The sequence below is a fragment of the Styela clava genome, chromosome 14 (assembly GCF_964204865.1).
Source record: "Styela clava chromosome 14, kaStyClav1.hap1.2, whole genome shotgun sequence".
In the NCBI taxonomy this organism is placed as follows: Eukaryota; Metazoa; Chordata; class Ascidiacea; order Stolidobranchia; family Styelidae; genus Styela; species Styela clava.
The window spans coordinates 1416542-1488630 of NC_135263.1; the positions used below are offsets into that span (position 1 = coordinate 1416542).

The window sequence follows — 72089 nt, forward strand, 5'->3', positions numbered from 1 at the left end:
GAAGCAGCGGTTTCCAACCAGGGCCAATAGCCCACCAAACCACAGAGCGGTTGGAAAACGTCCATAATGCTAGGGAAACTGATTTTACTTTTTCCTTTTCAAGAAAACTCCCAGTTCTTGCTAGTTTCATTGGTTGATAAAGTTATTTCGCAGGATGTTTTAAGAATTGAAAATGATATGAAAAATAACACCAGAATATTAAACAGGGGACCATGAGTGCTAAAACCCCCCGGAAGAAGGTCACAAGCCATAAAAGATTGGAACCACTGCTTTAAAGTTTGTTTGAAAATCGAGTTGAATTTACACATTTTGTTAAACTGTTGCGAGTTATTCAATATTCAAATAACTGAAATTCTTCACCTTAATAATACAATACTAGTTATCGAAGCTTAGGAGAACGGAAGATAGTTTAAATATTAAAGAACTATAGCGTCTGTGTGAAATAATTTTGCAAAAGCCTAATTTTTTCTTTCTTGTAGAAAAACGTCGTCAGGCTGTATTGAGTATCCATCATACATTCCCTCTTAGGATTTCCATATTTGTAACGGGACAGAGGGAAACCGAGAAAGCGACTTAATTAGATGGCCTTTCGCTCGGTTGACAGTACATGTCATGTATTGGGTTAGTTAGAAAGTAATTTGTTTCTTGATGCATGGACTTGATGGCGGAGGAAGCCGTAACCGGCCAGCAGGTACGTGAATCACCATATGGTGGCGAGTAGTTAAGTAATCTTCTCGCACATAATTATCCGACAGGCATTTGAACCTACGCAGGGTGATTAGAGGGCAATGACAAGCGTATTCCTAACGCTTAGCACGATGCGTTCTCACGAAAGAGTGGGTGACGAGTGTTTCAGAAAACGTCCCAGCCGCTGTACAAGACCCATATAGTTTTTCTCTATAACAACGAAAAACGTAATACGAAAAAAGAAAAGTGTTCGCCGAACACACACTGATTTGTATAGATAGTGTCGTGTACAAAAGATCCAAATGCATCAATTTATGCAGAATATACTGAATCGTGAGGATTTCAGCCCTGTCAAAACAGTAGTACTTCCCTATGCGTAATAGTGATTGCTTATGGAAAGACTTTTTCATAGCGAAGATATGCAAGTAACACGACAAACCTATCTGTAGCTTTATTTAAGTTCTGGGCCTGGCCTCTAGTGCTCTTACATTATGCAAATATATTCACTACTACATCGCCAAATAAAGACAAATAAAAACAATGACATCATCGTATATTAAATTACATCATCACAAACCAACACCTTTCTACTGTAGTTATGTTATTCGATTGAAATACCAACACAACACTTGAAGACGCAGTCATTGGAAAACAGGTGTGCAACATAGAAGCTACCGTGTATAGCGAACGTTTCACTTTAACAAAAATTATTCAATCTAATGGCATTTACCCGTTGTTATAATCCAGCGTTTCTCAAACTGTGTTCCCGCGAGCTTCTTCGGATTGTTCCGCAAGACAGTGATCGAAATTGCGACTAAATTAGTCGCCATGGTGATCTCGGCCATACTTCGTCGAACCTGGGTCGTAAATTTGTCTCCCAACTGGAGGCAAACAGGTCTTGTGCTAGTCTGGCGTTTTCGTTAACCGTTCAATATCGTCAACTGTCGGCCTAGTTTTTTAGTTGTTAAGTTTACAGTACACTTTATAATTTTACCATACACTAAATGTTTTTGAAACCACCCCCCTAATTTTATCTGTACAATCTAATGAAATTCATCCGTTATTATATTTTAATTTTATAGCTAGACATTGTTATCAACAACTTCAAATCACGTGACTTGCCATGCATGGTTGCGTACGCGCAATTTATTCTTGGCTGGCATGGAATCCTATTCTCAAATATTAAATGCGCATGAATTCCAACTTTTTCTGCCATAATGTCAAAATTTAATTTTCCTTGAAATTCTCTCTCATTTTTATTGCAAATTACAAAAAAAGAACGTTTGGAAGTTCATTAATGGCTCGACTTCACTTCAGTTTAGTTCCCTGCGTGCAAGTGAGTTTCTGTCCAGAGCCTTGTTTAGAGCGGAAACTTAGAACTCTCACAAAATGTGTTACAATAACCATTTATCTCTATGGTAGTTATATGGAATATTCAACCCTCAATTATCCTGTTCAAAGTCCATGCTTCTGAAAACCTATAACTGGCCAACTAATTCCATACCCAACAGGAGAGAGGATTGCTGGACTCGTCGCCGTAGGGTGATTCACATAACCGCTGGTCGGTTGCGGCTTCTCCCATCAAGTCCATGCTTCTGAAAACCAACTCGACTATCTAATTTCATACCCGACTTGGAATCGTAACTAAACGAGAGGCCGTGGTTTGTCATATATTATTAAGCCGTTTTAGCGGCTCTCCTCTCCCCCGGGACAGTTATGTAAACCCCACCCTATGATTCAAATTATATACATAGCCCCTTGTCACTGTCTCACTATGTCCTTAACAATTTTCATTCAGTTTATTTATTTTGTTATAACAGTTTAATTTACAAATGAAAGAAGGTTAAATTCATGATTTTTTCTATATCGTAACATTGTCAGTGCGTTTAAAATTCACTTCTGTAAAGAGTTTGGATATCTTACAGCTTCCTCGGGTTATCACGAGAGTAATTGGCGGGACGAGGGGTGTTTACTTCCGGCATGCACTGGTGGTCGTAACCCGATCTCACAACAACAGATTGACAGTGTGCATAGTTCCCACGACTAGATAACAAAGAGCGATATTGTCGAAAAGTTGATTTTGTAGTTCCCTGCTGCCAACACCCACCAGTGTTCACACTGCTCTATCACAAGCCTTAATATAAATTGTAGCGGTATAAGTTGTCTAATGCAGTGATTACCAAACCTTTCACTATCGTTCCCCTTCAACGAACTCCCAAAAACTTAATTCCCTCTTGCCAGAAATAAAATTACCATCGCGCAATTTGTGACATTGAATATTAAAACCAACTCAAAAGATTTTCTAATTTTTTTTTTGCGAAGTCGATTTTGTGACTTGAATCATCATGATAGCACAATAAATTATAGTCGTGAAGTCGAAAACTTAATGTTTAGCAATATTACTATTCCCCATTCCACATTAAAGATGAATGGACTTAAAAAAAAGCTGGGACAGGGATTAAAAAGAAATTGTTAAGACAATGAACGTCTGAATTGCCTCCTGAATATTGTCCGTTTGGGAATAATTTCCCCCGGTTTGGGAACCACTGGCCTAGTGTGTATTTACAGCACGGCGAAAAAATGGACTACTATCATTGTATAATTATATAGTCTAGAATTGGCGTCTCGGTGTGCGGTTTCAGCAGTCGTCTTCAAACCCAAAACATATCGTTGAAATATATTTATCTATCAGCAATATGGCAATATTGATATTAATTTAAACACTACAATTTTATGTACTTCCGTTAGATTGTGATAATTCAATGGACGCACAAACTTCAGAGGTGCGTCATGTTCACTTCCGAGTAAGTGCACTTGAATACGCTTTGAGCAAATTTCATAAAAATAGGTTGGTTTAATATTTATTTTTCTAGATCAGTGTTATGTCCTACATTGGGATAAGCACATCGGTTGAGATCGAATGGTACCAAATCAGCCCTGCCCTGCAATCTAGATTGTGTGTTAGTTATTCTATGTCGCATAGGGCTTAATGAAACCGTCGGTAGTTCGTACCGTTTCGGAGCATTTTTCGCCGGGTCCGGTTATCGCATAACTGCAAGTGAACGTATATTTGACCGCGCAATATTCGCTATATGTTACCATCTTATACCAAAGTTCCCATGCCTATGCGGTTGACACTTGAACTCTGCGGTTTCCAAGTCAAACATTCAATTTTTTACTCTCAAGAATACACCCATCTATTATCGTCTGCGGTAACTAATCTGTGTACACACAACATATTCCATAACCCCTTTCCGGACATAAAGAATATTACTGTAATCCCAGTAACGTGGTATAGAGCCATATCATATATGTCACCAATCGGAGGATAAAATGACATAACCCTCTCCATAAAGTTTCAACAAAAGTCATAAGCGTGCCAAAGAATTGCAATAAAAATCGAATAGCAAATGAAAGTAGAGGTTTTATGCGTTGTTGGGGAAGAATTAGGAGCTTAAAAATAGGCAAAGGAGGAATGTGTCAAAAAGTTTGGGAACCACTGCTTTGGATATACTCGTATATATATAGTTTATATACATAAAGAAGAAATAAAACAGTTTTGGGGCTCCCGAAGTATGCGAACCAAGATGGCGGACATCGGAATGTAATATGTGTACTAGGTTAGGGTTAGGCCATAATTTTAGGTATAAATACTACGGGAGGCTCTTGGCTAGTCTTCGAACTGATAATCATAGGACTAAAATAAGGAAAATTGGAAAAAAATTATCGCCTAACCCTAACCTGTTACCCATGTTACGTTCCGATGTCCGCCATCTTGGTTCGCATACTTCGGGAGCACCACAGTTTTAATCAACTACAAAATAGTATTCTTGGCGCTTGACATGAAATTTGACACAAAAAAGAAGCACAGAATAGGTGACGTAAATATTCCAAGAGTACAATCATAAGACATAAGGCCTGTAAAGCTAAATACGCAAGTAAGTGACCACATAAACCGGGACATCTCTAGTACCGGTACGTGACCGCCAATGCAAACAAATCATTTTCTACTCATAAACCCCTTACTTTGCAGTATCGTTCATAACCATACACAGTTAATTGCCATCGCAGTTTATTTTGTCGCTTCATTGTTTGTCCATTTAATTCTTAAACAACTAACTACCGGCACGGTGTCTGTCTCGGACCTGCGACCTTAGATTCCAAGAGTGTCCATGTTCGTACGGTTTCTTACGCCGGAATTTCAGCATGGGATAAGAACAAGATTTACATATTTATCATAGGAAAGAGAACCGATAGGACGACTTAATCATATGACGAATCCGGTTACCAGTCCATGTCGGGTATGAGACTAGTTGTCGCGTTTCCTCGAAAATTAGACCTAGCCTGAAAATATGACCTAGCAGTTTTTCACATAAAAACGTGTTATTTGAAAATATCGTAATTCTCTACTTTGTAATTTTGTTTTTGATAAATGTAAATAAAAGACATCCCCTCGAAATAGGCCGTAGTGTTATTTTTCGAGAGAAAAACACGATAGCCAGTTATTTGTTCCAGATGCATCTAACAGATCTATATTTTCAAATATTAATCGTCAAATATTAATCCTCGACATTTACTAGAATTTATGATCTCCACGTAAAACAAGAGAGCTATGCTCAAATATATGGACACGTAGAGTCACATAATTTTGATGACGTCATAGCAAAAAAAAAGTAATAGCCTTCTGGAGAAAATTTTTATCTTTAACCACTGAAAATTTCAAAGCAATTGGTCCAGTATTCGAAGAGAAAAGCGACTTTTTAAAAACGTGTCAAAGAACAAGAACAACAACCACAACAACAACATAATATTGAAACGATCGTTATGTCCACTACGTGTCCAACAAAGAGATGAGAGCTGAATTCACGGCGGTACCAGTACCTAACGTAGGTGCGGTACTGAGTTAGCAGTCAGCCAGCATCTTACCTGTACACTGTAGGCCATATACGGTAATTGATCACAGAACAGTTGTTCCCTTGCAAATTTTATGTTGTTTACACTTTAGGACAGATAATTGATCACAGAACAATTCTTCCCTTTCAAATTTTATGTTGTTTCCAGTAGACTCTCATCAAAATAAACAAATATAGTAGGCTACAAGTGCTACAACGCTTGCATTACTGCACTGGTAGGACCGTGAAAGAATAGGTTACGGTAATTTAATTGTGGTAAGACACCGGTACCGGCACCAGTACCAGTATCGTACTTACGTACTGAGCTACCAGTACCGGTACCGAACCTGTAGGTCTGATATTCCGTTCCGCATACGATAGGCTATAAAACTTGCATTGCAGCATTAGTAATACCGCGGAAGGAATAAGTCAATTTCACTGCGTTACGGTACCGGTATGGCAACTTACCAGTACCGACCTACAGTAGCTGTAGTACTGAGCAAGACAATCGATCGCGAAACCGCTTGAAATAAGTGTAAAACAGTGTTCCCATGAGTAAAAATAAATACCGCGAAATTTTGTATGAAATATCATATCTCATAGGATTCATATAAAATTTAAGAATAAATAAAAGTAATAGCCTTCTGGGGAAAAATATAATCTTTACTCACTGAAAATTTCAAAGCAATTGGTCCAGTAATCAACGAGAAAAGCGATTTTTTCATAACGATACCAAGAAGAAGACAAATAAGAACAAGAACAACAAAAATACCAAAACGATCGTTATGTCCACTAACGTGTCCAAAAATAACGATTGAGGAATCATATCTGTAGGCCCCTTGACTGCCATGTTATCAAGACCGATAACACGTTGGCAAAGTCTAACAACCAATCCTGTATGAAAGGATGGTATGATGAAAACCTACCATTCCCGATACATTCTAGAACGGTTTCAAGCGGGGTTCCATGGCCCGAAAGTTTTCATTCAAATCCTAGAATAATGTATGTATAATGGGTAATCATACCAAGAACAAATAATAAGTATGCTACACATTAAAGATCATTTTGTTTTATGAGTATTGAGTTTGGATTTTACATATATTTACAGTTTATACAACCAGACAATTAAACTATAGCACATGGGTTTCTCGACCATAGCGTCCTACATATAGTCATACATAGCCAAACCCTAAGTTACGACTCGGCTTTCCCGTCCCGACAAGAAAACACAATCTTACTATAAAATATTGAAAAAGTTGAGCGTAGTAGAGCTCTCGTCAGTTATACACTTTATAGTGCATTAGCACATACATAATAAAATGTACCTAAGCCCTGAGTTACAGCTCAACTATTTTTCCTCAGCAAATAAAATCTTACAATATATATAAAAATTACCTGTTGGCTATCAAAAAATGTAGCAACGACGTAACGATCATGTTGAACCCAAATTATCGCAGGAGGGCTATAGAACATATATAATGAAATATAAGTAAATAAAACTTGTTCTGTAGCCTGGAATAATGCAGCCCAAAAGTCATACTTTTGTAAGGTAAATACTCCTGGAAATATCCCAAGGTGCAAAAGCGCATGTATACAATGTAACCCCCAAAAACAGAGTCCATAACTTTTCTTGATTAATTCTACGAAAATGTATTTAATACTTGTTAGACTTTAATTAAACGGAGTCTACGACGGTTTGCACGAAAATAGGTTCCAAATGAACTCTGTTCTTTTCTGTTTTGTGTCACCCTATTTCAGATATAGACACTCAAACCCTGATTCATGACTCAAATATCCTGCCCGACAAGTAAAATATAATATTTGGCACTAACGCTTACCTAGCGGTTTCAAAAGCACCTGTTCAATTAGCGACGTATACCACCACAAAATATGCTTCGTACTCTATCTCGTTGTTTAACGAACTACCCTATTACACAAGTACCAGATAACCTGTTCTGTGATAAATATGGGCCGTTCATGGGTTCAGTCTAACTTACACGATTTATATCTCGCCCTTGTTTGGTAGAACTACTATAACGGGACTCGACAACGATTATTTGCAAAGCACCTCGATACTATTGACTTACTCAATGCATTCTGTATTATGACAAAAGAATTGAATTCAATAATACGTACCATTGTGACGGTTTTGTCGTCTGGCGATGTTTACGAACATAGAAAAACTGCATCGGACATTTCGCCCTTTCGGTTGTCGAAGGCAATTTATGGTATGAATTACCTTTAAAGATTTTACTGCTAAATTTCGAGAATATATATATTTTTATCATTGTACTTTGAAAATCTCAATTTATTATTTGTGTCTATCATTTTGACGGGCAATGATGGTCATTTCTGTCTATTACAATCGCCTGTCAATTGTTATGAAGTCTCCTATTGAAAATGGCAATGATTTGTGTTTAATTGCATTAATTAACAGGACAATTATTTACATATTACACCTTGATTACACATCATACTGGCTTTTTGTATGCCAGTGCAACAGCCCCCAAACGGAGGAGACCGCTCAAATGGCGATTGGGTATGTATACATTATCGTTTCAAATCTAACTTCAAAGTTTTCTCGCTTTCTTGGTTTTGAGTCTTTTTTGAGACCTCCTGAAGTATGCGCACTAAGATGGCGCACAACCTGAACTCAGGTTAGGGTTCAGATTATGCGTTTTGTGGCATTGAAAATGGTAATTGTGTCGCCATCTACACCTGGCCTGTTGTCTATATCAGGGATGAGCAAGGTTTTTGCACCGCGAGCCAAAAATTTTGCCCACCTAGATTGGCGGGCCATGTGAGTAGGTGTGATGTAAAAGTTACATTTTATGAACAATATTTACAGTGTTACAAAAGCATAAGTGAAATAATAAGCCTCGTGCTAAAACTAAGTTTAATTGCAATATCAACAAATTTCTTAAAATAATTATTAGCTGAAACATCAAAATTTGGTTTTACTTTGACTGTGGCAGCATCAGGCGGGCCAAATTGAATTACCCAACTGGCCGGATTTGGCCCGCGGGCCGTAGTTTGCACACCCCTGGTCTATAGGGTACTCCTGAAATATGCGTACCAAAATGGCGGGCACTGGAACGTAGTATGTGTACTAGGCTAGAGTTAGGCCATAATTTTATTTCAATTTTCCTTATTTTGGTTCTATTACGAGTTCGGGGACTAGCCAAGTGACTCCAGTAGTATTTGTAGCTAAAATTATGGCCTAACCCTATCCTGGTACACATACCACGTTCCGGTGTCCGCCATCTTGGTACGCATACTCCAGTTCCGTCTATATGGCAGCCCAACGGCCACTACAGAAGAGGCCATTCAAAAGGCGATTGGGACCATAAATTTATCACTAACCTGTTGTTCATATGGAAGCTCAATGGCCATTGCAGAGGGGGTCGTTCAAATAGCGACCATATATCTATACCAAGCCTGCTGTGTATGTGGAAGCCGAATAGTCACTACAGATGAGGCCATGGAATCGATAATTGGGACTACCGGTATGTATTTCCCTATTTCCAAACATAATGTCTATATAACATAGTAAAGGCCATTGTGTTTCTGTTTGAAAATAAGCAAGAACACTCATTAGCGTTTTAAATCTAAGTTTAAGTTTTGCTCGCCTTCTTGGTTATTCAGTCTTCTTCACTCTTCTGTGAAGACAGGGCGATCAATTTAAACTATCATTATTCATTTAGTTACCATTGTATGCGCAAGTCTCACGAGGTGGCGAGTACACCGATGATCAGCCTCAGTTCAATTGCCCATTAGCGAACTCTAGCGGCATTTATTTTTGTTGTCAAATAAGTTGCAGAATAAGATTTACAAGAGAGCGGTGCAAGACATTCAGGCTAGGATAAGAATTTTATACTTTCTCGGGAATATGAAAGTTGATAAGCCGGATTAATCATATGGCGTACCACGGCCTCTCGTTGTGTTACAAGTCTGTGTCGATTATGCAATGGGGCCAATATGCAATTATCCAGCGTGGCGGTGTGGCTCAACGGGCTAAGCGTTAGGAATACGCTCGCCACCCAGACTGGATTCCATGGCAGATGCACGCCCGAGGGCGCTAGCGCTCTGCAAAAATGCACGCGAGCGAAATCAATTTTGCACGCCGAAAATTTGCAATTGCTCACCAATGTAAATCGGTTTAAATGGTTTTAAAATCAATAATCCAGTAATATAAAGATGCCAAAATATTATACCTCCACAATTGTCGACAAATACCAGCTTGCAAGATTTGGTCTGATCGAAATATTGCGAAGCAAAAAGACCATGGACCTTTGACCCGCGAAAAATTCCTCTCATTGTTACGTCCTTTTTTGCATCGTGCTTATTTGGCCAATGTCACGAAGTAAACAAGGAAGTCGATGCTCGGGGAAAGGTCCATATCGTGTCGAATGATAGGAAATAGGAATCCCGTGAGAATAGTTATGGACGAAACGATCGCCTCCGCACCAATGGCCAAGTACGGCTCTGATTCAGCGTATTTTCCATACAATAATTTTACACGAATGTACTGAACAGTACCGGTATCTAAAGTTGCTCAAACACTCCCAAAATTAGTGACAAAGTATGAAAATAATGTTTGGGGTCAAAGGTCAAACGTCCATTTTTGCTCTAATTTGACGTAATTTTTATCCATTAATTCTACGTAAAAACACTACCAAAATTAATGACAAAGTATGTCCATTTTGCTCTGGTTCAACGTATTTTTCATCCAATAATTTTACGCGGATGTACTGAACAGTACCGGTATCCAAAGTCGCACAAACACTCTCAAAATTAGCGACAAACTGTAAAAATAATGTTTGGGGTCAAAGGTCAAACGTCCATTTTTTCTCTGATTCAACGTAATTTTTATCCGATACCGGTAATTTTACGCGGATGTATTGAGAGGTATCTGATGTCAAAGTCAGTTGCACGCGAGTGCAGTTGTTTTGCACGTCGTGAGCTATAATTGCACGCCAGGAATTCTTATTTGCACGCGGGAATTTCTGATTGCACGCCCGATTTCTCGTTCAAAAAGGCCATGAAATCCAGACTGGCTCGCCACCGCACCTCTAATTACTCTGCGTGGGTTCGCAGGTTCGAATCCCATGCAGGGATGGTTATGTGCGAGAGGATTGCTGGACTCCTCGCCGTCGTTGGGTGGTTCACGTAACCGCTGGTCGGTTACGGCTTCCTCCACCACCAAGTCCATGCTTCCGAAAACAAAAAATACAGTAGGCTACAAACTAATCCCATACCCGACTTGGAATGGTAACCGGACGAGAGGCCGTGGTTCGCCATATGGATAAGCCGTCTTATCGGCTTTCCTCTCCCCCGGGATAAATAAGTAAATCCTATCCTATCCAATAATGGCGCCCATAGCAAATTTTAAATTTTTTTATAAATTCAGGAAAAGTACTAATTTCGATACTCACGTAGTATGTAATCGAGAATCGACACCGGAACGTAGTATGTGTACCAGGTTGGGCCATAATTTCAGGTACACATACTACGGAAGTCACTTGGCTAGTCCCCGAACTCGTAATTGAACTAAAATAAGGAAGATTAGAATAAAATTATGTCTTAACCTGGTACACAGACTACGTTCCGGTATCCACCATCTTGGTGCACATACTACGGGAGCGCCCTAATTTCAAATATTTCTAATTTTGCTGAAAATAAAGTCGCGTTTTTTAACTTTGTTTTATGCTCGTCCTCCAGTTCTTCTGCATTATGTTTGACCATCTGTTATTGTTTTGTTATATGTCAGCGTGCCCAAAATAAAATTGATTGGTTTAAATTATTTTGAGACATTTCACGATTGAAACATTTGCCCTTTTTGCTCTCTATCCAAAAGGCTGCCATACCATAGATACGCCACTGTGGTTCATTTGATTTGTAAGCCAGTTATTTGTTCCAGATATATGGGTCACTCAACCAATATATGGGATTTACAACTCACGATCCGTTGAAACCATACAGAAGTATGCTGTCGTATCACGCGCCAATAACCGCCAATCGACATGAGACCTAAATTGCCATGCAGGATAGGATCTACATATTTATCCCGGGGAAAAGAAAAGTCAATAAGAAGGCTTAATCATCATGGCGAACCACGGCCTCTCGTCCGGTTACCAGTCCATGTCGGGCATGGGATTAGTTAGCCGGTTATTGGTTTTCAGAAGCGTGGACTTGATGGTGAAGGAAGCCGCAACGGAACAGCGGTTAGCCCAGCCTACGGTGGAGAGTCCAGCAATCTTCTCGCACACAATTTTTCTTGCATGGGATTCGAACCTGCGAACCCAAGCAGGTTAATCAGGGGTGCGGTGGTGAGTGTATACCTAACGCTTAACTTGATGCAACGCACCGCCGAGCCAGTTTGGCATAGTCTCCCAACCTAGTTTGTAAATAGCTGATTGACATAAAATCTGGCATCTAAATAAGCACAAAAACTTGTCAAAGAATTTATTACCTCAAATGATCACCAGATTTGCCCCACCAATACGTGATAAAGCAAATTAATAATGACTTATAATAGTATATATGGCTTATTTTGTGAGAGTATCATCGCTGAATAGCAAGCAGGAAGTGGTGAAAGAAAGAATGGAAAACTGGGGCAGCTGAATGAAAGCACATTTGGACAATTTTTAACTGGAACGAAAAATGCTGGCAAATTGATGAATTCAAATAATCAGGCTGTTTTTTGATTTATGCTACAACAACTCTGCAGTGAGTGCATATGAATTCGCTAACACTGCATTTCCCACTCTGGGTGGGAGAGGGTTAAATTTCACGAACAAGAAAATAACACTTTCCTCTGTATTTACTTGAAATTCTAAAAATGATTATTCCTAAAGAAAAGGCATACAACGAATTGATGAAAAAATGTAGCCATGTTAACATGTGGTAAAATTGGTGGTTCTTGTAAGGTTTTTGGCGCTCCAGAAGTATGTGCACCAAGATGGCGCACAACCTGAACCCCATCCTGGTACACATACTATGTTCAGGTTGTGCGACATCTTGGTGCACATACTTCTCCATTACAAGACAATACACCTTCTAGTACTCTGTATGTTAATTCAGGGCTTACAGAGAAATATTATGTTCGAAGAAAATCATATTATAATTGCTAATGAAGATCGCTATATAAAAAATTGACAATTCAAAAAAGGTAGTCACGTTTTATGTCTCAAATTCGATGACGCACAAAACAAAAAATTGAGCTAATTAAAAAATAATTATAATCTCATTAGAGCCATAAAAAGGTGGTACAATTGAAATATGTATTATACAATGTTGGTGGGGGGAGGGGAGGGGGAAGTCCCTAGACCAGGGAAGGCCAAACTATGGCATGAGAACTACCCAGAGTCACATCGAATTACCCATGCTGAGGCAAGTATACCTCTTAGTCGAGTCTGAGCCTTTTCATTCGAATTGTTCATGTCACTTCGAGTCTTTGATACACAATGACTCAAGTTCAAGACAAGCCGAGCCTCACAGCACTGTCATACAATGCTAAATATGTATGTACTTGCAGAAGATCGTGTATCAAAAAGTTTAGGAATCTCTAATATAAATAATTCCTAATGCATTCAAATAAGAGATCTGCTTTGAACCCTCAGCTCAATTGTGCTGTCAGCTTAGCAGAAGAGCAAGAATCCATTCCAAAAGTAAAAGAAAGTTCGAATTTAAATATTATGAGCTCTTTCAAAGCTAGTGACTTTGAACACTTATATGACCCATACTCAGTAACTTTTTTCACAATGTTTTATCTTTTCTGGCTTCGCATACCAGATGACAGTTTGTCAATGTTTCAAATGTGACAAAATTTCTATTTGGCAGAAAAAGCGGCAAAAGAATGCTTAGAACCCTGACATTACAACAAAAATCTAAATACAGTCAGAAACTTGCGTGTGATATGAGGGACCAATGAAAATTGTCTGATATTTTAATATCAAGCGCTCAAAATGTTAAGTTTTCAAATGAAAATATATGTTTTCTCAATTTTAACATTTTGCTGTAATATATTGAATTTAAATAATCAATTAGTTTTAGGTATGCTCACTGGAAGGTTAGCATTGAAGCTGAAGAAGAAACTGTTAGAATAAGAAAGATTCTAATCATTTCAGGGTGCTCCCGAAGTATGTGAACCAAGATGATGGACATCGGAACGTAACATGGGTAACAGGTTAGGGTTAGGTGATAATTTTTTTCCAATTTTCCTTATTTTAGTCCTATTATCAGTTCGAAAGCTAGCCAAGAGCCTCCTGTAGTATTTATAGCTAAAATTATGGCCTAACCCTAACCTAGTACACATATTACATTCCGATGTCCGCCATCTTGGTTCGCATACTTCGGGAGCCCCCATTTCAGAGACTTTGTACACCTGTGTAACTTATTATACAATACTATGAATGAAGTTTCATCATTTCTGACTTTGCACCAGATGAGAAGCTTATCAAAGGTCCAAATTAGACAAATGAAGTTTCTAATCCGGACAAATCGGAAAAAATTCTTCGAAATCGTTGAGTGCAGTTTTGGGTCTATCTTCGTTACTAGATTGACTGTTTTTAAAGAAACGCTTTTCACACACATGAAATTTAAAATGGGAAATCCAGAAACACTCCACACCCAAATGACCACAGCGCAACGGGAACAATTTTGGTACTCCTGAGGTATGCGCACCAAGATGTCCCACAACCTGAACCTTAACCTGGTACACACAACCTGAGTTCAGGTTGTGCGCCATCTTGTGCGCATACTTCGGAAGGTCTACACTTTTTATACAACCGAGTTTGGCTTTGCATACCCAGATGATAGCTAGCCAAGGTTGACACAATTTGATGCATTAGGTTCCGCAGATATACTCAAGTAAATTACGCAAGTCCAATAAAAAGGTTCTGGATTTCAGTAGTTCCCAAAGTTGATTGACAGCGGGCCAAAATTAGAAAAGGAAGGATATTCGCGAGACAGAGAGCGCCTGTAGATAATGATGTAACGATTGCAGTATCTAGTACGCAAAAAGAAAAAAAACATTTGTCAAACTATTTTACTTATATTCAGCTGGCCATATTTGATCGTTACGTGGGTAGTAAATGAATACCCTGAGATCGCCACTGTATTGAATATTTCATCGACTCCATCCACTATCCCGATATTGAATATTAAATAGACAAAAAACTGGAATTACTGGAAAAATGCATAGTTATTAAATTTGGTGCTCCGGATGCATGTGTACCAAGATGACGCACAATCTGAATCCTAACCTGGTACACATACTATGTTCAGGTTGTGCGCCATCTTGGTAAATATACTTCGGGAGCACCTTAAATTTGATTCGGTCTCTCCATATAAGTCAGTATCATAATTAATATATAATCCCTCAAATGATTGCGTCATTAAGAAGCGCTCGAGCATGACTGATTTGCAGATGACAGACTATATGACACCATTGTGATTTCATAAAGCAGAAAAAACAATAATATAATGACGATGAACAACAGCCCCATCATGTGGCGCATTCTTCTCCGCATCCAGCGAGAATCGTTTTCAAGCCTCGATATCTGAAATTATTGAATATTTGTTAGAATGAGCTTGGGGGGGGGGGGGGGAGGAAAGCTGTAAAAAGGTGTAATCATATCACTAGGGGGCAATTATCCTATATAGCAGTGGATTCCAACCTTTTATGGCTTATGGCCCCTTTCCAGAGACTTTTAGCATTCATGGCTCCCCCATCATTTCAATGGTACCATAGTGTTATTCTGATTGGTAGATTCCAAATTCCATTATTTTCAAACAATTCAGGCTCAACAAAGTGAAAACACCTGTGAAATACCTTACCAAGTGATGAACTAGGAAGAACAGGGAGGGAGAGTAAAACCAGTTTTGTGCCAAGCATTGTGACCCCTACAACTGCTCTGTGGCGCCCCCTGGGAGGCCTCGCTTGGGAACCGGTACCGCTGAGGAAGGATTAAGAGGAAAAAAGCTGTTTTTGTAAAATGAGAGATATATATACTTTTGATTTTCAAACATCCGTAGTTTTTATCAAATTACTTCAATGAAAATTGCTTCAAAAACTATTGCTATGAAAATCTTTCAAAATTTATCATTCATTCACCCCTTTGATTAATCATCATAAGTTAATTTTTCTGAATCAATTGGTGAACTATGACCTCACAACCTTTAACCCTAGAAGTATAATCCACCCTACAATGGAATGACAGTTAGTAAGTGAAATTGCCACCACTGTGTTAAGAATAATTTAAAGCAGAAAATTAGTAATTATGGATATTTGGCAAATCACAGGAGATAAACCAGATACATAGTGTTATGATTGTTGATCAATATAGAATAGCACTACTGTATTACATACAGCCGTGGTTCTCAAACTGGGCGTCGTGCGTGGTTTCAATTTTGTGCGGGCGTCGCAAAACTTTTCTTCTTTTGTGGATTTGTACCCGTGATGCGTAAAAAAGTCAAAATTTTCGTTATTCTCGTTTGTATCATACTTGAGAACTGGAAATGGCAATATAATAATTATTGTAACGATCATTTTATCTAGGTGTAACCTCTAAAACATTACGGATCATTCAATACTGTTTCAATTATGATATCACACAGGCTGGATCAGATCGAGCCATGAATGTCGTTTATTTCTAATTTCATGAACATGGACACCATCAAGTCCGCGGCAGTTCTCTTCAGGCAAAATTTGAATAAAACTCCAGGCGTTTTTGACGGGGAGTCGCAGCTTAGTCATATTTTTTGAAGGGCGTCGCAATACCAAGAAGTTTGAGAAACACTGACACACAGGGTTTGCCCAAAAAGTTCGCCCAATTTTATAGTAATAACAATTGTGAATTCAAATGAAAAAAATATCGTATGATAAATGAGAACTGCAAGCACAATAAGAACTATTGATAAACAAAGAACAAGGAAATTTTTATTTAATTTAAGGGTCTTGCTGCACACTAAAACAAATGTATATTTCTATAACGTTTACCAAGGTCAGACTTCTTCAAGAGAAACGTTGCAAAATATACATTTGTGTTAGTGTGCTGCAAGACTCTTGAACTGAAAAGTAATTTTCACACTTGCTACAGCATCCTTGCAATATACGCATACAGAACCACCTGCGCAAAGGCGTAGAGCAAGAAAAGGTAGTCAGTTTCACATAACCCCAACAGTTATATTAAAGAAATTTTTAATTGTTATCACAAAAATATTGGGCGGAATTTTCCGGACATCTCGAAGCCGTTTTAGATCTTGCTGCAGTAGTACCCTTGCAGTCAGCGAATACAGAACTTTGATAAATAAGCACACAAGCCCGGGCTCACCAGCCGAAAATCATTCAAGCATAACGGTGCAACAAGTTACAGTTCTCAAAATGAACATAACTTTCCACAGATCACAAGGTAAAATGTATTCTCCAAAACATTTCTACGTGAAAATGGAAAACCCACTCACCAAAGAAAATGTAAGTGAAACCATTCATGCATAATATTACAGGGTACAAATAAAAAAAATCTCAATTCACTATGCTAAATTAAAAGCAATACATTCAAGCATAATATTACAGGGTACGAAATGAATAGAATTTCAATTCAGCTCTGCTAAATTAAAGCAATCCCATTCAAGCATAATATTACAGTAGGGCTCAATTCAGCACTACTAAAGTAAACGCAATCTGTTCAAGCATAATATTACAGCAGGGGTAGGCAACCTTTTATCACTCGCGGGTCAAAATTTAAAGGTCGCAAGTCATTGGCGGGCCACACACATTTTTAGAAAGTTAAAAACCGAACGGATGGCCAATGAATCACATTTTTTCACACAGGTTAGGAGTTAAACTTTAAACAGCGCACGAAGATTGACCATTTGAATATTTTCTAAATTATTGGCTCATTAAACGAATAATTGTGAATTATATACTTATTAGGTTATAATATAATTTAGTCTACACGTGTCTCACAATAACTTCTGTTACATAAAGAATTTAATCGTCAAAACAGCTGTTTTGTTCCTATAATGCCGGCTGGATTATATTGCTCCACAGGCCATAGGTTGCCGGCCCCTGCTATAATACCTATCTATGCACACTAATGACCTTCTCAAACTGTACAAAATCGAAAAGGAACTTGCGCAAAAGATCCATTACAGGCCCCTCTAATAAAAGCATTTCATTCAAGCATAATATTACAGGGTAAAAAATGAGAAGAATTTTCAATTCAGCTCTGCTAAATTAAAAGCAATCAGCCGTGAAGCGATGAATAAGCAAGCAATTCACCTTGTTAGTGAGCAAACCAATTTGTTGCTGAAGCTGTGATATTTCTGTACCACTAGATGGTGTTTTCTCACCCAATGAATGGAACTGACTTCCGGAGTCTTCGAGAATCACCGAGGCCTGTAAAAATGTAAGAAATTAAGCATGATTCAAGTGGCTGACAAACTTTTTGCAACTCTCCTAAAGTGTCCACGTTGAGTTGGGGACTGGAGCGGTAAAATCTTTTTATCATGTTTGGAGAGTTGTTTTGATTTATGATCGTATGGTTCTTCTGACCTTATATTGTTGTTAGTCGTCTCTTTGGTACTTCCGTAGTGTGTGTACCAAAATAGGGTTAGGCCATAATTTTATTCCAATTTTCCTCATTTTAGTCTATTACGAGTTCGGAGACCGTCAGTGTTAGCTAAGTGAGTATACCCCCTGCCCATAGGTTTCAGCCCCTTAACACAACTTGATGTAAAGTAGCGAATATTCCACTGTTTTGATGATTTTGCAAGGTATTTTTTTGTGGTTCTTGGTCGTTTTTCATGATTTTTCCTTGTTTTTGCAACGATTTGGTGGTTTTTCACTGTTTTTGCACAATTCTCACTTTTTTTTTCAAAGAGGGGGGTTTTAAAAGTTCTATCAGTGATCAATACTTTGAATGAGTACAAAAACGATAATTTCATTAGATAATTTCCTTCAATATCTTTTCCAAATAGCAAACATCTATTCCAAAGTGAAACGGCTTCCTTCACCATCAAGTCCATGCTTCCGAAAACAAATAACAACTAATCCCATACCTGACATGGAATGGTAACCGGATGAGAGGCAGTGATTCTCCGCCTTATTGGCTTTTCTCTTTCCCGGGATAGACATGTAAATTCAATCCTATCTCAACTATACATACTAATCATACCTGGGCAGAATCCTTGCTTTGTTGTCTGGTTAGAACTTTGGGGTCGTCAACTTTGACTCTGAGCCTGTGATAAAAGAAAGTGTTTGTATGATATTGGAGTTTTAGGGTTGAGATTTTGCGTTTTTGTGACATTAAAATCAAAGCCACACAAACAAGAGTTTCTAATCCTGTGGTTTTAGGCCTTTTTGGCGCCCAGAATCCCAATGATCATTTTAGATGCTCGAAGAACCCCTGCTCAATAGTTCAATTGTTTCAAGCAATAAACATAATTTGATCAACAATATGAAATTGTTTAATTCCTAAATATACACAGAAGAAAACCTAATACTGGCAAAACAAAATTGATCTTGAAAGTGTAGAAAGTTTAACAAGTAACGGAGGAAGAGGAAAGCCGATAAGACGACTTAATCATACTACAAACCACGACCTCTCATCCGGTTACAAGTCAAGTCCATGTCGGGTATGGGACTAGTTAGCCAGTTATTTGTTTTCAATAGCACAGACTTGATAACGGCAGCGAGTATTCAAGCAATCCTCTCGCAAATAATGATCTCACACGACATTTAACCTACGAACTCAAACAGTTATCCTTTCCTGAAGATAAATACAAATCCCCATTCCTACCTGTGTTCAAAGTGTGATGACTTGTCACTGTTCTGTTTCCAAAACTTTACGATTTCACCGTGAGTCAGCGACTTTCCATCCTCAACCGGTATCTGCTTGTACAGTAGAAGAAATCTATCCTTTGGCATCGCGGATTCATGGCCGGTTTCCAAATAAATTCGAATCTGGATCGATTCACCTTGAAATTGAAGGTCAAAAAGGTCATTTGTATGAAAGTCAACAAAAACAAGAGAGTATTTATTGACAAAAAAGTTGTATGTCACAGCTGAGGGTTCCATTACATTTGAACCCACGTACATTTGAACCCATGACAATTGCACCTGCATACTATTGCACCTATAAAAAAAATTTTGTTTTACAGATATTTGAACCCATACTAACCCTAACTCATCGGTTTCAGCACCTTCATATAGATTGAACCCGCGGATATAAACAATTGAAATCAATTGTACGCGGGTTCAAATGTACGGTCACCCAGTTGAGCATTAGATTGGTGGATGTACCATACATAAAAACTATGTTTTCATTATTTGCTCGATCTTCAAACAATCCTAGTTTTCTCACAACTGACACTCAGGCTTTTGTGCAGAGTAAATAGTTCATAATATGTGCATAAATATGTATCACATAATAAATGAGATAGCGATCAGAAACCGCCGACTTATCGATCAAGCGACATGTATCCTTCGCTCTGACTCAATAGCGACATCACATGTCCCATCACTAATTAATTAATACCTCGCTAATTACATAACATAATTCATCCAAAATCAATAGGCTTCTGGTCAGAGATATGATGAATGCACATGCAAAATTCGGAGTGAATTCTCGCTTTCGTGAGAAAGTGTCTAACAGACAGACAGACAAACAGACAAATACCTATCAACATACATAACAAGATTGATAACTAAACAATATTGGTAAATCTATGACAAATACCAGTAATATTTCTGTATTTCTTCAGCCCAAAAAGCACATATAATCCCTAGCTGGGAAATATTAGTTTAGACCTGACATTGGCAAACCGCGCCTCACAGTTTGTTAGGGTAATTCAAACTGATGCTGCCACATTCAAACTAAAACCACATTTTGATGTTTTAGCTAAAAATAGCTCAAGGAATTTGTTGAGGTTGCAATCAAATTTACTTTTGGCTATTGTAACACTACAAATATTGTTCATAAAATGTAACATTTACGTTACAGTTACATGGCCTGCCAGTCTAGATGGGCAAAATTGGCCCAAGGCCCAAAAACTTGGCCACCCCTGGTTTAGATCGTAATTTAAACTGGGAAGCCCTGATTTAGACTATAACATCTAATAATATTCAACCAAAATATACCTGGCGAGACCACTCCAACACTCGGCTTGACATGGTACCTCTCTGGTGACGTAGTTTTAACTTTGTAGGCCACGTACACTCGATCTTCGAAGTCAGTGGCTGGATTTGGATTTCGAATTCTCATGTAGCCTTCTAAGCGCTCTCCTTCAAGCTTGAAAGTCAGCTCAGATACAGGGCTTAAAATGAGTAAAATAGCTTTTTGAAATCATTTGAAATGCTTAGATGCAAAAATATTATCAAAATCATTATGTTTTTCAAAATATACAACCATGTGCCGCTTACACTAGCCATGGCTGATTTTAGCCCAGGGTATCTCAGCTTCTCCGGGACGAATTTTTGAATTTTGCAACAAATAATGACAATTAAAATCAATTATTCATTCAAAACTAATTTTTGGAAATACAACTGAAATCTGACAAATAACACACAAAACCAAAAAAACGAGACAATGATCACAGCCATGTTTTAACATCTGTCTGATCGAACGAAGTGTCTGAGCTGCTGCAAAAATTACAATTGTTTAGTTATCGTTGACTTTTTGCTGATTGGTGATAGTCACGAAATTAAAAAGAAATTGATACTCTTGGAAACATTCATTTAGAATATGCTTAATACTTAACATTTGTAAATATTATTTTAAAGTCCAGTACAGTGAATTATTTGTTTTTGGCCGTCCGTGGTATGTATAGTTCTTACGATTTTTGGTGTTTTTTTCGCGTTTTTTTAACGTTTTCATAAGTTTTTGGTATATTTTCATGGTTTTTGACATCTGATATTTAAAATATTATTTTAAAATCCAGAACAGTGAATTATTTGAGTTCCGCCGTCCCTGGTAAGTCCACTGATAAGGGTTTGAAACAGCTCATTGTGTTGCGTGGTTTACCAAGCTAATATTTGTCTGTTTGCTTTATAGTTTTAACGACTTAATGAATTTCTAATAAACTTCTCTGCTGGGCAAACATTGCAGGTTCTTATCAGATTGTTCGCTCCTCGTTAACATTTTAATGAGTATTGCTGACAATGTAAATTCAACACAGTAAAAGATTTTTATTCAACACTTATTGTTAAGATAAATAAGAATAGCATTTTCTCTTTCCACAAAATAGAGACTATATTTGTAAGCTTTCGTTGGATCATAGTCAAATTTTTTCAGACACAACAAGATATTACATTCTTCGCTGTTTATTAAGCCATAATATAAAGTCTGAAGTTGGACTACGACACAACTAAATCTCACAAATATACTTGGTATTTCATTGAAAGTGATTATATTATTCTTTTTTATCATTTATCTTTATAATACTATCTCGTTCAAGCATTTTTGTGGCAATGGTCACATACGGATCCGCAATAGAAAGTAAACAAGGAGAAAGGACGTGCAGTTCAGTACACAATATCCTAGTACACTTATTATTAACGCAGTATAAAAGTATATTTATTGAATGTCCATAACAATAACCAAAGTAACCCTCAAGACGGGGATGTCTAACCCGTGGGCCGCATGCGGCCCACAAGAAGAATTCGTGCGGCCCACATAATGTTTCATATAAATACGGACATATAAATATATTTAACATAAAAATTCCCTGGAAGGATATCTAATCTTACTAGAATTTAGGCTATAATTTCACGCGACTTCGACATAAGAAAAGCATTGTTGGACGCCACAGAACATGATTTTACAGAGGGCCACTCAAGTTTTCCATCCATTGTGAAGTCATCAAGGTTGAAGTCAGAAAATATTGCTGACTTTATTTTTTTTCTTCTGTTTTTTTACGGCAATGTATGTGCATTTTGCACGAAAGTTGAGTTGAATTTCATGATATCATAGGAGTACGCTGACGAGCAAAATTTGACAAGCTAGTCAGTTACATTGTGCGGTATCAAAACTACCAGTTGATATTAAATAGTTGAGCAATGACAATTGAAGGCAAGTTTTGCACTTTTTACGTCTATGTATGTGCATTTTGCATGAAAGTTGAGTTGAATTTCATGGTCTTTGTGTTCATCTTGTGTTCAGAAATCTGCAAAATTGTTGTGCAATCCAGGCGTTTGATTTTGCGACGCTGAAATTCTAACATAAATCGGAATTGAGTTGGGCCCGCATTGAATTACCCCATGACAAAGTGGCCCGTGATACTAAAAAGGTTGGACATGCCTGCCTTAAGATACATCGACAGAAATGAGCCCTTAACTACAGAAAACATATGACCACTTTAACTGATTGGTCATGATCAGTCATTTGTAACAAAAAAATATCAAATCAGTATTTATTGTCACACAACCTGTCATCTACCCACCTCATAACCAGTTGGTTACCAAGTAATATTTCATCGGTTTCCACTTTAATTCTGCTGTCAATTCGAGGCAAAGCATCGTTTCCTGGAAATGTAAAGTATAGTTATAAATAGGTAGATTAGAGCAGGCTAGGGCTATTCTACTGGCGGACCATGGTCTGAATCTGGACCTTTTTTAATAAGGGTTTCGCCAGTATAATCCAGGGGGTTCCGGTTTGAGTCCGAGACTATATCAGGGCTACTCAACTATTTTCATCAAAGTTAGTACACAAAATTTAAAAATTACCGTGGTCCGGTCATTCCAAGGATATATTTTTAGTTATGCAAATTTCAAATGCATCGTTTGACAAAACACGAGAGCAATGCTCGATATCGCGCTTCGGTGTCGGTATGACAAGGTTTCAGTTGTGAAACCATGGGTGTGAGATGACGCGCGTGTGAAATATATATGGAATATCTACAAGCTAATGTCTAAAAATCTGTGAACAATATATTCAATGAGCCACTGAAACTTCAATTTTTACGCCGCCATTGACATCTTGTTGATAAGTCAATGTTAGCTGAGTAAACAAGTGAGTCGATCCTCCGTATATTACAATGACAATTTTTCCTCAGTGGTTAAGCAAAAAATGCATTACGCCACGATCATGAAATTATAAGAAACGATGCATTCAAAGACAAAGAATGTGGTAATCAAAAATGGGCGCTGCAGAAGTATGTGTACCAATAGGGAGGTAACTAATTTTGTTCGCCTACCTTACATCTAGTTGTGTAAAGGAACTGAAACCTATGGGCAGGGGGTATATCAGGGTGGTCCAAGATTGAGAGCTCCGTTGGCCACAATAGTGCCAAGAACTTCGCTTGTTTAACTTCGCTAGTTGCCTCAGCAAGCCATAACACTAGTCAATTCAGTGACATTAGTGATGCAACAATATGTCAAAAGATATTTTGGTTAATTTTATGACAAAACAACACAAAATGCGATTTTTTGATTCCTCTCCGAATGCGACGCAGGCCACAGATAATGAATTGGCGGGCCACATGTGGCCCGCGGGCCTGGGTTTGGACCACCCTGGGGTATATGATTCACTTGTCTATCACAAACAGTCCCAGAACTGGTAATAGAACTAAAATAAGGAAACTCGGAATAACATCATGACACATACTATGGGAGTACCGGGAAACGAAATGTTCCCATTGCTATGAAGTAAACCAACTAGATTCAGTTATAGAATATAGCCAATTTGTGATAAAAATTCCTACACAGAAAATTAAAGTGTTCCTACTGTTGCGAAAATACCTTCAATACACTTACTTGATTCATCCATTCCTTTAACACTCTGGAATGATACATTGGACGCATGTTTCTCTAGTTTTCCGTCTGTTGTATTGGGTCGTTGGGGCTTCACTTCTGTGAAAAGTTGGAAGTTTTTAGGGATGCTTACAACCATTGCTGTGAAAAAGGTTCACAGGTTCCCATTCTAGTAGATTATTTTATGCAAGAGGATTGCCGGATTCTTTTAACTGTTGTATTTGGTCATTATTGTATACCAGTTCAACATTACCAAAGCACAAAAGTGAGCGGTGAAGGAAATGAAGAGGCAGAAGATAACTCAACACTGCCACGGAAAGAGCTAGATGGATGGGATTTCACAAACTAAAACATTGTTTCTCAAATGGTGGGGCGTAGACACGAAGGGGTGTAGACTATTTTCCGAGGGGGGCGTGAAGCAAATTAGGAATAAAAATATTTGTCAGATTTGATCCTGCCTGCATTAGTATATTCACATTTCTTCATTTTGGATATTTAAGTCCCCTCAAAATATTTTCAACGCATTTTTTGAATGAAAACATACTTACGGCCCTGTTATCTGTTAACTGTATCTTGTTGTTAGCTCGTTTTTTTTGAGGTTGGGCGCTGCATTTTTAATTAGCTCTACGCACCCCCCCCCCCCCCCTTGTGGGGCACGCCCAATCGTTCGAAAACCACTGAGCTAGATGGAAAGAAATTTCACTAGCTAGAAGTACTTGGGAAAAAATTTCATTGACAAGCGAGCACACTTTATGGAAGAGAACTAGCAAAGATATTCAGAACAAGAACTAACTTTCTGATTCTGCTATTTGTCCATTTGATTGCTGTTCTTGGCCTGAAGATTTCTTCAGAGAGGGATCTTGCTTGATCGGAGTTGATGTTCTGTGAAAAGATGAAATTGATTGTTCGAGTTTGATTGACTAGGACTCAAGGATTATTGAACTGGGCCCTTGGTCCGAATCCGGACCTTCCGGGTATTCGATTCGAACCGCTCCTAATTTTTTATTTTGGATCATCAGCCTCAATTTGAAAGTTTTCTTTTCTAAAATCACTTTTATAGATTTAAATATATATGAAAAGAAATATAACGCCATTATAATAAACAATCTTGATTAGCTAATAATCATTAGTCGGCCGAGGAAGTGCGTGTTTGAGAATGCCGGAATATAATTTCTGGAAAGATCGAACCCAATTATTTTTGAAGTTTAGTAGGCGGATCTTCGGTAAAAATAGTTGAGTAGCCCTGCCCTTGGCAATAGGTTCTCAGAGTGCTCCATACAGAATACAGGGCTTCATTAGAGAAACCTAGGGACTCCACGAGCAATTTGTTTACTTATTGAAATACTGAATATTTTTTAAATACAAAGCAACAAATACATCCGAGTAATTGAATAAAGTAATTTTAGTTCACTCAGAAACATTATTCAATAAGTTACAATGTGTTTTTTTGTTTTTATTTTCATGAATTTGTTGTTGGGGCTCCGAAAATAATAGTCAACTGGCTCTATAGCACTGAATGTTTGAGATACCCTGCTCTAGAGGAGCCAATGTCGTCACTGGGTACTATTCGAGATGACAATATTAATTTAAAGTAATTTGATATTTTTAATTCTTCGACTGCAATGAATTTATTCTTTTACTTTCATTCGTTAACTTTTTCTCTATCAAATTTGGCAATAAAAGTACAGTATTTTCTTGCATAATATAAGCCGAAATTAAAAATCAAAAATAAAATTGCCAAACTAAGAGGTCGGCTGACAGGCGTCGGATATAATTCAGCTTATGCGTGCATAACTCTTGATCACAATAAAAATTTGGCTTATATGCACATGACTCTGGTCGCACTAAAAATTCAGCTTATACACACACAACTCTGATCACAATAAAAATTTTGCTTGTACGCGCATAACTCTGATCGCACTCAAACAAAATGATATAATGCCAACCTTTTTTTCAATAGCTATAACTCATACAGCGTGTTACGATGTCGTTTTAGGAGCAAAACTTTGGCGATTCTGTTCGGTAACGGTTCATAGTAGTTCTTTACAGTCTCACAAAAGAAGTGTTCAAGCGGGTAAAGCGTAAAAACAAAAAAGTATAGAAATGCAACTTTTAGAACTGCGATTGACTTTTGATGATTTGCTGCTGCTATTTTCTGTTTCATTCATTTTATTATTTTGTTCCCGACAAACAAGTTCATTTTAACCAAAGTTACCGGTATGCTAGAACAGGTTAGGAACACCTCACTATACAAGCACTTAAACACAAACCTCATGTCCATATCGGTGGAGCTCTTAGTTACAGGAAGTTGTGGTTCCCCATTTTCAGCATACACCACTTTCTTCTCTACAGGTGGGTTTTTGGCTAGCTTCTTAACCGGCATAATTTTCCTAACATTTGTGGTGGATGAAGATTCATCAGTATTATGGTTGTTGTTATTGAAATCTCCATTGTCTGGTGATCGCTCTTGCGTAACCTCCCCATTTACAAGAGGAACAGCATCAGTAGTTGTTGATGGACCAGGTTTTTCTAAAAATTGAAGAAATTTTCCTGAATGGTAATGTATGTTAGGGCTGTAGTCAGTTGGTACATGAAACAACAATCATGAAACCATGGGCAATATGAGCTATCTGGTCTAGGGGTTATCGGGTTGGGCTGGTGTTCAATAGGCTTAGTGTTCAAATCCCGCTGGGCTTTTCAGAACAATTGAGATGGAATTTCATAACAGTAAACCCAGACTGATAGATGGAGTTATCTGGTTTAGGGGATATAAGGTTGGGCTGGTGGCAACTGGCAATTTTAGGACAAGCAGTCGGCCACTCCAAGAGGTAGCCTACTGAACTGTATTGAATTATGTAACGGTAACTGAAATTGATAAAAAGGATTTTTTATGGCAGCGTTTGGCAAAATTTCTGCCACATTAAATTTTACAATTATTACATAGCCCTATTTTTTGTGTTGATCCAGACTAATGAACTAATGGAAGTAGGAAAATGACATGCGCATTATTCACGCTAATTACTACAGAACAAACACTGTACTACAGTTGTTATGAAATTAAAGAGCCTTTATCGAGACACATCACATATTTTACACAGATCAGAAGTTGAAATTTCAGACATTAAATAACTGATGAACACTGCGACGACTCGTGGACTCAAGTCATCAAAATAAAACAACATTAATTGGGACACTTGTTGCTGCATTACGATTAATAGCTTTTCGACATCAGGTGACGCACTGGACGAAGCCAAGATTAAAACACTTTCAAAATGGGCATCACTGATCCGAGTTCTCAGTTTGTTCTTCCTAATGTTCATTTTCGAAAATAATTGTTCGCACACATATGTACTTCCAGGCATCGATGTGAATTTTTTCGCATGGTTTGTCAAATTTGGATAGAGTTTTCCTTCAAGAAATTACTTTTCATAAAAATCAAGCAGTGACACATATCTCGAATAAAAAATGGATTTTATTGCATTACATGCATTATTGATCCTATGGCATGCATTGTTTGCGTCACACAAAGACAGGTATAGGCTTTGCAACACAGAGAGGGTCACACAATTCCTTCTTGGGGATGTTTTAAATAATTAACGACCCGAAACCCTGAAGCAACCAAGCACAATCAAGTCCTAAGTAAATCAAAATTGCTTTTATTTTATTGAAAACAATATTCAACAAACGGATAACAATCTGGACAAGTGTTCACCTTCAGCTTTTTCTTCTTTCTTTTTGAAGTTATTTGGATCATTTTTAAAGTCGTGATCTTGGCCTAAATCGTCTGGGAACGGTGGGAAGGAATAGGTCCAGTCGACCTGTCAAAAAAATTGAAAATTGCGAAGAAACAGATATATGGACAAGTTGGTCAAATGGATGTCATATTAAAGTGTTTCCAAAGGAGAAACATGGTGTTCCATTATACTTGGAAAAAATTTGAATATAATAAAGTCCTGTATCAGGCCCACTTGCGTATGCTGAAATTACGACTACTATTTTAGGGATGTAAATTTCTGTTGAAAATAACGCAATAATGACCAAAATTGTAACATTGTGCTTCTTATATAAACGTTAGCCTAAATGTTATAAATTTAACTGTTTTTATTAAATAGTTTTTCATATAAAGTTTTGAGACTTCAGCCCAGTAACCAAGTCTATTAAATGTAACTCGCCCACTTAAAGAAGTGATTGTACACCCCCGTGTCACACCCTCTTGTCTAATATAATAGTATTACTACCGTGCCAGCCATCGACTTCGGAAGTTGATCAGGTGAAATATATTTTTTCAAATCTTTTCGACTGCAGAAAACAGTTTTGCTACGTTGTTCTTCGCTCATCCACTGCTTCACTATGTTCCAGATTGCTAGAAAAAGCAAAATTAATTTTAAGAATTCTGTGAATTTCAGATGTTTCATGTTTAGAATAAATGTCTCAACCTTGGCTGAAGTATAAAACCTTGCATATAGCTTTTTGCAAGCAGTGACAGAGCTTAGATCGATACTCCCTTAGTGTGTGTCCCAGGTTAGGGTTATGCCTTCGGTAATTTCATTCTGATTTTTCTTATTTTAGTTCTATTACGAGTTCGGGCACTGTCTTTGCTAGCTGAGTGAATATATCCCTGCCAATAGGCTTCAGTCCCTTTACACAACTTGATGTAAAATAGGCGAACAAAATTAGTTACCTCCATATTGGTACACACACTACTGGAGAACCCTTCTATCAGTACAATTACCACCTTTAGTAAAAAGTTCGGGAGCTTCTATCTAGCTGAGAGCTCTCCAGCATGGCGCTCCAGAAGTGTGTGTACCAATATGGAGGTAACTAATTTTGTTCGCCTACGTTACATCAAGTTGTATAAAGGGATGAAATGAGTAGGGGGTTCATCCATTATTCACTTGGCTAACACAGACAGTCCCCGAACTCGTAATAGACTTAAATAAGGAAAACCGGAATAAAATTATGGCCTAACCCTAACCTGGTACACACACTACGGGAGTACCCTTTTCACTTCTAGATGAGGGTTCTGGACCCTGGTCTGAGCAAACTTAAAAATAAATGTAAAATGAAGAAACCACTCACCATTCATAATCCAAGGCATATCAAGAATGATGATTTTTTCTGAAATAAAAAAAATCTTATTCAGCGAAAAGTCTCAAAAGTTGACATAACCCTTTATATCAGCGTTCCCAAAAGATGCACCTAGTGCGTCGCGAATAATGACAGATTTTTTGTTTGGCACAAATGAGCCATTTCCCCATTTATTCACATGTTTACAAACTTGAAAAATCATAAAGTACACATTGAAGAAAACAAAATTTGAGTTTTATTTAAAAGCAGCATTTTCTTACAGTGGGTGCTACGTGTGAGTTCTTTTTAATAATAATTCGACGCTACACGAACAAAAAATTTGGAAACCGCTTCTTTCAACAATAACAACCCTGCAAAACAATCCCTAAGTAATATTGTTCTAGCAGAATAGTGAAAATTTGAAATTAAAAGCCTGTCGCACTAACTGCTGGGATATTTCACAATCACAATATCGAGAATATCGGTCGGAGACTGAAGACTTATCGATCGAAACTGCGGTTTCGATTCATGACTCTATAGTGACACCGCGTGTCCCATCACTAATTAATTAATAACTCGCTAATTATATGACATAATTCATCCAAAATCAATAGGCTTCTGTTCCGAGATATGATGAATGCACATGCAAAATTTGGAGCAGATTCAACCTCGCCTTCAAGAGATATCGCGTTCATCTAACAGACAGACAAACAGAGATACAGACAAATATCTATCAACATACTTACAAATCTTAAGATCGATAAGTAATAACAACACTGCCAAACCCCACTACCTTTAGTTATGAGTTCCTTAGTATTAATAGAGTATTGAAACCAGTTTAAACAGTATAAACTAGGCTATCACATGACATGTATTATTGTCATCATTAATCAATTTGGATTATAAGGGATGCCTGCTGTGACATCCTTATTTATAATATTTGTCTTTTTGTCGTTCTAGGAATCAAATGGTGCAAATCCTTTAAAGCGCAATTTATGATTAGACACAGGTCGCACTGAAATGAATACATTTTGTCTGTAACATTTTTTTCTTTGTTATTCTATTATGTTTCCCTACATCCTTATTTTTGGCAGCCCTGGTTACGAGGAAACCATGCTGTGTTTTAGTGCTATAAATCAGATTAATTTTAATCTGATACAAATGTAAAGAAAAAGTGGGTGCTTCTGCAGTATGTGAACCAAGATGGCGGACACCGAAACGTAGTATGTGTACCAGGATAGGGTTAGGCCATAATTTTATTCCGATTTTCCTCATTTTAGTTCTATTACGAGTTTAGAGACTAGCCAAGTGACTCCCATAGTATTTGCACCTGAAATTATGGCCTAACCCTAACCTGGTACACATACTATGTTCCTGCGTCCGCCATCTTGGTTCACAGACTTCGGGAGTACCATGAAGTGCACATATGGTTTGTGTTGCCAAATTATTGTTGTTGTTCTTATTCATTCTGCGCAAGTAACGACCTTCTAGCCATTATTTTCATCTTTAAGTAATTTATTTTTTGTAATTTGTAATTTCTCATTAGATTGAATTGTCTGCTGTTTTGACATTATTTAATTATGCTTTGTGTTTTTGACATCTTAGGTTGATTTATAAGGTTCACCGGTCTACAAAATTTTTTGGAAATTTTACCAGTCCGCAAACTAAAAATGTTGAAAACTACTGAGTTAGACAGTCAGTCATTCAAAGCGAGCGTTAATATAAAATAAAGATATTACGTAAGATACCACAAACTACTAGTCGTGCTAGACACGATATCCTTGTATTATTAGAGATAAGGGACTGTGGTTGCGTATGTTTGAAGATTATGAAACAAAATTTTGTATAACACAGACAGAAAGACATTATCAGATAAATCCAGCGGCACGTCTTTTATGATGTAACAATATTGTTTGTTATTTCATTTTATTTAATATTTTAAGTCATCCAACACATATTTTGACAACCTTGACAACATCTCACCTTACAAACGAACTTAACACATAAAATAAGATAAGATCCCAATATTATGACAGTTCATGCAATGTTGGTTTAAATAAATTATGATTTTAACGCTAAATTGCTTTTGATATTTAGATGAATAAATACTTTAATTCATCATACCAGGAGACGAACTTTTGATTTATTTTAATAGTTTTGAACCGAAATATTACGACATGGATTGCCACGTTCTGTAATGCAGTGATCACCAAAGTGTGGGTCGTGACCACAAGTTGGGTCGCATTAAATATTTCGGGGGTCGCCAAGTGTCCGGCGTTGTATATGGAAATTTTTGTATTTTTTATTATTCCTTTGCATGCATTCTATTTAGGCGTTGAAAATATGTCAAGTCACACTTTGAAAAGGCTATGTTTCAAGTGCACAAAAATAAGATTTTACTATGATTAGATTTTTTTCTTGTCTGTCATATTCATATACCTTGGGGTCACGAGTGCTTATCATACATCATAATATTTAAATTAGGGTCGCGTCTTAAAAAGTTGTCAAACAGGATTCTGCAAGTTTGTGTTCAAATCCGAGTGTCGAGCGCGCGGAAAGGGAAGATGATGAAACGGTATACTTTATGATGAACTATTATCACCCTGTTACAATTCCTGATTATCTCAAGCAACAAACCTTTTTTTTTTAATTTGCTCAAAGCTATGTCACATGCTCTCACTCAGAAATAGGAGACTCATCTCTGAGCGAAGTTACACACACTCACTCAAAAATAAAGGAGACTCATCTCTGAGCAAAGTTACGGGCACTCACTCAGAAGTGAAGAAGACTCATTCATCTATGAGCAAAATTACAGGCACTCACTCAGAAGTAAATTAAACTCATCTCTGAGTGAAGATACAAGTAACCACACACACATGGTGTAATATTAGTTGCAAGATTCAAAATGCCGAAATATGCAAATGAGTGAGAGGCTGACCTGTGTAGCCTGGTTTACTCTTGTCATCATTAAAATAAAACACGGCAAGACCGCACTTTTGCAGTAATTCGGAAACATGTTTTGCACATGAATCATGAAGTTATATTTTCGAATATTCGAATTTTAAAAAAAATTTTTTAAAACATCAAGATTATTTCATACCAGATAAGGCTGGTTTTCTTTATTTATACATTATTTATCATGATTATACAAGTTCTGTCTCGGGTATGAACTCATAATAAACACCTGTCAGACTTTGTTTAATGTCATTAATAAACATTTTAAGGGCTAAATCAGATTACATGAACTCATGATACGGGACTTCAAGGTCTGGGGTAATAAACATTTGGATTGGTTTATTTGGTCCCGTTCATAAACAAGATCAAAAACACAAACTTGAAATCTAGTGTCACCATGAAAAAATGAGGAATTGTGGATACATCGAAGATGCATTTAAATGTTCTTTTTATTTGAGTTTTAATTTTTTACTGTTTTCAAAGTCAGAATGTATTGGCCTTGTCATAATGAATTAAAAACAATAACTTCTTGGAAGAATTTTCATCATTCAAAAATCATAAGATCTTGAAAAAATCACGAACATTTAGATCATTTTCACAAATTTAAAATAGTGCAGCCTCCATCAAAAACTAAAATTTGCTGACTAAAATTAATCCAATTTTACGAACTACAACAATAAAATTTGCAAAAAAATTGGATTTTTTTATTCGACTTGCAATTACTTCAATTTCCGTTTAATACAAGATTTGCAATTTTTAGTTCTTCCGCAAATTTAAAAAATAATATGGTTTTAACCACAAACTCAAATTAAAAATGCACTCATCCCGTGAAATTGAGAAAATTATCCATTACATAAATAAAAAAATTGATAAAAATCTACAAAGTATAGTCTGATGTGTGACTAATGGATTTAAATTGCTGCAAGGCGAGTGAAATATTGAAATATTTTGCCGAAAATGATATTTTGGGATCATATATCATCCATCATTTTATAATGAGGCTGCAAATTGTGGCTACCAATAAAAATATAGGCTACTATGGTTCTGGACGAGGCTCTTTGCAAGCATTTACCGATATATAAGCGTCTTTCTGAGTATTATAAAGCAAAATCGGGCTGAAATGAAAGAAGAGTTGACATTGCCTTTACTCTTTAGGCTCACATGTTCACACAAACTATAAAAGCATAAACTGCCCATTATTTATCATAAAATTGAGTTTTATTTATAAATAGCAATTTTTCCGTGCAATGCAATGTGAGTTTTTCCTGATAATTTGCAGCAAAAGCAAAACCTCAGACAACCTCTGTCAAGACGTGATATAAGTTATCTTATCATCCTTTATCTCCCCAAACAACAACCAAACTTAAATAAAAATCTTACCTAATAAATCAGGAAAATATGACGTAAACGAGTCGATAATGAATCGAATTAATCCAAGGTCAACGTTACCCATCGCAGTTTTGTTCGTGTCGAGAATGAAGGTAACATGCTGGCCAGGTTCGTACCTGAAAGTGTTGAAAAGAAAAATTTGAAAAAAAAGAAAATTTTGGTACAGTGTATCCTAACTGCAGATCCACAGAAATATGCTAAGCCGGAGTGTGTAACCTTTAACACAGGAAGGTCAGATTCGAAAAACTGGGTGAAACACCAAGGCGCACAATTTTTCCTTGTGGGCAGCATTTTTCACACCCCTGACCAAGTCTATAACACAATTTTTTTTGAACCAGTCAATAGTGTGAAAACTCTCCTACACGTTTTAGAGCAGGGGTGTGCAACCTTTTAATACAGGAGGGAAAGATACATATAACTGGGCGAAACTGCACCATAATTTAACATAGGCTTTCTAGGTGCTCCCGAAGTATGCGAACCAAGATGGCGGACATCGGAACGTAACATGGGTAACAGGTTAGGGTTAGGCGATAATTTTTTTCCAATTTTCCTTATTTTAGTCCTATTATCAGTTCGAAGACTAGCCAAGAGCCTCCCGTAGTATTTATACCTAAAATTATGGTCTAACCCTAACCTAGTACACATATTACATTCCGATGTCCGCCATCTTGGTTCGCATACTTCGGAAGCCCCGCTTTCTAATAGTTGCTGGCACAAAAAATTCAGTTATTGATCTTATGACATGTGTTGTTTGCTTCGCACAAGCTATCTGTTAAGCAGCGGTTCTCAACCGGGGGCCCTCAGGCCCCTAAGGGGGCCACAGAGGAGTTGGAGGGGGGCCACAAGGATGGGCTGAAATCTGAATTTACTTTTCACTTTAAAAGAAATCTCAGTTTTTCCAGTTTGCTGCTCAACAAGGTTATTTCACAGGGTGTTTTCGCTCTCTTTTGTGCAAATTGTTTTAACATAATGAGATTTGGAATCTATCAATGAAAATAACCCTATTAATACCTCTGGAATATTAAAGTGGAGACCATGAGTGCTAAAAGCCTCCAAAAGGGGCCACGAGTCATAAAAGGTTGAGAACCACTGTGTTAAGGCATTGTAAAGTTATAGGCATATATATAATAAATTGGACTCGGGCATAGGCTTCACAATACAAAGGGATTGGAATTACTCGCACGTACCAAATTAAATTAAAATACATTCGAAATTATTATTTTCGAATATGAAATTTCGAATAAGAAATCAATTATAACCGGGCAGTTCACCACACATTATATGTCCACAGATTGCCGTGCTATTCATCAAAATTATTTGCCAAAAAGCGGGAAAAAGTATGAATTATTTTCCCAATAAATCAACTTGTTTTTCCGACTTGTGACAATTAATTGGGTTGGGTATCATAACAATTTTGACATTAAATAATTTTCATGTAATGAAAATGAATGTGTAAATTAGAAGCCTTATATGGAAATAGCAGCAAAGTCCACCACGCAACCGTGCAAATGTGTCGCAACATTATGCGTGACAAAGCATATTGATATTCGAATACATTCGAATACTCGATTCGTTTTGGGCAACCCTGGTATCAGCTATTGTGGTCTGGATCAGAAGTGGGTAATTACTTTTCTGAGTGGACCATTTACAGATAATGGACTGATTACTGGGCCGGAGGGTCAAAACTCGGTGCTCCCGAAGTATGCGAACCAAGATGGCAGACATCGGAACGTAACATGGGTAACAGGTTAGGGTTAGGCGATAATTTTTTTCCAATTTTCCTTATTTTAGTCCTATTATCAGTTCGAAGACTAGCCAAGAGCCTTCCGTAGTATTCATACCTAAAATTATGGCCTAACCCTAACCTAGTACACATATTACATTCCGATGTCCGCCATCTTGGTTCGCATACTTCGGGAGCCCCCAAAACTCAATATGACAAATTGGGAATAAAAACAGTTAATCTACAACAGCTAGGCTAACGTTATTAGAAGCACAATGTAACAATCCGGGCCATTATGAAATTATTTCAAAGGAAATTTATATCCAAAAAAACGGGGCTCCCGAAGTATGCGAACCAAGATGGCGGACATCGGAATGTAATATGTGTACTAGGTTAGGGTTAGGCCATAATTTTAGGTATAAATACTACGGGAGGCTCTTGGCTAGACTTCGAACTGATAATAGGACTAAAATAGGGAAAATTGAAAAGAAATTATCGCCTAACCCTAACCTGTTACCCATGTTACGTTCCGATGTCCGCAATCTTGGTTCGCATACTTCGGGAGCACCAAAAAAACTATAGTTTTAATTTCAGCAAAAAAAGGGTCGGATAAATATCTTCCATGGGCCCGACCCAGCCCACAGACTGTAATTTGCCCAACCTTGGTCTAGACCGAATGAGACATTGTTTCCTAAACAGGGAAAAATTCAATCCGAGATATAAATTGGCTTTGTAATTGCTGCATCTTTATTAATATACTTTATAGTTAGTTCTTCACAGTTATAGAATTAGTTCTCAGTGAAAGCAGTTTTCCAGTCACATGATTTCTAGGAAGTAGTGATCAATAATGCACACAGAGATATAAATAAATAATATTCTTATTGTTATGGTGTCTGTACATTTAGTTTTAACGAAATTCAACAGTCATTAATACAATTAAAAATTATTTCAAAATCATAATTATTTTAGCATAATAATAATAGCATGTCTTTTCAGGATTTATTCATTTCAAATTTCAAATTATTTCTACGCATAAATTCAAAAATGTTACGTACGAAAGCACAACATACATGAATCACCATTATAAATATGTAAGCAGGAAGCCAGAAATGTGTAATATTTCAAATGTCCTAGATTGGCTTGCTTAATTTTTTTTCGAACTGGAAATGCAGCGTTGTGCTGAACTCCCGAAGTAAACACAAATTCTTTGTTCTGTATAGTTTTGTACTTTGACATACTTATACAAATAAAATTCGTAATTCGGTAGTATGTGTACCAGGTTAGGGTTAGGCCATAATTTTATTCTAATTTACCCCTTTTTAGTATACATAAATATCCAAACTAAGGCGGGCGAGATCGAATCTAACATATATTTTTATCTTCAATTAGCTTCACGCCCCCTTAAATAATTGTCTGCGCTCTTCTTGTTGTGTGCGCCCACCGTTTGAGAACCACTGATCTTGACCCCATATGAACCCCGGTGAAGGTGAATCCCCCTCCCTTACCTCTGCAATCTTTCCAGCCAGAACATTAACAGCTGCCGAATCTGATCTTTTTCATCCTTATTTTGCATTCTTCCGATCAAGCACACTAAAGACAATTTATTATTAGAAAGACACAAAATAACTGACATTAGCTACGTTATTTCAAATGGGCCGCAGAACTTGGTTACTGGGCCGAACACTCAAATCTCAATATGCAAAACTATGAATAAAAAAACAGTTTATCTATATAACAGTTAGTCCAACAGTTACAGGCTAATGTTTCTATAATAATAAGAAGCACAATGTAACAATTCGGGTCTTATGACTGAATTTTCATCGATATTTTCAACTTAAATTCATATCCAAAAAAACAAACAATATTTTCAGCAAAAAAGTGGGTCGGATGAAACGAGCAGAGGGGAACATTTCAAAAAGGTCACTGTCTTTCTAGTTTGGCTTTTCTTATCTAATTAAAAGCTAAATAAAAATAAAAATGACTGAAATTTACAATTCTTTATTTTGGATATTATTTTTTGAATAAAACATACTTTCGCCTCATACTATATGTTATTTGTAGCTTATTGTTAGCTACCGGTAGTTATTTTTCAAGTGGGTGTGAGACTTGACAAATTCCAAAAAGGGGGCGTGGCTTAAAAAGTTTGAAAACCACTATTTGTCGAATCCATATTACAACAACCGATTTTTCAGAACAAAATTGGAATTGTCAAGTTTTCAGGGAAGTGAGATCTATTTGCGCGGCGGTGTGGCTCAACGGGCTAAGCCTAAGCGTTAGGAATACGCTCGCCACCGCACCTCTAATTACTCTGCGTGGGTTCGCAAGTTCGAATCCCATGCAGGGATGGTTATGTGCGAGAGGATTGCTGGACTCCTCGCCGTCGTTGGGTGGTTCACGTAACCGCTGGTCGGTTACGGCTTTCTCCACCACCAAGTCCATGCCTCCGAAAACAAACAATACAGTAAAAACTAATCCCATACCCGACTTGGAATGGTAACCGGACGAGAGGCCGTGGTTCGCCATATGGATAAGCCGTCTTATCGGCTTTCCTCTCCCCCGGTATAAATATGTAAATCCTTAAATCCTTAAGATATAACACTATTGTACTTACTGACTCTATGTCCTTCCAGGTCTCTTCCATAAACGTAAATTATTCCCTTTTCCATGTATTTCTGTCCGATACTTTCAACGGAGATATCTGAATGAATTGAACATAGAATTTATTTATTTATCTTAAAAGAGGAAAGCTGATAAGATGACTTAATCACAAGGCAAACCACAGCGTAATTTTTTCAGAGTCCTACAGGGCCTGACATTATACCCAAAATGTCGCTGTTTTTTCAATTATTATATTCATTTTTAATATATTTCTGCCAACTAGTGTTTTTTCAGATAACCGAGACTGATTAGTTTTATCAATTACAGATGGATGAGCATGAACAATGATGTCATCAGTTATAGATAACTGATCATGTTATATGACCTTTGGTACAACATAACACCCTCAAGAATGAACATTTAGGAACACTGTTATATGATATTTGGTACAATATAACACCCACAAGGAACACTGTTATATGACATTTGGTACAACATAACACCCACAAGAATGAACATTTAGGAACACTGTTATATGATATTTGGTACAATATAACACCCACAAGGAACACTGTTATATGACATTTGGTACAATATAACACCCACAAGCAGTGTTCACTATTAGCGCACTTTTTTGCGAAAATTGCGAAGCACTTTCGCAACTTTTTTTAGGGACTGCGAAATAGCACTTTTTTCCGATTTTGAAGAGAAATAGCACTTTTTTTCGATTTTGAATGGAATAAAAATTCAAAGTTGACAAATGTTTTTGTGTGCGTATTAAGTTGACAATTAAGTAACATACTAGTACTTTTGTAACTCAATTCTGCATATCATAACGATATTTACCGGAATTCTAACCTATGTGGTGAAGACATGGAAGATAAAGCTTTTGCATTAATGGCAAAATTCTTGTTTATAATATGATTATTATACAAGCACACCGATTCGGCTTCGACCGCGAAAACGCTCGGCGGCGTCTTTGAAACCAGATGTCCGAATGCAAGGCAGTGCGTTTCTCTAAACGAGAGTGGTCATGTGACTGTCAATGACATCGATGAATTGTGACCAAAGTACACGATTTTCTAGTACTGGTTTGACAGGTCTGTGTTCTCTTCTTAGTGAATTTACTGGAGCCATTCAGAAATTTCTGATACTCGACACGACATTGTTTAGTAATGGAATGTAAACTTGGGCCATTGTTTGTTAAATTAGAAGAAACTTTTAGCAACATCTCACAGATTTGCAAAATCGCCAAATTGACAAAATACATACGTCGTATTAACATTTAACATCCATTTTATTGTAACCACGAATGTTAAAAGCAAATGGCGTTTCGCGGAATTTTGCGATATTCAGTATTAGCTAGTCTAGTCATTCACGATAAATCAAACTCAGACCAGGGTCAAAAATCAATCTAAACTATTTCCTCATTAATATGCGAGTAGGGGTGGGCAAAATCGAATATTTTTTCGAACTGAATATTTTTAACGAATGAGGAATATTTTTTATGCACAGCAGGAGTCTGGAACGTCGGTCGAAAAATTAGCAAGGAAGCCTTTTCTACTGGTTAATTTCGTTATAATAGCTAATTGTTTTTGTCACCGCAATCGTTTTGGCACTATATCCTGGGTTTGGCAATCCAGGCTTACGCGTGCGTTCACATCGGCAACAGCTGTTAAGGGCATCAACGACAAATTTCAAAACCAAAATAAACATTTGCGTTGACTTGATATTACCTATCAACGTTTGTAAATTTACTGTCCCAATTTCAAGCGAATGGTATTATTATTATCGATGCCGGAATGCAAATATTTAATACGATAATTAACTTTTATAATTTTTTTATGGTGTCTGTATTAATTTACAGATAAACCTCGCAAATCTGAGATTGTGCCAATCCTGAATGTTGATTTAAAATTGTGATTAAATAATTCGGCAATAAAGGCATTTCTGCGTGGCCATAAGACTTTAATAATAAGATGACTCTAATAAACAGCACTTCTTTAAGGATATTTTACATATGCGACCAATGATAAAAACATTGGGCTCGAGTGCTCTGGTGCCTAATCAGGCGCTAATTGCAACTAATTCAACTCAAGTTTCAACGACTTTTTTCGTCTTCACGATATGTTATCTTTTTTTATTCGGTATTGATAATGATAAATAAAAAATGTGTAATTGTTGATTGCAATTCCGGAAAACGAACGAATTTAACCGCGGTTAACCGCGCATTGGAAAGCAAAACACAATTTATTAACATTACTTTACAATGAGTTACGGGTAAGAATTAACCAGACGGCTATCGCTAACATGTAGAAACAATAAATTTGAAACGATTTTGTATAAAGCGTGTCAACATCGTTTTTGTAAATTTAGAAACGTCGATAAGTAAGACAAGTAAATAATGTATTTTATGAAACTTTCATGAGATATTGGTGAGAAATATTATTTTGACCATGTCGAAATGCCATTATTGCCGATTTATTCACGTGTTTAGTTACTATCAGTGTTTTAACCCAAAGCTGAGTTACGTAAATACTTAACACTGAGTACTCAAGAGATAACCAATTTGCGGAGTTTTTCAATTATTATTTAATACGAAAGTAACACAGACACGATCTAAAATTAAAAGCATAGAAATGTCAACTATCTGCTTCACAAATATCGCATCCCGGGGTCAGTAATAATATTATTGTTCGCTTAAACTCGGGACAGTAATTTACGAACTGATACAAATCCTACACAGAAGATAAAAATCAGAACAAAATCAATTTTCGTTGTGAATGCGCTCATTAATAGTTGTCTTTAAAATCTTCGCCGATGTGAATTCACAATTCTATCCGAAATATAAAAACCAAACTACGATGTCCGCCGTTACGTGAGAATTAATATTTGCTAGTGAATAAAAACATGCTTTAATATAGTTTAACAACACGATCGCAGCGACAAAAAATTTACTGCAGCCTTCGATTATGGCAAAATTATGAAATAATCATTGAATGACAATAAAAATTTAACTTCATTAACAATAATTTTCAAGTAATAGTTTCACATTTTCATGATTTTGATCGTCGCTACATGCGAGCGTGTTTTTGTACATATAAACCATGATGACACTACTGACATCTGCGAGTTATAGATCTCTCCAAATTTAATTTTCGCGATTTTTAATGTTTCATTTCTAGATGCGGATGCCCGCAGACTACGGATAAATGGTCGATGTTTAAAAATAGGACTTCGGACCGTTGGGCAAAGAAAGGCGGGCTACACGTAACTGCGAAATTTCGCCGTGAACGACCTTACATTTTAGTTATAAACGCATTACGTCGTCGCGAATTGCAGTTTTGGTTGTTACAAATGTTACAATTTTATTTACGGAATTTGCAAATTCACCATTTTGATAATCACGCCCTAATTATTGGTGCAAAAATACTCAAAATATCACGAATTTAATCATTTCCGATGTTCCTAGGCGCAATTCATGACGGCGACAGTGTGCGTTATTGGTGCAAAAATACTCAAAATATCACGAATTTAATCATTTCCGATGTTCCTAGGCGCAATTCATGACGGCGACAGTGTGCGTTGTTACATCGAAATTCACGATTGATTTTACGTTATACTCTTGTTCACGATTTCAACACTCCACCCGCCATGCATGGCTGAGTGAGAGGTTCACATTTTCGAAACATTACTTGGCCAAGGATGGGAGGGATCACTAACGAGCTAATTGAAAGCACATTAAAAGGATTATGAATTGTCATTTTTTTCTGGTTATAGCCTGTACATGTTATACCATATGTGGGCTCTCGGAACGTCAATTTAACTTTTAATTTTCGACAATCAATTGTATGTGCGGCTCCTACATGAAACGGCTAATTCATGCTGCCAATATACGGAGTTTGAAATCTGGGATATTTATTTCGAATAGTCTTTTTATTTTGACTCTTCTAAAATTAGGAAGCTTTGTTGGTACCTCTTTTGACGCAAAGTATGAAATTGAAACGATACGAATATTTTGCCCAGTCCTATAGGCGAGGTTATGATATTAAGGCAGAGAATATTTGTAAGCATATCACTGGATGGAAATATTTTGCACCAAGACTGTTTGCAGAAGTTGATTTATCGAATACACGGAAAGTATTTATTTATCATCTCACTTGCGAACATCGGGGTTTGGGCGGAATTATACGATTATGTTGTTGTTCTTGAATAATAACTTTTTCGATGAATGTTTATTTTACTTTTGTGTATTAATTATGATATGTTGAGTTTTCGTTTATTTCAAATTCGAAATTGTCCGGAATACTCAAACAGGTGTAATAAGTGTTGATAGTATAGTGTAATCGAGTAACCAACTTAGAAGTCTTTAGAGATGTCTAATGAACTTGATGTGTTACGGGTGTCGTAACCCCCGTTTTTTTTTTTATCAAATTTGATTGTTCTACCTTCCGCTTATAAAACAACATCGTTATACGGTCATCTAAGGTAACTCTCGCGACCAAATCTTTCTGTTCTGTATGGCATCACCTTAGCGCCATTTACTACCGACTGAATTTTAATTGTGATTTATGATAAGTTATTTTCTGTTTGTTGGGGCTGATAACGTGGCTAATTTCTTTATAAACATTTTTAATATGTTTAATTTTAAAATTTAATTTTTTTTTAAATATGTTCCTTACGTCTCTGCTATAATTGACAAGCGATAGCACAAGATTCAGCAACAAATGATAAGCAAAGCTATTTTATAATCATGGGTTGCTTAATAGAGATTTGCTAATTATGGCAGGATATAAAGAACATGGCCTGAAATATATAATTAACAGAACGATGTTTATTTTTCAGTCGACGAAAACCCTTAATAATAACGATTGCCGGAATCGCGAAAAAAATGAATACGGATTTTCGATTGTGATCAGATGACTGAGAGGGCACATGTTTTTTTCTCTGTTCAAAGCAGATATAAAACAATACCATGTTGCCGAAAAGCGGTTACGTGTTATCTTTCTTTAGCCAATCAAAATAGTGGTAATGGTATATACAAGAGGTTTCTAAACTTTACAAACTCGGAACGCAATTATTATTAAAATTACAAGTAATGGTGCATGGAAAAACGAATTTGATTTTATTGAAATTGAAACGCACACACATAAGAGTTTTACATTTCATGCACAACTAACCGATGCTACATGTGAGATTTGTGCACATGAACGATTATATATCGCGATTATTTATGTGAGAATGTGTACTTCTCTTTCAACTTTAATTTCCAGGATTTCGACGTTCATGTGGTCGACTAAAAAAGATTTATCAAATGAATTGGTATTTCGTGTCACACTCAAAATTTTTTGGGAACCACTATCATGTCATTCGTTTATTTTTTACATTCATGTTTTTTTCAAGAATCACCCTGTTGTATTTCCTGTACCTTCGCAAAGGAAAACTCTTTGGTGTCATCATTACTATTAGTGTAATTGAAAGTGGCGTTGAGATGCGAATATTTCATACTAGGTCTGCAGCATTAGAGACAGCGTCATTTATAAATGCTGGAAGTACATGGCATTTCTAAAAAAAATTGCAAATATATGATGTTTTCTACCCGATTTGAACTAACTGGCACGCAAACCAATGCAAGTCGATATTTGGAAATTACACGTCTTAGCGTAATCCGTGAGACAGCATAATATAAATTAGGCCAAGCTAGCTCATGAAAGGGATTTCAAAGTGATCTTGCATAATATTTCGGAAAAAAAATCTTCGATAGAAAGTAGGTCACTCTATCTATAAAAACAGCGGTACTTTCATGGTGATCTTGCGTTATTTCCCAAAGAAAAACTGGCCGGAGAAACATGACGTTAACCAATCTCTTAAAAGGGAAGAGGGCGGACTACTTTCAAGCATATTCTTTCGGACGAGGAAGCGTGTTATACTAAAGCGATATTGGTGATGGGGATGTCATTTTGCCCGGGTTTTGTACAAATGATCCCCCTCCCTAGCTATGGCCGGTAGTAACTAATATCTGCATGTATCAATCGGTGTCTGTTGGGATGGAAGAAACAAGTTTGCAAGGCTTGTCTGTTCAGGCGGGAGTGCGCTTCGTTACTGACGTTGGTGGTTGATTGCACGAAACTTTTATTCCTGACAAGTGTGCTTATGAGGTGTCCTTTGATGAATTCGCTTGTTTTTAACAAGAGTTTTAACGAAACTCGTTAACGGAAAGACTTCAATTCACAATATTAACGGAAGGAGCGCTTTTTCGAGTATCTATGCTGTTTGAAATGAGTTTAAACGAAAACTAGGGCACCTAACTAGTTAAAATCAGAAAAAGCACTTTCGCACTTTTTTTTTCGACTGCGAAGCACTTTCGCACTCATAATTTCCTTAGAGTTAACACTGCCCACAAGGAACACTGTTATATGACATTTGGTACAACATAACACCCACAAGAATGAACATTTAGGAACACTGTTATATGATATTTGGTACAATATAACACCCACAAGGAACACTGTTACATGACATTTGGTACAATATAACACCAACAAGGAACACTGTTATATGACATTTGGTACAACACCCCAAAAGTTAACACTTAGGAACACTGTTATATGACATTTGGTACAACATAACACCCACAAGAATGAACATTTAGGAACACTGTTATATGACATTTGGTACAACATAACACCCACAGGAATGAACATTTAGGAACACTGTTATATGACATTTGGTACAACACCCAAAAGTTAACACTTAGGAACACTGTTATATGACATTTGGTAGAACATAACACCCACGAGAATTAACACTTAGGGACACTGTTATATGACATTTGGTAGAACATAACACCCACGAGAATTAACACTTAGGGACACTGTTATATGACATCTGGTAGAACATAACACCCACAAGAATTAACACTCAGGAACACTGTTATATGACATCTAGTATGACATAACACCCACAAGAATTAACACTTAGGAACATTGTTATATGACATTTGGTACAACATAAGTATAACACCCACAAGAATTACCACTTGGGAACACTGACATACGACATTTGGTACAACCCAACGTACCTCTCATTCCATTTTCTTTTCGCCACTCGAGGCATGATGCTGCTAATTCAACTGCGTCATCAATAACCTCTTTTTTCCAATGAAGGAACGAGAGTGCAAACAAGTCATCGTTATGAATCCGCATCACATCGTGTTCGTCAAATTTGGCGAGTCGGGCAGAAGGAGGATCTGTACAATTATTAAAATGTGAGAGAAAACCTAGGGGCTCCGCGAGCTATTAATTTACTTATTAAAATACTGACTTGGATAGTTTCGTAACTGTCCAAAGAAGCAACAACGGCAATGTTGAAATTCGAAAAAAATAACAAATACATCCAAATACAATTTATTTTGGGACGTCGTAAATAACATTTAACATGTCCTTTTAACAGGCTCCATAACACCAAAAGTTTGAGAACCCGTGCTCTAGACCAGTGGTTTTCAGCCTTTTTGGTGGCGCAGAACCCTAATGCAACATTCCAAAGACTCGAGCAACCCCCGATGTGAAAGTTGTGGGTGGGATTATGAAAGCAAGCATAATACTGGCGTAACAAAATAACAGGAACAAAAGAAAACTAGAAAAAGTCCGTTTTTTTAACAATGGAATTTTCAAGACTGTTCCATTTCTGAGTAAGTGTACGCAAACTTTCTCTGAGAAACTCCAGGATGGCGGACACCAGAACGTAGTATGTGTACCCAGTTAGGGTTAGGCAATAAATTCAGGTACAAATACTACGGAAGTCACTTGGCTAGTCCCTGAATTCCTAATCGAACTAAAATAAAAAAAATTGGAATAAAATTATGGTCTAATCCTAACCAGGTACAAATACTACTGGAGTCACATGGCCAGCCCTCAAATCGAACTAACATAAGGAAAATTGGAATAAAATTGTGGCCTAACCCTAACCAGGTACATATACTACGTTCCGGTGTCTGCAATCTTGGTTCACATACTTCTGGAGTGCCGAAAATTTTATTAACAACAAATCGCTAAAAAAATACACACAAGAGTAAAACAATACAAGAAAAATTACCAACAAATTTCTTGTTAAACTTCTCTCTCAACTCTGCGATCATTTTCGAGTCATCATTCCCGCCCGATGCAGCTGTCGCCATAATTTTTGTCGATATTAGATTGCTATTTGGTTGTATTATAATGAAATTTCTAACTTGAATAAATATAAATAAAGCCTTTGGCAAACATTTGAAGAAAAAAAATAAACAGTACCTTAGGTGCTATAGGAACATGAAATTGGCGATAAGCAAAAAATTAGAATTGAAAAAAGGAAAAATTGTCAAAAATAACAAAATATTGAGAATTCAGGTAATATAATCAGGGTTATAATGCAATATGTGTATATTATTAAGAATCACTGTTATTGTTGAATATTGTTTATTACAATATTGTTTCATTTTATTCAATAAAAAGAAAATTGAATAAATCTCGGGTATGATATTAGTTGCCAAGTTATTTGTTCCAGATGCATGGATTTGATGGTGGAAGTAGCAAACAGCCCTACGTTTAGCACAATGCACGAGTCTAGTGTAGTTTCGTACCTAAAGTACTTGTGGGGTAGTGGGCGTAGCATAACATTTTTTGCATATGTCAATCCTAACCCCCACCTGACTATATCATGCACTTAAGGTACGAAACGACATACGGTAAGACCCCAATGCACAACACCGCTTTTTATCAGAATATTTGGTTCAATAAAACAAACACTCTTTTTTGTCTCTGAAACGAGGGTGCTTGCCACAACGACAAATGCATCAGATTGCACCAGGCTTGTCTCGATAATAATAAAAATTAGTCATGCATGTCACATAACCAAAATTGCGGGTTTTTTTGCGGAAAACTCACAAATGCTAACAGTATACATTTCTCTTCTGTAAATCAAGAATATTTTCCCAAATAATCCAATGGTTTTTAGATTGTGCTTCCTTTTAGTTTATTGTGCCAAGCTGGTTTGTCGATTTGGAAGCCCATACTGTCTCGTAAAGGGGGGGTTTGTAAATACTGTTATAATTGATGTCTTTCACTGTGGGGGCTTTTTATACTGTACTGTTGGACGCTAAAAACCATTGTCAGCAACAGGGTGGTAAGCTGGGAGTTCTCAACCTTCTCCCTGTTTGTTCTTTAATCCTTGTCGCACTGGCGGAGTAAATGCAGTACAGCACACTATACAGATCCAGCGACATTGTCTCGTTTCAGAGAAACCCATTTTACCGATGATCAGACACCCCTCCTTTGGGAGACGTCTGGACATTGTTGTCCCTCAATATCGTTAATAATACAGTATAATGAAGTTGCGCAAAATACTACAAAAAAGCGCAATTTAATAATGTCATCATTGAATTCCTCAGGAAAAAAGAATCCGATTTACCAGAGGAAAAAAAATTTTACCGTGGCATTCGAGAGTTTTTAGCAAAAAAGGCAAGTTTGGTCAAATGACAGCCGCGATTAATTTAGATTATTATTGTGACAAGCATGGCGCGATATGAAGCATATGACGTGGTGCCAGACGCCCCTTGTTGGTGAGACACATCTGCACATAGAGGGTTTGTTTTATTGAGCAAAATGGAGGGAAATTCTTGGAATTTGAACAGTGTGCCGTACTGAAATGATCCCCATCAACTACGCATACCGTACTGCAGTACTGGTACAGTCTAGTACAAGAGTCCATAATCAGCATAACAGACGATAAAATAATAAATAAAAGCAAATGAATAAAAAGTGATTACCGATACCTGGATACCGTATAATTTAGGTGACGACAGACGCTAGTCTAGCTACCTTATTACAGTATTATAGCCTATTGCATAATAATACCACTAGCCTACCTGAATGAAATTCTTGTATTCTATCGTCTGTTATGCTGATTATGGCGTCGAAATAAACTTATATAAAAAAAGTTTTGAGCGCTGCAATCCACTATTTTGTCATATGTTTTTAAACTAACCATTCATGGATGAAAACCACTGTTTTAAGTATAAGTATATTTCGACCCCATAATCAGCATAACAGGCGATATGATAAAAATAAATAAAATCTAGAAATCAAGTCCAAACCTAGGTGAGTGAATATGTTCCCCTTCTTCTTGCAGTCTTGGCAAAACCTTCAATCATATATAGAGACATTCTGTACCGGTACAGATATTTTTACCAATCATTTTATTGTTATGCTGATTATGGAGTCGAAATAAACTTATACTCATACTTATATACTTCCCATGAGCAGCGACGCGCTCAACCTGGGCCGCAACCAAGACGCGAGTGCAAAGTCTGAAGAGCAAACAATAAAAACAACCGAAGCACCGAAAGTAGGCGTTGCGTAATCGCCTTCACGGTTCAATAGCATTGAGGTGTACAGTATATCAGGGCTTCCCAAACTTCTGAGCTGGCGGCCCTTTTGAAATATGAAATTTGTTCGCGGCCCCTGTTCACGTTAAAATAATGCTAAACATTTCGAAATATTTTATTGACACAGTCAATTCTCAACTTTTGGTAGGCCTACTGGATAACAAAAACAAATTCACTTTTACTCCGATTAACACAACTTAATTATTCAGTGTGATGAGTGCGAATGTTTTGCAGCAAGTCCTGCCGTGGCTTAATGTTTGTCGATTGAAGGCCTCAATGAATTACGATGTCTGGCCACCGACGGCATGGTACTTATCAGGCTTTGTTACTCACTTTCAATGATCCAATTTAGCATAAGCACACTTAGCAAAGCGCCTTCGGGAACCGCTGGCATAACGATTAAAACCGACATCGTTGTGCAATCAAATCGGGTTTACGATCAGTATAGCCAGCGTTTCCCAAACTGTGTTCCGCGAGCGTCTTCCGAGTGTTCCGTGGAGAAGGAATCAAATATATCGCCATTATGATCTAGGGATCGTGAAGTTGTCGCCAAACTGACCGTTCAATATCGCGTTATCGTCGGCCTGAAGCGGACTAACTAAAGGTGGATGCGTGGTTTTGTTTGTTTCGTTGTTTTCCGCTAACATTATTAGCGGTTAATTGCTACAATTTGTTACGTGTAAGCCCCATACGCCAAAAGGGCGCTTAACGTAAAGTCCTTTATATTTATTGAATTGAAACCGATTTTTAGACAGACACCACATGCACTCTCGATGACAATATAGTCACTGAAGACAGCCGGGATGGTTTTAAATGTGTGCCTAATGTAAAATCGGTAAATTTAAAGTTGAAAAAAACACAGCTATGGCCTTTGGAGGCGTCCCGCTTTGAGGTCACAAAAATATGGTAACCCCAAGTTTACAGCAATCCTTTTGGTTTTGTTATAAGCAAAAAAGTAGGTCTGAAAAATAAAGGCAAAAGGTCAACTCTTCTTCCTCCGTCTCTGCCTGGTTTTACTATGAAATGTTGAAAAATTACTCATGTTCGCTAAATTCAATTCAGCAGATAAATAAACTGCAGCTCGCGAAATTGCAGCAAGTAGGCTACTTTTATCTCCATTAGAAGTAACATTGGAGGCAAACACTACGTGATGAAAAGTAAACGACATAGACAGGTAAAAAATTGTGAATTGGTGAATTTATTGATTTATATACACAGTATTTAAATTAGGAAACAATAAAACATTTACAATAAATGCAATATGTAAAATATTCAATCATATTTCAGGTATGTTTAACCGTAGTAGTATATATTTACGGTTTAACACAATTCTGTTAGTTTTCGCGGCGCATTTGGCAACTTTACACCGTTTTTCTTTATCAATTTTAGCTTTCCATTTTTTGGTGTTCCGTGAGGCGAGATAAAAAGTGTAAGTGTTCCGTGGCCGAAAAAGTTTGGGAAACGCTGGTATAGACATTGTTAATTTTTTCATTGCAATTTTTTTTTGACCCAGTTGATAGCAAGAAATCTTTACTACTCCTTTTTAACGGTTAATAATCTGTTTAGCATAGGGTCACCATATTTGAAAAAGCAAAATTCCGGACAGTCCATGACTATTTTCATGTCCTCGTATAAAAAATATGCGCACGGTACGAAATAACAATGTTCTGTATTAGCAGTGTGCACAGTACGATTGCAGATGCAGTAAAATTCCGGATTCCGGACATTTGAGCATTTTTTAAATTCTTCCCGGACGCAAAATTGAACCCGAAATTCCGGACATGTCCGGAATTTTCCGGACGGTATGGCAACCCTAGTTTAGCAGTTATTTTAAATAAAAACGTGTTATTTATAAGTAAGTGGAAATCGCATTTCCTATTTTGAATATTTAAAATTCACGTAATTCCCCAATTTGTAAATTTGTTAGTAAAAAATGAAAATAAAAGACATCCCCCCAAAATAAGCCCCGGTGTTATTTTTCGAAAAAAAAATTGGAGACACTGTCTTATATTCTGGGAAACAGGGTAAGACTTGTTTTAATAATTGTATTTAGAATCAAGAGTCTGAAAAGATGCAAAGTATTTTGTGTAAAATTGGTGTTCTCCTTGCGGCCCCAAAAATTCGTTTCGCGGCCCCTAGTTTGGGAAGCCCTGCAGTATATAACTAGAGTGCGCATTGGCGGCGCTAGACGTTTGCGATTTCGTGCCGAATTAATGGTCGCGGCGGCCATCTTGGTAAGCGCGACTTTCTTCTCGCGGATGCAGTGAGGAGGTTGAATTTACCATGTCAACGGTGCAAAATGTAAGATAATTCGAAGAAATTCATCGTTCTGCGCGTTGTAGTGGATTTTCACGCTATTGTTGGTGGTTTAGCCATTAACTTGAAAATTGATAACACAAAACATGTATGCACAGAAGTTGGAGATTCAAGTTTTGAAAGCCATGTGGGTACGGTGCCGAATTTGGTCTAGCTTGTGAAATACAAGTAAAATTTATATGTGATCGGTACAGATAATGGTGATAATAGCATGACACCTAATATATAGAACTACGTTCTGTCCATGAAGTCGGCTGAAATGCACCGTTTTGCAAGATTGTTGAAATACCTCTCCCCCGGGATAAATATGTAAATCCTATACCGTAATATACCGGTATCTCAATAGTTTATGATGTTTTGCTCAATTCTGATGTGTTTATACTTAATGTCATGCCAGTCTAGGTCTGAATCAATCAAATTGGAAACTGTTGAATAACTGTTAAAGGGTTCCCAGAGATACAACATTCATCCATGTAAAAGCGAAATACCATTAAGATATTTTACCTCTAATTTTAATTATTAGGTGAAAGTGTGAAGTGAATCAAGTCATTTGTTGCCGCCTAATCCTGAATCCAGTTCTCTCAACTAAACTGCTTTTCTACTACTGTCAATAGACAGCACAAGGCACATTCATTTCATTTCTGCATTTTGCTTATTTGTCGTAAAATTTGTAATGCAATTAAAACTTATAAAAAGTATGCAAGCTCTCGTTCTATTTGAGATACACCGGGTATGCAAGAAACTAATTTCCGTAGAGTAGACAATATTAGAATAAGAAGAATCAAGTCTGAAACCATAAATTTAACGTACTGTCCAAGTGTCACGAATCACGAAAGTTTTGAAAGTATTATGGAATCTTGAACCGCCAAATTAGACCGATGTTTTGAATTCATTAATACAGAATGTTCTAAATTAAGGTCCTGTTCAATAGTCAAATCTAGCAAAAACAGAATTAAGTAGATATTCAATTTAGTAAGACATAAGATATCGAATTTGATTGATTTTTGATAGTGGTCTATATTTTGTCACGCTGCAAGTTGTGCGGCGTGACAGCTGAAATGCTCAAAATTGAAATTTACAGGGACGTTTAAAAAGAGAAATAAGCAAAAATGGGTCCCAGGCTCTAAACATGACTCTCCCGGGCTCTGCTGAAATTTCGGAATACAAGTGTCAAATTTGACATGGGTGGATATAAGCTACATTAAATGTATGCCTTACAAAATTGGTAGGAATTAGCAGAATAAAAGTGAAAAGTAAGGGCAAATGCTTTCAATTCAGGAAGATATATTTTTGTGGGTGGGCCCATCAAAAATTCGTTTAAAAATCGCCGAAGGTACAAGTGAGAAGGACTGCAGCAAAAGTTCTTCACACCTAGTGGTGATTAAATTTCTTTTTTGTATTGATTTTATAACAGTGTTATTTTGAAGTAATATTTACAGTCGCTCTGACTTTTGCTTGGGGACTTTCAGCTTTTTCCTGGCAGCCTCCAGTTGTTCTGTTTTTATTTCCAATTTTTTAAAAAAAAACTGTGAAGACTTGTACTGCAGCTGTAAGAATGGTCATGATAGGGGAAATATATTTCTGTTCACAAGTCTCAACTTCATTTGGAATATCAGCTTCAACGGTGAAGTACGATAAGCTTGGTGCTTGCGTGAAGTGGTGAACTGAAATGTAAAACGATACAGGTGTTCAAGAGGTTTTCAAACATACTGCAAAAGGTGTTAGGTAGTAAAAGATAACGCAGACCTTTCGACTTACGCGTGGCGTAGAAACTTCAAAGTCGGCAAAATGCAAAATTGCTTTCAAATATGCGATGGTTCAGTCAAGGTTCATTTTAAGTCCGAAATGTGGTTTTAAAACTTTAAAGACATTTATATTATAAAAGAATCGTTTAGCGGCCGTTGCTAAAAACAATTTCATGGAGCTATATATTTACAGTACTTTGTTATGATCTTGTCTGAGACGCATTACTCATTTTTTGCTGAATATCCTCACGAATTATGCAGGTGATGTAGCACTAGGAAATCCAGTGAGGTGCAACGGTACGACTTAACCGGAATACCGATAGGTGCTCGCCACTGATACAGTCTAGTAATTCTGTAATAATTAGTTCAGAAGATCCAATGTGCTGCAAAGACACACAAATGGGTTCGAAGTTCACGATGCAAACAAAGAGACTTTATTAAAATTGTGTAAAATCCACACTCAAAGCAGATAATATACGAGCGACAAAATACGGTCCTTACTTAGCGACAGCAAAAGCAAAGAAGAAAGACACTGCAAATCCGAAGCTGTTCACATATGCAGTGGTGGTTGGAGTCGAGTAACTGAATACAACTATTGGGCGGATTAGGGCTCAGACTCCAGGATAGGATAGGATTTACATATTTATCCCGGGAGAGAGGAAAGCCGATAAGACGGCTTATCTATATGGCGAACCACGGCCTCTCGTCCGGTTACCATTCCAAGTCGGGTATGGGATTAGTTTTACTGTATTGTTTGTTTTCGGAAGCATGGACTCCACACACCAATGCATATGCAATAACCAGACAAGAAATATAAATAAAATAATAAACAATAAAAAATAGTACAACTCCAGTCCCGCCACAGAGGGAAGGCGATCGTACTATTTTAGTCGCGTTACTTATGCGCGCGCGACACAAACTTCCTATGCCTACAAAATGTAAATTGATTACGCAAACTGGTTTTTCCAACACAGCAGCGTAAGTGGCGCACAAAAACATTTCAGTCTAAACGCGTAAAATTTCACTGTGATGGAGGGAAATGACGTAAATGGTAACATATGGGCGGCTTGAGGTATGAATACTAGTAATTTTAACATATATAGGGACAGGAATGTATAATGGTAGTAGTCGTGCTGAGAAGTTTAAGGAAAATTTTAAGTCGGCGCATTGTCGTAAGGCCCGCAAGGTATATTTGATAGTTGTCGTTCGTTAAGACTAGTTCGTTGGGGGCTCCCGAAGTATGCGAACCAAGATGGCGGACATCGGAATGTAATATGTGTACTAGGTTAGGGTTAGGCCATAATTTTAGGTATAAATACTACGGGAGGCTCTTGGCTAGTCTTCGAACTGATAATAGGACTAAAATAAGGAAAATTGGAACAAAATTATCGCCTAACCCTAACCTGTTACCCATGTTACGTTCCGATGTCCGCCATCTTGGTTCGCATACTTCGGGAGCACCGTTCGTTGGGTCATGCGTAATTCAAAATCACTGAGCTTCATTAAGTGTCGCTCCAGCTAATATGCCTTTTATGCTCTCGCTTTAGATATTGTCATTTTGCATTCAGCTCACTTTGGGCGAATATTTTAAACATGCCAATTACGGCAGTTAGCTTTCAGAACCTATGATAACCTTAATTTTTTTACAGATATTTGCTATATAGCTAAGTATATAATATCGTCACCAAACCATTCTAGAAGCAAACATGGAATTCGTCAAAATAATTTTCTTCATCTCTCTCATCTGTGCCTCTCTTGCAAAGATAAAAGTACCCGGTAAGATAAGTTTTGGATGTAATTACTTGTTATTAATTGCTACACCGGTTTGCAGATAGTTTTTTGTTTACGCCCACCACTGGCTGGTGCTAGAGGGCTAGAATGCTTATAACAAATCATTTCAAATGTTTTTACATTTAATCAGTGGTCTGACGACATTTTTAGATCTTGTCGCAAAATGTTCTTCATTTATTTAACTGCAAAATACTTCGTTTTATATTTGACAGCTGGAGCCTGCGTTTCCAAAATCGTGAATGGGAAACTCGTTCAAGTTGGAGATTGCGAGGTAAAATTGCTATTTTTTATCAAGCGTTTTCTCATCCAATTCTAAATAAGGCCCCGGGGAGCCACAAATTGATACTACTAATTAGACTTAGAGGAACGGAAGCTTCCCGGTTTGGCATTGCTTTATTTTCCACATTGTGCTAGAGCTAGGCATTTGAAACAGAAATTTTTATGGGTCTAACGGTCGAACTACCTCAGCATCGATCCAAAAACTTTAAAAGCTCTCTATATTCGCTCGATGATACCTGGCTGACCTGCTTTGAAACAAAGCAACTAATATAATCTGATACGTGTTATAATTACTTTACTAATCATCTGCATTTTGTATTTATTTCACAGAAAAACGATGGATCCGGTAAGTTCTTTCTACTCTATGATATATCTTGGGTTAAAAAATATTTATTCACCTGGCCCAATGCATATGACGGATCTGTAATTTATAAAATTGGCTTTTAAGCCAGATAACGTATCCAGTGGTTACAGTTTTTCAAAAGAAACGTTTTTATTTTCATTCCGAATTAGGGTCAGAACAAGCTGCCAATATTTGGTGAAACGCCACTCCCAGTAATTTTTCTGGCATTGCATTTTAATTTATTACACTCTGGGTGTGGCGGTGGCATTGTGCCTGTAAGTTTTAACTTTGGAAAGAAATTTTGGCAAAACTTATTCATAACGATTTTTGTGACTAAACTTATATATCAGGATTTACTTAAAACTTTGCAAAAGATATTTTTAACGACGCTTTTATATAGTGTTGTCATATTATGGCGGGCAAAGTTACTTATGGTCGTAAGAGAAAAAACTGTGGACATTATAACGTGGCAAAACTGATATAAAATGCCTTGTCCTATACACACAAAATAAATTAATTCAATTTTCTTACAGATATCGCCAGACTGATCAAGAAGAGTCGTGATGAAAAAGAAAAAGCTGAAAGTAATTCATATTTTTGTTTTATGATTCGACTTTAAATATGCCACTCCCGTCAAAGCGTTAGGAATGGATTTGTATGGCGCGTTGGTTTAAAAATAGATTTAATTTACCTAATATTACGTGGACTCCTGGTATTAAGTATTGGACTCCTGGTAGTTGCTGCGTGATTAACCCCACCACTAGTCGGTTACGACTCCGTCAACCACCATACATCTGAACCTGCATTCTGTCCGCCGTTCTTAGTTCGTCTCATCGGCTTTTCTCTCTATGAATTTTAATAGAATTCAAGAGGAAGCCGAATTGAACTAACAAACGACAAACGTTTCTTCCCAGATTCTTTGACGTCATTCCTGAAATCGCTGTCATTTTTTTAACATAAAATATTCAATGACTACAATGTTGTTTCAGATAAGTGTGGCTTCACATACAAAGCAAAATGCTACCGAGCAGTTGTGTATGCTGCATGGAACGTCACCTTCAACGTGGCCGAACTAATCTGCAAATCGATAAACGGCAAACTCGCAAATATTTACGACCTCAAGCATTGCCAGCTGCTGCTCCCTTATGTACGTTCACTGATTCCTGCTGGTTACATATTTACATATATTCACATCTGGACTGGGATGGAGTATAAGGTCAGTATAAGGTCACAACTGAAAGTTTTCTCTTGACTCATTTTACCGTGGTCAAAAAATTGGCCTAAAACAGTTTTAAAAATATTATCTTATAGAGGCGACCCCATTTCTAAAATTATGACGTATGGTGGGCACTCGTGACTATGAATACGACATACATGAAAAGAAATATTCATTAAAATTATTCAAACCACTAAAAACTAATCACAGTAAAATCTCATTCTTGTGCACTTGAAACATAGCCTTTTTAAAGTGTGACTTGCCATATTTTCAACGCCTAAATAGAATGCATGCAATAGAATAATAAAAAAAAAGCAAAAATACAACGCCGGACACTCGACGACCCCCGAAATATTCAAGGCGATCAAACTCGAGGTCGCGACCCACACTTTGGCGATCACTGAAATGGACATGTTAACGATGCCTTATGATTCATTAAGCGATTGGATAATTAGAAAAAACTCTAAATATAGAATATAATTTCCGATATATTGTGACGTCATATCCAAGTCGTCCTATCTAGTAATTTTTAATTTTCATGCATTTTATAATTTATGATATTTATGGTAATTTCTGGTTTTCATCCATTTTTATATAGTTCCTTACACATAAGCGGTCCCATGTAGCGTTACCCACCATACTTCGCCTATGATGACTTTACTATGAAGACCATTACTACAAGCAAATATTTCACTCTTCATCTAATATGTTGATGAAGCATATTAATTACTACAAGCAGAGACTTTCATTTTTCATCTAATATGTCAGTTGCATTAACATTCCAAACAATAGATTTTAAATTTTTTGTTCAATTGTTACAGAACAAGCAGCTTTTGCTGTCCAATGGAACCCTAATCACTATAGCAACTGAAGTGTGGTATCCTAGTACTCCGGTATCTGATGTATCGCGCACAAACGTTGCTATTCTTGTCGATAAAGATCCAGAGGATATAGTACAGGGAATGTCCAATAATCAACCATGGTTTACAACCAACGGTGCCATCTGTGAAATATAAAACACGACAGAACTTCGTTGATGGACTAAATAATATAAAAGTCAAAAACAATTAAACAACTCGAATTTTAGTATATTTATTCTGATTTCAATTTCATTGAATTTTTTGTTCGCCTATGGACCTTTCCCCGACCTTTAACCCCCGGAAAATATTTTCCTATACTTTACCATTGCAAAATTTCCGGGGCTATTTTAAGAGTGGTTTTACGAGTTGGCGCTTGTAAAATGGAGTATGTGTTTCAAACCATCATTATGATTTATCGCATACAACAATCTGTTTTTTAAAAGTACCGGTAAAGAATTTCAGGCTAGTCTATCACAGCTATTTCTAAACTAATTTTTATTACTGCAATTTAATTAAAACACCTAGGAAGACAGAGTGATCTTTGAATTATCTGATTTATATTTAAGTTTCTGAAACACAACTGAAAACTAACGAATAGAGTTCAAAAACGCGAAAACGAGGTAATGTTTACAACCACGCTTGAAAATCTGTCTGAGTGAGAAAAGTGTCAAAGCGAATGCGAAAAGGAGGCATTGTTACGTCACTTTTTGCATCTTGCTGATTGGCCAATGTCACAAAGTAAACAAGGAAGTCGATGCTCGGGGAAAGGTCCATTTTTGGCCGTTGATAATAAAATCTATCAGTTCCTAAAAAATGAGAGACATTCTTGGCCCATGGATGATTCAAACTTAAATTACCCTTCAGTTCTACTATATTGCATATTTTTACAATGTCTGGCCTACAGGCATTAAAACTTGATTTATTTATGACAGGAGACTAAATTACTTGTTTATGAAAGTTAAATTTCTGATACTTTTATTTGTGCATTCTTATTCCACAGTGAAGTCTGTGGCCTGTGTTTAGATTTAAACAAAATGGAAGGCCACACATTTATTTTATTAAAGAAATTTTGCTTCTACTTTTATTTACTTATAATATTTATTTTATCATTATTAACCGTAAAACCCATGACTTGAATCGGTCGCCTTGTCTATTGAAACTTCTTGCTCAGTTAATAAATCATAGCTGTCTCTATGTGATTTCTGTATATAACCTAACATGATAATAAATATTGATTCGATCATTTGTGGTTTTTCTTTGTTGTTATTTTATGGGAATCAAACGCAAAAAGGAATGAACCCTAAAATGAAAATATCTCATGCGTAAAAATGACCACGCCTACCATATCTTGGGTAAGGGAAGGCATAATATGGAGAATTTCTAAAACAAACTTAGTTCAGTATTGATTGCAGTACAGTTTAATATTGAGTAGCTTGAGACCCCATTAGCTTTTGTGCAAATGAAAAAAGAAACTTTTCTGGGAAGCACATAAAAATGAGTTGGCTTAATTACTCATTATAATCAGGGTTGTCCAAAACGAATCGAATATTCGAATATATTCGAATATCATAGTATTCGAATACCTTTTCGGCTGATTTTCGAATAATTCCGAATAGTAGCCACTTTTCGCCGTAAACGTGGTGTTTCGTTTTACGGGAATCTTCAAACGACTTTTTACGCTGTCTCACGCATTGTAATGACGATGAAATAGAATCGGCACTTTGATTGTTTATATTCTGTGCGATCGTACGTCGCATAGTGTTGCGACACATTTGCACGTTTGCGTGGGTGGACATTGCCGACATTCGTCTACGAGGCTTTTAATTTACAAATTCATTTCCATCACGTCGAAAAATCGACAATTACCGCTTTTCTGGGCCCAATTTTTTGGCCTGATTATTTTTTGGGGGGCGTCTAATTGAGAAAGTATGTTTATTTTATTTCTATGTGGCCTGCTTATTAGTCTTCTCAAGCATGATTTGTTTAACCTTATATTTGGGTCTTAGGGTCTGCCAATCATGATATTTAATCGCAGGCCGGTTATCGTTACTTTAAAGAGAAACATGGCCACCGAGTGAAAGTGATTTGTGACCCTTTCGTTTTGCCGATTCAGCATAACACGACAGGGACAGGAAACACAGCTGTGAAATAACCCGTGGACGTACAGTGTAGTACTTATCACATTCCAAAATTATTTTAACATTCGGGTTAATAGGTTGTCCAAAATGATTGCCGCTTTACAACTTAAATTTACCGCTCAATTGTTAAAAATAGTTAATTCTGTGAGTATGATTCTACCAAAGGACACATTTTTCTACCAGTCTCATTGGAGGCCTATATGGAAAAAAAACTTTTTTGACTGCTAAAAATAGACATCGTCCTATTTGCCATGTGGACTTATTAGCCGGGAAATACGGTATTTATAGCCGTCATTGTTACGATATCCAATAAATTGGCACAAGTTGGAAAAACAAGTTGATTTATTAGAAAATAATTTCTGGCAAATAATTTTGATAACGATAGTTAAAAGTATCGATCCTTTACCAGGATGATTTTTTGTTGCGCAAAATAATCCAATCCTTGACTGGTACCAGCATTTAAAATGTCATGTCGTATTAATTTAATTCCGTTCAACGTAACTCATTGTTGTATGGACAATCTGTGGACATAAAATGTGTGGTAAACTGACCGATATTATTAAATATTGATTCCTATTTTCATATTGAGAAAATAATGAAAGTATTAATACCAAATACCACGGGTATTTGTGGACATGAAATACGTGGTAAACTGCCCAATTATATTTAATTTTGGATTCGTATTTACAAAATAATAAAACTATTATAATTATAAAATGCAACGGCGATCTGTGGCCTTAAAATGTGTGGTAAACTGCCCGATTTACCAACATTTGAGTTATGATTATAGAACTAAATTAACACGGTAAGGCATTTTAAATAGTGGTATCAGTCATGGATTCGAATATTTTACGCAGCACAAAATCATCCTAGTAAAAAGTCCATACTTTTAAATACAAATCAATGGCAACCATTATCCAAATTAGTTCCCAAAAAGCGGGATAAAGTATAAATTCTTTCTCCGACCTGTGACAATTTTTTCGTGAGTGCGAAAATAAGAATCAAAAACTAATTATATTCGGCACAATATCACGGCAATCTGTGGACATAAATTGTGTGGCAAACTCGCGATTAATATTAATTTTTGATTCCTATTTTTGTATTTACAAAATACAACGGCGATCTGTGGACTTAGAAAAGTCGGAAAAATAACTCATACTTTATCCCGCTTTTTGGCAAATAATTTGGATAATGGTTGATATTTAAAAGTATGGGCGTTTTACTAGGATGATTTTGTGTTGCGCAAATATTCAAATCCATCACCGATACCACTATTGCCGTATTAATTTAATTCTGTTAACATGACTCAAGGTATATAAAATATATACTGCAATAATCTGCAAATATGAAATGCCTGGTAATATAACTAACTTGTAGATAGCAGTTATTCCATTGCTTATTGTATGGAAATTCTTACATACATTTAGATAAGCTTCAATTAGTGAATTTTATTTTCGAAGTATTCGAAATTTCATATTCGAAAAAAATAATTTCGAATGTATTCGAAATAGTGAACTATTCGGTATTGGCCATCCCTGATTATAATGTTGAAAAAAAATCTTATCTGCAAAAATTGTGCGTGACTCAACATAATTCAAACTTGAACGCAGTGTTATGCCAAGTCGAGTCACGAGAGTTTCTCAGTTAAGTCTCGCTGGCGTCATTTGGCGATAAGTCCAAGTCATTTCATTGAAACGTTATTCAGCAAAATCTGAAGGGTGCCTAATGTTTCGAAGGGGGAAAAATATGAAGTTGTAAGTCGAGTCGATTACAGAATTGAATCTCTCTGGCGGTTATTGATTACGAGTTAACTTTAAGTGACTGAAGTTAGGCAATGACTCGTTTTCTCCAGAGAAAGGTAACATAATTTTTTCCGGTACTAAAAATTTGGTTAATACCCGAAATCCAAGCAGGACGAGTCAATTTTTTTTTCAACCAGTGAAAAATATTGCTCGAGCACATCTTATGAGAAAGTGATAATTACACAGTTTTACTGGGGAAGGGAAGGCGCCGGAAATCAAGGCTGGTTATCGAGCAGCAACACCCAAAAAAACTTTTGTGAAAACGTCTTTTTGTGTAAAAGGACTTCAGCAAGGACTTTTTTGCACGGATAAACCTTTTTGCAAAAATGTATATTTGCACGAATGTCCTCTTGCGGTATTGTTTTCTCTTATTCCCCCTTTCTCCCACTATGAGAAACACTAAATATGAGGATCTTTTCAACGCACAGAACATTAATCCAACAGAATTGGTATACGGTATTGCACAAGTTTATTCAAAAGACCCAGATATAAAATATGTAAATATGGATTGTCAGATGCTTCTTATAGCAACATATATTATACGAGAAGATATAACTTAGTTAGGAATGGGATAAGGATAGGAAAGTCGATGTGACAACCAGTCCATATTGGGCATGAGAAATGTGTCAAATAGACTGCAGGTATGGGTAATTACTTTTATAAGTGGGCCAGTTACATTTGGTAACTGGGCCGGATTTCGAAAACATGAAAAACTATGAATAAAAAACACAGTTTATTTACCAAAGCCAGGCTACCGTTTATATAATTATAAGAAGCACAATGTAACAATCGAAGTCATTTTGACATTATTTTCAACGGGATTTATATCGATAAAATTAGAGTCATAATTTCAGCAACCACAAGTGGGCCGGATTTGCCCACTTATGAAATACATTTATTTGATCGTATTATTCAAATGTATTTCCACTGTTCTCTTAAACTAAACTTAATCTACTTTTCTGAACAGAACCATAAGATTATGATTAGAATTAAAACAGACAAAAAAATAATAAATACCCGCGAAAGTGCTGATTATTACCAAACAATGAAGATTGTGTAAAAATTGTGTAATAACAATACAAGTGTGTGCATAAATATTAGGGTGCATCATGCATATCTTCTTTAATAAACAATTCACTAGTGGAGCTTAAAGACTTCACAGCCGACAAGAATACATTTTAAATTTTTCTCTATTTGACACCCCGCCCCCTTTCCATAGAAACCCAACATAGGTATCGGTTAATTAAAAAATAATATCATAGGTAAATTAATGGATATTCCCGAAGTTTGAGTACCAGGTCAGGTGATAATTTTATTCCGATTTGCCGTGTTTTAGGTCTATTTCCAGTTCGAGCGTGTTCGTGTTAGCAAAGTGCATATCTCCTGCCCATAGGTTTCAATCTCTTTACACAACTTGATGCAAAGTAGGCGAACAAAATTAGTTACCTCCGTATTGGTACGCACACTTCTGGAGCGCCAATTAATTGAATAGATATTTAGTAAAATAAATAAAGGAATCTTAGAGACATCGATGAACACAAATTTAAAGTAAGTGCTGAATAAATAACATGATAACAATTACAGGTAAATATGAAAAATGTTTTTTTTAAAGAAATAACTATAGAATAAAATTGTCAGGCAAAGTAACAGGATTGTGTATTTATGATAAAAATATGGCGCTCCTGTAGTATGTGAACCAAGATAGCGGACATCGGAATGTAGTATGTGTTCCAGGGCAGGGTTAGGCGATAATTTTATTCCATTTCCTTATTTTAGTTCTATTACGAGTTTGGGGACTAGCCAAGTGACTCCCGTACCTGAAATTATGGCCTTACCCTAACCTGTACACATACTACGTTCCGGTGTCACCATCTTGGTTCACATACTTCGGGAGAACCAAATATAAAATAAAAATGATGTTTAATAACTAAGTTGGTGCACGTGAATTACTCTAAATATGCACAAAATAACGATTTTAAATAGGAATGGGATATGTAATAATCAAATATAGCAATTTGATAATAAGAATGTGTATTCATGCTGAAAATAAGGAAAAAAAACGTAGCATTAGGGCAAATCAACTGGCAAAATATACAAGTGCTGCTTGCAGTTTTTTTTAGGCAAAGCTGTGAAAAAAATAACTCCTGACTCTGACTATAAACTACTAATAAATTTATATATTTATGCTGACAGAGAGGAAAGCCGATAAGACAGCTTAATCATTAAAACAGTAGGGTAAGGATGGGGAATTGTCATTTGAAGGGCCATCTCTGTAAAAAGCATGGAAAAATGAAGTTTCGGCCTTTCGTGTTGTTAGATAAAACTTAACCTGTCTCAAGGACAAACATGCTGATTCAAGGTCAAACTGAGCCCTGAACAGAGCCTTTGTCAGACCATAAAAGTTGAAGACCTATATTAAAGATTTAAAACACAATGTCCATCTGATCCTTATTAATACGTCCCATGTAAGGACTGGGGTGTATATGCAACTGTTGGATTTAGCTCCATAAGAGGCTGCTTTCGGTTGTTTTGATTTGCGTGCAAGGGTTCTGGATTTCCAAACTCGGCCAATTCTAATCCACTGTTAATTTCTCCTGTATAGAATTAATAGAAAATATGTAATTAGGAAATCATTATTTATGAATAATGTGTATGGCTAAGTGTTCAAGGTCAAACTGACCAGATTCAAGGTCAAACAGCATTAGTTTCAAGATCAAACTGGTCTTGATTCAAGGTCAAACTATACCAGACCAAGGTCAAACTGGACAGATGCGTGTTAAAAACTCAAGTTCAAACTCAGGTCAATTCAAGGTCAAACTATGCCAGACCAAGGTCAAACAGCATCAGTTTCAAGATCAAACTATGCTAGAACCAAGGTCAAATCGGACAGATGTGTGGTCAACTCAAGGTCAAACTGGGGTCAATTTAAGGTCAAACTATGCCAGAACCAAGGTCAAACTGAACAAATTTATGGTCAAACTGGGCAGGTGTGTGGTAGAGGTAAGATCGAGCCCAAAAATTCCAGCCCGACCCGGGCCCGTGGGTTTAAACCCGACCAGTTCCCGACAAATTAACTGGATTTGCAGGCCTGAGCCCGGAGCAAACCCGAAATTTCATATATTATTTAGGAGTCCTTTGAATTCCACACATAGTTTTAGTATATATTTTTTATAAACATATATTTATTAAAAAAAAAGTCAGCGATAGAGCCAACCCGACCCGAATGTAATGATTGACATTTCAGGCACGACTCGGCCCGAATTTCTGGTCGGGTCGGGCTTCAGATCCTAGCTCTAATGTGTGGTCAACTCAAGGTGAAACGCAGGTAGATTCAAGGTCAACCCAAGCAGGTTTATGATCAAACTATGCTAGGAACCATGGTCAAACTCAGGCCAATTCAAGGTCAAAAAGGGGTCGATTAAAGGTCAAACTATGCGACGAACCAAGGTCAGACCGGACAGATTTATGGTCAAAGGTCAAACTAAAATCGATTTAAGGTCAAACTTGATCATATTTGAACATGAAAAAACACTATCTACCTGCGGAAGCATTCTCCGTACTAATTACTTCTCCAATCTGAGCAGTCGCTCCATAGTCAAGGTCATCCTCATTTTGAAGGACATGGCGTGATTTATGTAGAAACGTTGGAGCGTAACGAACATAGAGAAGATTGATCGCAACGAGTATCAGAATTGTTACGGACCACTGAAAAAAAAAATGATGTTATTAAGTGCAAACTAGGGATTGTTAAAAAAGGGGTGTCACCAAGGGTGTTTGAGGGTGATTTGAACCTACATTTGGGGTAACTTTGACTTCCTTTGGAGTTGAATTTTACAAGCAAATCGCTCCAATGCCAAGATGTGCAGAAAAATGAAAATACAACAACCAGACTTAATTGAATTTTTAAACCACGATCTCCTTCCACATGATAAAACTATAATTTTTGACCCATTCATTAAAAAAGGTTCATCATCTTCGGCCTAGGTCAAGGCTGCCCAACACGCGGCCCGCCCTATAAAGTTTGTAAGAAGACTATTTAAATTTTCACTATGTTATATATCAATATATAGGCTTAAGTAAGTTTGTTGATTTGGTGTGATTATTACGTATGTGTCAAGTCTTGCACCCTAGTGGACATCGACTTCAGTTTTTTTTTATTTGTGGAATTTATTATTGGATATTGTGCGATCATTGGGGACAAACGCTGAGCGCAATTATAGAAATGAATTTGGAGCCTAAATTTGCAAATTATTTTCATTCTGATTGCTTTCTTTCGTGTCGACTTCGATCGCCAACGTGTCTTTGGTTGATTTTTGATCCCAGGACTCGTTGCCCTTTTATTTTTAATTTTATATTTATTTTTGTTTATGTTATGTTGGATTTCGTAAACGTCGTAACTGCGTATCCGTCAATAATTCTGATAATATTCGACTTGATATTCAAATAATTTGCCAGCCCTACCCAGTAACCAGAAAGCAATTATTAAATTGATTGATTTCATGTTAATAAACTTGCCTTTTATGTATTATGTAAATTACCTACACCGAAATTAGCTGGTATTAATGTTTGGTTTAAACGTTTGCCCCCGCAACGACTTTCGTCATGTGAGGGTGGCCCGCTGCCCGCGAGACCAAAAGGTTGGGCAGGCCTGGCCTAGGTTAATTACCCAGCCCCACTTTATATTATAAACTAACCACACCTGCAATACTGCACCCATCATGCTTTCCCCTGTCACCAAATACCAAGGGTTCTTCTCATCTTGGACCGAAGAGATTATCCACCATATAAAAAGAAACAGCAATTCGAGTGGAATAATAACGTAAATCATGAAATCCCAGATCTTTGGTAATTTCCAATCTGAGCCATCGCCGTAACCGTTGACGACCTCTTCTCGGAATTTCGAGACGCCAAATCTTAAATATAAAAATATTGTTCCATTTCAGTTCGCCTTTCCCGTTTGCAAGGTCTAGTGCACAACTCAAATGAACAAAAGGGTCGGATGAAACAAAAACAAGTTTTCACTGGCTGCAAGTTACCATTATTACTGTATAACTACCCTGTCATATTTTTGGTAATATAGCGTTAATGAGTTCAAAACAGTAGAGAAAACCCAGGTCAATAAGTGAAGCAGACCTAGTCTAGTAGGTTACTAGTGAAACATATTCATGTCGATATTCAGGAAAAAAATCTTGTGGCCACCAAGTGTGGGCCTTTGAGTCTTGTTCACTCTTGGGCGAGCATACGTAGCTATTGGTGTTCCAGTTGTTGCCTAGAGTTTACTTTGCTTCTGATTGAGTATGTGTAATACACAACCATAAATATAGTTTAATCTGCTCCTGGAATTTCATTGATCGCCAAGTTACCATTATTACTGTATAACTACCCTGTCATATTTTGGGTAAGATAGCGTTAATGAATTCAAAACAGTACAGATAACCCAGGTCAGTGGGTTCGGCCTGATCTAGTGGTTTAATAGCGAAATCGATTCATGTCGATATTCAGGGATAAAATCCACAACCTTGGCATCAACTTTGTTCGGACACGAGTCTTGTTCACTCTTGGACAAGTGTACATAGCTATTAGCATTCCAGTAGTTGTCCATAGTGTACTTCACTATACTGATTGAGTGTGTGTAATGCACAACCATAATTCTATATGGTTCAATTAGCTCCTGGAATTTCATTGATTGCCATAGTTCCTTGGTGAGCATACATAGCTATTGTCATTTCAGTTTTTGGCCTGAAGTTTTGCCCGGACAGGAGTCTTGTTCACTATCAAGTGAGTGTGCGTTGCCATTGGCTTTCCACTGGTTGCCCGTAGTCTACTTTACTTCTAATTGAGTGCACGTAATGTGCCACTCTAATCTCTATGGTTGGATCCAGTGGCCGTCTAAAGTTTTGCTCAGAGATGAGTCTCCTTTACTTCTGAGTGAGTCTGAGCAACCTTACTTTGAGCAAATTCTCACAAAGACAAGCGATAGTAACCAGATTTCAACCAAAAAATTAACAAAGCAGAAAACAGCGGAATTGACACATAAGAACCACAAAGAGATTATTCCGACCAGCCATGCTTGACTGCAAAAAGATTATTCCGGCTAGTTACGCTTGACTGATTATGCAAAGTGAAAAATCAATCTTACCTCATCATAAGGAAAACAAACATTCCGCCACTAATCAAGATGGCCGATCCCCAAACATAGTCTTGGTTTACCAGAAAGTTGATATTCAATGAGCTCCCAAGCCCGAGAAATATTAGAAAAACAGAGAGACATGGTACACCGATTTTACGTGGAACTGAAATTAGAAGTAACAGCAATGTTTAGTCAAGAAAAGTGAAATGATTTTTTTTGTGTATGATGTCATAGTGGGGCGTACACTCATGCCTTTTGCCCCGAACAAAGCCAGATAAAAGTAGCCACTGATAGCTAACAATATCTTAAGGATTCTCAAACTTCTTCCGCTGTCGAAGTTATCCAAACTATATAAGCACGAATTTTCATCAGGAATATTAACAGCAAGTCAAGAAATATTCGGTTTTCAGTGAATCGTTTAAGAATGTGACAGAAAAACTAGACGCCAATTGAAACTTAGTTTTTCCCTGATCTTGCATTGTTGTGATTGTGACGCAACAATGTGAAATTTAAGGCTTTGCGTACAAACTGTGAAATCTCTAAAGACAGCGTGCTGCAAGCATTGGAGAAGTGATCATGCTTATTGAAACTTGGGAGAGATTTTAAGAATTCATTAGTTAGGCAGAAGACAAGAGCAATACTATCAACAAGACGATTTAATTTAGTTAGATATGGTTAATGAATTGGTGTTGCAACAAATTGTTAGTCAATATATCACAATTTTTATCTGATTACCGGGGGTTCGCGTTGATTTTTTCGTGATCCGGGGGTACTTAACAGAAAAAAGGTTGAGAACCCCTGTTCTAGAGCAAATAAATTACCTTTTAAATCTTCCAGCTGGTGAGCTGCTGTTTCTATCATTGCAATTTGAGATGAAAAACCAGCGATGAATAAACAGAAAAAGAAGATAACAACGAACGCTCGACCTGCTGTCAGGTTAGAATACAGAATTGGAATCCTGAAAAAGTGAATAGGTTAGAGCAGGAGTGGGCACGATTTTTCAATCAAGGGCCAAAATTTTTGCCCACCTAGACTGGCGGGCCATGTAAGTATGACATAAAAAGTCACATTTTACGACCAATGTTTTCAGTGTTACAAAAGCAACAGTGGCAAACAATAACCCTCGTGCCAAAAGGAAGGTGGAAGTATGTGAACAGAGTCCATTCATACTCAAATTTGTCGATTCTCATGACACACCCAAAACATAACTAGCTAAGAATAAGCTACAAATGAAAGATAGTGAGGCTAAAGTATATTTTTTTTAAAAAACATGTTGATAATAGGTGGATGGAACGTAAATATACAAAATAAGACAGGCAAGATCAAATCGAATATTTTTACTTTTAATTTAATCAACACTCCCTCAAAATATTTTTCTTCCGTGTGGGACACGTCCTACCGTTTGAAATCAATGACCTAAAGTTTGCCGACCGCTAGGCCATGGGCCCCTCAAAATCTTTACTTACCATATAAATGTGAGGCCAGTATTCGCCGGCCCGTTGTATTGGAAAGTTTCTAATACTGTGGGAACTGTGTAGTCGGGATGTACAGAAACCTAAAAAAACAAGTTGTTGATTTTATTTTTTATTTCTCCGAACATGATGGCTAACCAATCCATGTCATTACACCAGAGATTTTAACCCAAAGACATGAGTAACCAGAAAGTCTGCTACTATGGCAGGTGATATAATGGTTAATATATTAACCCTGGAGAGAGAAAAGTCAATAAGACAGCATAATCATATGACGAGTCACGGCCTCTCTTCCAGTTACCAGTCCATGCCGGGTATGGGTTATTAAGTTATTTGTTTTTAGAAGCATGGACTTGATGGTGGAGAAAGCCGTAACCGACCAGGAAAAAAATCGAACCACTATTCGTCTAGCAAATCCCAAGGCTTGATATTATTTTAACACATTACATGACGGCCGGTTGGCAAGACAAATTTGAAAAAAATTTTTTTTTTTAAAAATAGTCTTAGCAATCTTTTCATGTGTATTCAGTGAAGCTCACTCTTGCTATTCTCAACAGGTACTCCCCTAGTATGTGTATCAGGTCAGGCCATAATTTTATTCCAATTTTCCTCATTTTAGTTCAATTACGAGTTCCAGGACTGTCTGTGTTGGCCAAGTGAATATACCCCCTGCCCATAGGTTTCAGTCCCTTTACACAACTTGATGTAAAGTAGGCGGAAAAACATTAGTTACATTCATATTGGTACACACACTTCTGGAGCGCTTTTCAACAAGTACCAGCACTCTATGGGCCCATCATTTGTCTCATAGTATAGTTAAAAGAATATTAAACACAAACCTGAACTGAAAAAACTGTTGAAAATATAGTGATTGCCATCAGAAGGCTCATAAAGTTATTAATTGTAGGTATTGAGGTAGCGTATCTAAAAAAGAAAACAAATATATGCTAAATTTGCTGAAAAAGTTGCTACATTATAGAAAATCAGTGAAGTGTATCTGGCCAGAACATTCAAATGGGGAAAGGTAAAGTGCAATTGCTGTAAAAGTGTGCATCATAAGAAAACAAAAATATGCTCAATTCGCTGCAAAAGTTGCTACATTATAGGAAATCAGTGAAGCTTATCTGGACAGAATATTCAAATGGGAAAGGAAAAGTGTGATTGCTGCCAGAGTATGCATCATCAGTCATTTAATGATATGTAAGAAGTAACTATTTTTCGAATGACTAGAATCTTCCTGGATCGGCATTTCATTCCCCAGATAGGTTAAGAGGGGCATGCGAAGCAGATATGCAAACACATTGCTAAAGGTTAACGCTCTAACCCAGGGTGGTCCAAGGTTAGTGGCTCCGCGTGCCACAGAATTATGTTTGCATTGTTCGCGGGCCACAATATAGCCAAGAATAGGTAAACAGTGCAATACAAAACAAACACTTTTATTGTACAATCACATAGTTATTAGACATAGCCAAACCAGGCTAATAGAATCCACATTCTATTTTTAGTTTTCTATGATGCCTATATTGTAAGAATATATTCCCGACCAAAAAGATAGAAAGCCAGATAATAATTTAGACTGCCAAGCACATCATTCAACTTCGCTAGTTGCCTCAGCTAGTCATTACACTGGTCAATTCAGTGGCATTAGTGATGTAACAATATGTCAAAAGATTTTCTGAATAATTTTATTACGAAACAAGACAAAATGCGCTTATTTTGATTACTCTCCGAATGTGACACGGGCCACAGATAATGAAGCGGCGGGCCACATGGGCCTGGGTTTGGACCACCCTGCTCTAACCACAAGACCAGTGGTTTTCAATCTTAGTGGTGGAAACCTTCCAAAGGCTTGAGGAACCCCTGTGTGATAGTTCAAACCAGAGTAGTTAGTAATAGTTGTAAACCAGAATTGTGCAACCTGCGTCTGCAAGCCAAGTGCGGCTCACGATGAATTACCAAATTTGTATGGTACACGGCCCGTGATAGAGTTTATAATTCAGTTTAATCTGGTAGGCTACGTGTGAGTAATTCCAAGCCCTCAAAAAGCTATATTAACAGTATGCAAGCAAAACATCACAGGTCAAAAAAAGCAGAAACGAAACTTTTTGTGCCTAGAACAGATGAAGTGGCGGCTCGTGTTTTCAAGTTATTTGTATCTGGCGCTCACATACCTTGCACAACTATAAACAAATATGACAGCAAACCTAACGATCTACAAAGTGTAGCAAGTTCAATAAAAGTGGCAAACCAAATATGTATCTGATTACCAGGGGTGGGCACGGTTTCCGGACCAGGGGCCAAAAATTTTGCCCACTCAGACTGGCGGGCCATATTAGTGTGAAGTTCCATTTTTCGAACAATATATACAGTGTGCTAATGATTTGGTTTCTGCGAGACTAACTACTTATCCTTCTTCTATGCTTTTGTGTCGGCGGATCCGTATGCATATAATGCAAGGATGCTGTAGCAAGAGTAAAGATAACAATTTTAAGTGAATATTTACAATGCTACAAAAGCAAACGTGAAAAAAAATAGGCCTCATGCCAAAACTAAATTTAACTGAAATCTCAACAAATTCTTTGAGCTATTTTTAGCTAAAATATTAAAATTTGGCTTTAGTTTGTCTGGGGGAATATCAGGCGAGCCGGAATTGGCCCGCGGGCCATAGTCTGCCAACATCAGATATAGACTCTTAGATTCGAATAGAACTGGAAGACCAATGGACTGTTCTGGCAGAATCCTGGAGTGCCACGAAACTCCGGTCAAAAAACAGTGCGTCACACCCACTAAATATCGAGCAACACAATTCACAAATATACAGACCTAACCACTCCATGTTCCCTTCCCATATATGAAGCATAAACTAGGAGTGTTCCCCCTGCTGCACCGGTATCCCATGCATTCTGAGTCATTGCCTCAATCCATGTTCTTGGGCTTGCAAACACAGCTGAAGTATAGAAAAATTAAAAGTGAACATTTTTTCTGTATAGGACTTAATGCGAAAACACTATTACACAGACATACACAGTGCTAATATAGTGTTTGTAAATAACCACTAAGTCTATTTCCCAGAACTGCCCACATAATATGGTGATTGCTAAAAGATATGGGATTTACATATTTATCCCGCGTGGAGACGAAAGCCAATAAGTCGACTTAAACATATGATGAACCAAAGCTTTTCGTCCGATTACCAGTCCATGGCGGTATGGAATTAGTTATCCATATATTTGTCTAAGATGCATGGGCTTGATGGTGGAAGAAGCCGCAACCGCTCCAGCAATTCTCTCGAACATGATTAACTATGCGTGGGATTCAAACCTGCAAACCCACGCAGAGTGATCAGACGTGCGTTGACGAGCATATTCCTAACGCTTAGCATGATGTGCCACACCGCCAAGCATTGTTTACAATATTCCTTTTCATGCGGCTCCAGTGGATACACAACTCCACAGTCCCATGGTAATGTCATATATCAGCAACCGAAAGAGATCCGAGAATGTAGAACAATT

At 37.1% G+C, this 72089-nt stretch overlaps 3 protein-coding genes across 4 annotated transcripts in view; 1 reads left to right on the plus strand and 2 right to left on the minus strand.

The window, feature by feature from the left end:
• Nucleotides 1-12029: 12029 nt before the first annotated feature.
• LOC120327266 (motile sperm domain-containing protein 2-like) lies at nucleotides 12030-46330 on the minus strand. Of its 2 annotated transcripts, none has more exons than XM_078119756.1 (17): nucleotides 46160-46330; nucleotides 45147-45314; nucleotides 38079-38165; nucleotides 36973-37057; nucleotides 33736-33860; nucleotides 29413-29451; nucleotides 28572-28696; nucleotides 28046-28151; nucleotides 26604-26862; nucleotides 25127-25215; nucleotides 24337-24432; nucleotides 23025-23106; nucleotides 20725-20900; nucleotides 19385-19562; nucleotides 18761-18824; nucleotides 17866-17982; nucleotides 12030-15142 (listed from the first exon to the last, which is right to left on the minus strand). In XM_078119756.1, the coding sequence occupies exons 1-17, from the start codon at nucleotides 46239-46241 to the stop codon at nucleotides 14978-14980; spliced, it is 2043 nt and encodes a 680-aa protein (XP_077975882.1). In that variant the 5' UTR covers nucleotides 46242-46330; the 3' UTR covers nucleotides 12030-14977. The 2 variants fall into 2 exon arrangements, with proteins under 2 accessions (XP_077975882.1, XP_077975883.1); XM_078119757.1 differs by having other exon boundaries at nucleotides 14997-15142; nucleotides 17937-17982.
• Nucleotides 46331-54192: 7862 nt separating this feature from the next.
• On the plus strand, nucleotides 54193-57298 carry LOC120340417 (uncharacterized). Its single transcript, XM_078120347.1, has 6 exons — nucleotides 54193-54322; nucleotides 54550-54608; nucleotides 54947-54962; nucleotides 55493-55543; nucleotides 55949-56175; nucleotides 56997-57298. The coding sequence occupies exons 1-6, from the start codon at nucleotides 54253-54255 to the stop codon at nucleotides 57189-57191; spliced, it is 618 nt and encodes a 205-aa protein (XP_077976473.1). The 5' UTR covers nucleotides 54193-54252; the 3' UTR covers nucleotides 57192-57298.
• Nucleotides 57299-61427: 4129 nt separating this feature from the next.
• LOC120327895 (putative sodium-dependent transporter YocR) overlaps nucleotides 61428-72089 on the minus strand; it is a 16285-nt gene continuing 5623 nt past the window's right edge. Inside the window, exons 6-13 of the mRNA XM_078119910.1 lie at nucleotides 71401-71524; nucleotides 69417-69501; nucleotides 68572-68660; nucleotides 67927-68063; nucleotides 67115-67268; nucleotides 65675-65888; nucleotides 64515-64680; nucleotides 61428-63569 (exon numbers count right to left, since the gene is read on the minus strand). Coding sequence (XP_077976036.1) covers nucleotides 63427-63569; nucleotides 64515-64680; nucleotides 65675-65888; nucleotides 67115-67268; nucleotides 67927-68063; nucleotides 68572-68660; nucleotides 69417-69501; nucleotides 71401-71524 — 1112 coding nt within the window. The 3' untranslated portion in view covers nucleotides 61428-63426. The remainder of the gene's footprint in view (nucleotides 63570-64514; nucleotides 64681-65674; nucleotides 65889-67114; nucleotides 67269-67926; nucleotides 68064-68571; nucleotides 68661-69416; nucleotides 69502-71400; nucleotides 71525-72089) is intronic.

Coding starts and splice junctions, on each gene's coding strand:
- LOC120327266 (XM_078119756.1), bottom strand. CDS start 46,241: ATGGCGACAGCTGCATCGGGCGGGAATGATGACTCGAAAATGATCGCA. Junction 24,433..25,126: donor ACAAATAGCAGAATCAGAAA/GTTAGTTCTTGT, acceptor AACTTTTCACAG/AAGTGAAGCCCCAACGACCC. Junction 20,901..23,024: donor GGTAACCAACTGGTTATGAG/GTGGGTAGATGA, acceptor ACTCATTTTAAG/CCCTGTATCTGAGCTGACTT.
- LOC120340417 (XM_078120347.1), top strand. CDS start 54,253: ATGGAATTCGTCAAAATAATTTTCTTCATCTCTCTCATCTGTGCCTCT. Junction 54,323..54,549: donor TGCAAAGATAAAAGTACCCG/GTAAGATAAGTT, acceptor TATATTTGACAG/CTGGAGCCTGCGTTTCCAAA. Junction 55,544..55,948: donor TGAAAAAGAAAAAGCTGAAA/GTAATTCATATT, acceptor ATGTTGTTTCAG/ATAAGTGTGGCTTCACATAC.